This window comes from Carassius auratus, unplaced genomic scaffold (assembly GCF_003368295.1).
Source record: "Carassius auratus strain Wakin unplaced genomic scaffold, ASM336829v1 scaf_tig00001751, whole genome shotgun sequence".
Classification (NCBI taxonomy): domain Eukaryota; kingdom Metazoa; phylum Chordata; class Actinopteri; order Cypriniformes; family Cyprinidae; genus Carassius; species Carassius auratus.
The window spans coordinates 103639-175727 of NW_020523392.1; the positions used below are offsets into that span (position 1 = coordinate 103639).

Sequence of the window (72089 nt, forward strand, 5' to 3'; positions counted from 1 at the left end):
CTTATTATGATGTTGAATGAGTGTGTGAAATCATGAGTATGAGTGTATCCATGTGTGTTAGATCTGATATGTAAATGAGCAACAGATCAGCAGACGTTAGTCAAGGGGTTGAGAGCCTGAGAAAACATCAAACCAATGTGATAACTGGTGAAAAAGACGTCACCCTCACATCACCATCACAGATTGTAAAAGATTTATGCTCAGGGTTCATGTGATTGACAGACGCGGGGAGCAAACATCTGCTCATCAGTGTACAGCAGTGGATTGTGTAGAACAAGAGTGATGAATATTTACCATCTTCCATTTCAAGACACAGAAAGTGCAAATGTGCATAGCGGTAAAAATAACTTAAATTCACTTGTGGCGTTTCAACCAACACACACACACAAATTAACCAACTATGAAGACATATTGTACATCAAGGGTACAGAAAAATAAACAAAATATTTACAAATGTGAGTAAAAATGAACAGTGACAATAGTGGAGATAGCAACATTGCATTGCTTAAAATGAAATATAACAATACTCTGACTATAACTGATGTTATGAAATTTATCAATGTTGATATTGTTGACTAAAACTAGAACTATTAAGATAGTTTAAGTAAAATAAATCAGAAATAAACAAAATACAAATATTAGCTGAAAAAAAAACTTTTTTATAAAAACTGAAATAAAACCAAATATATACAAAATTCCTAAAAAATGTTAAACTAAAAATATAACTCGTGTTATATATATATATATATATATATATATATATATATAAATTTGGTGAACGTTCTATTCACAGTTTTGAAGATATTTGCATACAGTTCACGAATCCCCTGAGAATCAAACCCATGACTTTGGCAATGCTAGCGCCATGCTCTGCAGGTTACAGACATCACACATTTCTAACATGTGGTGCATAAATTAATATATAATGCATTGTTTTTTTACTGATGTAGGCATACATTTTCTTTCTTGAAATAAAGTTTATAGCATTGCAAGCAAACTAAACAACACCTCTCCCTCAGTAGGAGTAAAGATTGCATGTTTTGTCTGCGCCAACCAATATGATATCTTATGATTTTTTCAAGGTTAACTCAAATTATTATGAGACTAGACAAACACTACAGACTACACAGAAGTTTACGCAAAAAGTAATAAGCTGTACAGTCAGTCACGTGGGGAGAGATCTCAGTGTGTTTGTGTTTACTCCCTCTCTCGCTTTGTATTTCTATGTATCACTGTCTTACATTGTTCTTGCATCATCTGTGTATTTTCATCTTCGAGCATTCCCATTCCTGAGTGTTTATTCCTCCTCTTACATCTGCTTACATTGTCACTGTACATTTTCTGAAAACATTCCACACATACAGTTAGCTTCAAGCCTGTTTTGGTTGGTTAGACCCTCCATTGATCAACAGAAAATTTATTTATATATTTTTATTTTTATGGCTGCTAGACTGTATGTTGCATTACTCCACATTCTAGTTGTGTCTCGTATTATGTACAAATCAATGGATTGAATGAAATGAACCAACAGGATTTACACACAACTAAAAAAAAAAAAAAAAAAAAAAATGGAATTGATTGCAATGTATTTATAAGAAAAATGCACTCTTAAAAGCCGAAAAGCAGGCCTCACCTTTTGCATTTATAACCGGACCATTTGGCCTGCTATCCAGGGAAACCCACATAATAAATATCTGCTCGTAATACTTTGGCGCCAATACAAAGACATAAAAGGTTTTAGTTCACCCCGTGTGTAAGATCCAGCCTGGACACAACCACCTTGGATGTTATTAATGTAAGAATTGTCCCCTCGCCTGCAATACCCCAGAAAATGAAATAATTTTTATCATCCACCATCAGGGCAGTCGATGACAACCGAGGGAGGTAATACTTTGGACCCGTGTCAATGCATTTATGGTACTCTGGACTTTATTGTTTTAAACGAATTGTTGTGGTTACTCTGTTAGGTCTAAGAATGAGAGAAGACTTTGCAATCGCTCTGTTATTACATTTAAACTGAGGACACTTGTGGTTGAGCAAAGTAAACGATTGGCTGTCTTCTGTGACAGCAAAAATATGAGGATAGTTTTAGGATCAGTTTAATAAAGGAGGCTCAGCATCCTCAAAATGCATTCAAATTAATTCAATAACTAAACTGAATTTAAACAATGTACCTACAGATGGACGGACGGACCCGGATCCAGACCCAGACAGACAGACACACAGACAGATAGACAGATAGAAGGAAAGATAGACAGAGAGAGTCACATAGACAGACACAGAGACAGAGAGACAAACACACACAGACAGACAGGCAGAAAGACAAACAGACACCGACAGACAGACAGACAGACAGACAGATATACAGATACAGACACAGGCACAGACAGACAGACAGACAGACAGACACAGACACATAGACAGACACAGAGATAGAGAGACAAACACACACAGACAGACAGGCAGAAAGACAAACAGACACCGACAGACAGACAGACAGATATACAGATACAGACACTGACAAAAACAGACAGATAGACAGACAGACATAGACACAGACAGATATAAAGACACAGACACAGAGACACAGACACAGACACAGACAGATATAACACCTTTAATGCAGTGTAAGTCACTTTGGATAAAAGCACCTGCCAAATGCACAAATCTAAATATAATGTAATATAATAGATATAGCCTGACAGCGAGCTGTCAAATCAGCTCTGAAAATTGCCAAACAAATCGCTGTGGATCATTTTTAATAAATTGTCCTCTCGCTGGGCCTTGATTTGACACAATGTGTCATAAAGACCGAATGGCTGGCAGGGTCATTTAGTGAAGTCTTAAGTCTCACACTTTCCTCTCTGCCAGTCAAGCAAACCTCATGGGCACATCTACCTCCCTGATGGATGCGTGTGATTGGCTAAACCACCATCAGTTCAGAAATCTAAGGAGGCATTTGATACGACAGTCTCCCTGGCACATCTGTGAGGCGATTCACTCACTTAGTCAGCGTAAAGGGCCATTAATTAATGAAAGATGACACTAATAATTCATCACAGATTGGATTGGAACAGTTAAAGACAATAGCATGGGATCCGGAGAGTGAGATTTTTGCTCATAGACAAAGAAAGAGAGGGTGAGAAATTTAAGAGATGAGATGCAAACAGGCTGAATATCTCATAGTGGATGATGTGATATGCTAATTGATCCTTTACAGAGTATTAATATTCAGCGGCTAATTTATAGATGACCTGGTGAATATTTATAGGGCATTTGTAATGGGAAATGGCTTCTGACCCGATCAGCCATACGGGATTCATGAGATTCATGCCCAGTGGTGCTGTCATTCCCACTGACGGTTAGTGAATCGTACAGCTGTGGATCTGTCAGACAGAATGTGCAAGTAAAAGCACCTCGGGTCGATCTGTGAGAAACACTTCTCTCCTGCTTCTCTTCTGAAAACATCTCTAGATTCTATTGTGATGTTTTTTGAAAGGTTGTTATGGAATTCTGTATAACTTTGATGTATAAGCCACTTTATTATGCTATTAGTTCTTTGTGATATTGATTTATTGAAGGCAAACATGTTTACCCATATTACGCAATTTGAAATTGAAAATTGACCATTACAAATTATTCACTGCACATATTTATTTAAAAAACTGTAAATAAATATTACTGAAAATAGAGTACATTTTAAATTAAAATACTATTTCAGTATTTATTTATTTATTTTTTTTCAAAATGTCATGTTCAATGTAATTTCAATGCTTGATGTTCCTTTGTCATTACTTGTGAAATGTACTCAAAAATAATTCTGGATCATCAGAGAAGCTGTAAATAACTACAATATACCAGGGATTTAATTGTTGTAATTTTTAACTGTGTGCATTATAGAAATATATATATATATATATATATATATATATATATATATATATATATATATATATATATTAATAATATTGACTTAACGCAATAGTATAATTGCATTCTTTATACTTATATACTAATATACATAGTGAGGGACGACTTTTGAGACATTGTAAATTACTATTAGCATTAGTATACTGTATACACACACACGCATGCACACATCATATAAAAACAAAATTTGTGTAATAAACAATAAACAAAAATTACCAAATGTTATAATTATTAGCGTCAAAAAGAGGAGTGAACATACTGTACTTGTCAAAACTTCATTATAACTCTTTTAAAGAAAACATCCTACATACTTAACATTGTAAGTAAAACTCAGAGAAATGTTTAATAATAAATAAAGGTATGATGCAAGCCTTTTAAGGCACAGTTGTGTACTCACAGTTCCTACTACTCACAGTAGTTAAGCACACACACAAACAAGTACTGTCTATCTGTCTTTTCCTCTCACACACACAAACAAGTGTTGAAAGCCAGGCTGCCTGGGGCTTCCTGATTGGCAAAAGGTCAGTTTTGAGTGCAGAGGTGCGCTTGAATAGGAAAATATAAATTAGGAGTTGGAAGCTGTGAATGCAGTAGAAGGGTTTTAGCAGCGGGACTGCGACTCACTCACCTTTCGCTCCTAAATATGGAGCCCTCTGCCCACCGGTCGTGCCAGACAGCCACAGCACAGCTGTCATACAATACTGCTTCCACTTCCATCTGTTTGATTCCTTTCACCTGGAGAGCCATAGAGAACGACCAGCAGGATCTGGATTTCTGTGGAGAGTGGCCAAATAGCTCAGAGGGTTTTTTTTTTCTTTTCTTTTAATCTTATCCCCTTTTCTTTTCCACAGTACATTACTTTCCAAGTGGACATGTTTAAACTAGCAGACCGGTGTTCAAATATAATTTGAATCTATTGTAAAGGAACAGTTCACCCAAAATGAAAATTGTGTGATCATTTAGCCTTTATGTCACTACAAATCTGTATTATTTTCTTTCTTCCATGAAACGAGAAGTTAGGCAGAAATATATATCCTCTTTTCTGTATAAGGATGGTGATTTTTCTTCCCAAGCTCCAAAAAGAACTATAAAGCACAGCCAAGCTCAAACATGGCTGCAAAATTATATTATATTATATTATATTATATTATATTATATTATATTATATTATATTATATTATATTATATTATATTATATTATATTATATTATATTATATTAATTCTACTAAGTGGTGCTAAAATTGTAATGTACAGGTATGTTTTTGGAGGTTTGCAAACATGCAAAAAAAGCACCTTAACATAGCCCCAACAACATTACTAACAAATTAAATTTGAAAGCCAATGACGTCAGTGACATCAAGCTTGATGCAAGGCTTCATTTAAATGAACCCAAGTCTAAAAGAAATTTGAAAGAATTAGTAAATTGGATTACTTTGAAAGCTATCATGCTTTAGAAGACTTGGAATATAGTGCACGAGTGTTATGAACTGATTTTATGACACATTTATGGTGCTTTTTGTCACTTTACATGAAAAAATACCAAATATGCTAATATACCATAGCATATTTAATCTCTTTAGCTCCCATAAACCTGCAACTATAAATTCATTCCTGCAACTGCTATTTGCATGCATTTCCTGCTCTCACTGATTTCAACTGCAGCACAAATCGTCTTTCTAAATTACCCGCACCTTCACGGGAGACTGCAGTGAGTTCTGGACAGAATGACGGTGAAGAGGACTTGCTCAGAGAGCCCGGCTGATGTGCTGGCAGGGAACTTCTTCAGAGGCAATCACAGTCAGCCTGTGAAGAGATGTATAAAAATAAAAAAAAGCCATCCAGACAGGTTAAGCTGACATCAGCATAAAGTGTTAGCCTGTTAGCATATGAACACGGTTTAAAAATGTACAAGTAAACAGAGGAACCATTGTCATGTCTGACAAACTACTGAGCTTCACCCCATGCTTTCATGACCACTGACATTTTGTATTCGTAGCTATGTTTAGAATGGAATACAAGCATACTGCTTGCTGCATACTGGCAACTATCAAAAGTAGAAAATTAATAGCATTCAAAAATACACCTTCAGGCCATCCGAGATTTAGATGAGTTTCTTCATCACAAATTTGGAAAAATTTGCCATTACATCACGTTCTCCCCAAAGGATCCTCTTTAGTGAGTGGGTGCCATCAGAATGAGAGTCCAAACAGTAATCCACACGACTCCAGTAAATCAATTAACGTCTTGTGAAGTGAAAAGCTGCATGTTTGTAAGACACAAATCCATCATTAAGGTGTTTTAAACTTTAAATCGTAACTTCTGGCCAAAATTCTAATTCATAATCCATAATAAATCTTCCTCAAATTCTGACGGCACCCATTCAATACAAAGGTTCCACTGGTAAGCAAGTGATGTCATGCTACATTTCTACAAACAAACTCATTTATATATTTGGTGGCCTGAAAGGGAGTACATTTTCACTTTTTTATTTTTTTATTTATTATTATTTTTTATTTTTGGTGAACTATTCCTGGAAGCAAAAAAAAAAAAAAAAGTTTTTCCAGAAAAATGTTAAGCAGCACAACTGTTTTCAGAACACCAAATCATCATAATGGAGTGATTTCTGTAATTGCAATTATGTAAAATAGGACCATTTATTGCGTGGAACCCATAAAACATTTATCTCCACTCTGTCTGAATTATAAATGTACTGCAATCTGCCGGATGTTTTAAAGAAAAGGCAGGAATAACCATCTTTAAATAATTGCATGCATTATCATTCTGCTCTCAAACCTCATTAATGACAAAACAGCAGCATAAACACAGCAATTATAACATGATGTGATGAAGATCATGTTTGTGATTGAATCCCTGCTGCGTCTGACTTCTGCTTATGTAGAGTTATAGAAGTCTCCGGTCTTTAGTACAATTCCTTAAAGAGGTCATTCAGACACCCCCCTCATGATAAAAGGTTAAACTGTTTGTCCATTTGAAACGGTCCAATCAGAATAGTTTATGAGGGCACCTTGGCCCTTAATAAAATGCTAAGAGGGATTGAGGACGTCTTCTGCCAGTGTGGAAATGAGCCAAAGCTTTCATTAAGAAGCAACCACTGTGTTTTGCTCCTTTCAGCCTAACACTGTCATTTTATGTCATGTAATTAATTATGATAAAAAGAATTTAAAAAATCAATTTCTAAGCTAGCACTAACATTACGGCAAGCATTCCTTCAGAAGCAACAGAAAATGTTCTGTCCTCATGCAAAGTGACTTATAAGAGGACGATGACAGACATCAGAGAAACTTGAATCTGAATTCTCCCTACAACAGCTGGAGAAAATTAAGGGAAGGATAATGTACAGACAGACAGTAATTATAGTAATTATGGCAAAATAAAGCTCTACAGGATAATCAGGACTGACGCAATTTAAAAGAGGTGGATTTTGCAATGAATGAACGAAATAACTTAACCAACCAGCCCAATATATATGAATTGCATTGACAATACATGGTCGTTTGGTCCAATGGAAATGATTGTCATAACATTAACAACATAAATTCTTACATCATATTGCCCTCATGCTTACCTGAATAAAACTATGCCACAGAGGTGAATACTGCTAGAGAATGTGTTAGACGTAAGATCTATGTTACATTAACTGCATGAGTGATTCATTAATTTGTCTGCACCTCTTGGGTTCCTCAAACCGTGAGCATAAGGCAAGGAAGAGAAAGAGAGAAAGAGAGAGAGAGAGAGAGAGAGAGAGGAGAAGAAAGTACTCAGTGAAGTGGAAAAACTCGAGATATAACAGAGTTCAGAGAATGTTTAGCACAGTAACACCTCTAAAGGGCAGACACTGGTCTCCGGTCACGACACACTTGACTCTCGTACTAACAAACACACTTCCTCTCGCACACACACACACACACATACACACACACACAAAATGTCCCAGACAAGATTCCACTCTGCACCACTGCCATTTGTTCAACTATTCATATTTAATGCAGCTGAGATGCAGTTCAGGTCAGCTTCTAAACATGTAATAATACAAGTAATATTAGCTCTATTCCAAAACCTAGACCTTCTAATGCAGCATACATAATCAATGTTATGAATCAAATTTTGGAAATATTGTAAAGAGGGTCTCAAGACAATACAAGGCAAATATTATGTGAACTGGACTGTGAAAAAAAAAATAGATTTGATAAATATTGCCATATATATTATAATATTATTAAAATATATAATATTATACACACACACACACACACACACATACACACACACACACATCATGGACATCATTGTGGTAATATAAAATTATGATTATATTTCAAACCATTTGAATAAGTTAAAAAAAACTTTGTCTGAAAAGAGAGAAAAAAATACTATGCAAAGAGACTCTTCGCATATAATATATGAGCATAAGTGCCGGGTTGTTAGGTTAAGTTAGTTCACAAGCTCTGTTCTGATAGGTTGCCATGTCAATTACAGCAGTTCCCTTGATACTGCTGACTCTAAGGTCATCTTGCCTTGATGGAGACATTAAACAGAGACTCTTCTCTCTAACGAAGAGGGGGTGACAGCTCGTCTCTGCACGGCTATCGCCATTCCCGTCTTCTCCACCTTTGATTTTCTTTCCATTACTCTCTGTTCATTCCACATTAATTATCTTGCGTGATAACAAGAGCATCTGCAGCAATGGCTTCTGCCTCTCCATCTTAATGAGCAATCAAAACATCGTCTGCCACACTGCTATGTTTAATTGTTGCGGGTAAGCGCACGCTTTTGAAGTGCCTCTCAGGATGGAAGCAGCTCAGAGAATGAGGGACCGATGTGGACAGACCCATATGCTGTATACAGTCTTCCTGTATGTCTGTGTCACACAATCAGAGCAAAATGTTCTCAAAAAGACTTTGTTCGAAACAATATAAATTGCACATAAATATTGAACATAACAAAGTTGCATTTAAAATTAATTTATACAAATAAAATGCAGTCTTTAAAACATTATGTGCTCTTGAAATGCTGAATAAACAGAAACACACAGCATATGTTTACAGTGATTCAAAAGAGAGCTTTGGCAACCCAGCTATAGCTAAATGAAACTGGCAAAACAGGTAATACAGTAATGACTAGTGATGTCATCATTTCCTATGATAATGATTCAATGACTTAAAAATAAGTGCTAATGACACAAATATAATTAAGGGACTATTTACTTTATTACTGTACAAGCTACATGCTCCCACATGTTGTGCAGTGCCACGTAAAGTGACCTGAGATTGCATTCGGCTTGGGTCAATTCCCAATCCTATCCTTACCTTTTTCTTCTATTTATTGTCATTTGTCCATTTTAGAATGTAAAAAAAATATATATATATATATATATATATATATATATATATATATATATATATATATATATATATATATATATATATATATATATATATATTGTTATAATAAAAACAATGATATCAGTTAAATAAACCTTTATATTTAGCTTTTTTTCTCCATACATTGTAACGTGTCCTGTTTATTATATTCATTTTTTTTTTTTTTTTTTTTGGAGAAAAAATAATAACTATCAGGCATTTATACCATGATGTCATTCAATGTACTACATACAATGTAATATATACACCAAAAAATCAGGCATATTTAAAACAGAAACCATTGGATGACATTAAAACGATCAAAGTCCCGCCCCTAAAACCTAATCTTTACCCCTAAACCCTTAAATCTATGAATTATTATGATTTGTTTTGCTACTCTTCTTGAAACCACTAGGTTTTAACCACTTGTCAGCAAGACAATTTTGATCATTTAAAAAATCACTTATATTTTTATATATTTTAGGTCATGTAAAAGTTTTTTTTTACATAAATATATCTGTAACACTGAATGACAGTGAAACAACATTTAACATCTTATTTTCAGAAAAGTTATCTTAAATTTTATATTAAACACTTTACTAGCATTTAATATGCTTTTCATGTATATTAAAAAAGTACATATTTCTTTGATGCGGACACAAAAATGTGACATCTTGTATCTGAAAACCTTTAAATAAATAACAACAAAAACGACAACAACACTGAACTCACTAATAAATGATAGATGTTGCTTGTCTAAGAGATGTTTTACTCATCTCTTTGCCTAGAGATGTTTTACTCTGAAGTACATTATGGAAGTAGGCATCTTTGATGTCTTTCTTTTGGCACAATCATTGTCTAACAAAATCAGTCAAAAAAAAATAAAAGAGGGAAGTGTTTCATAATAACTCGTTCCATAATGATGGAGCAAAAAAAGAGGAGGCAGTTTTGCCAAACTTTAAATATACTCTTGGAAGTTGGAACATTTAAACAATTATACGAGTTGGAATCTGTATACTACAATTACTACCACTTTATTTGTGACTCAGTGACACAGATGCACGCAGGCTCCTCCAGAGGCCTGGCGGCATGCTTATCAGTCCTCTCTTTCCCTCTCATTTTCTCACCATGACGACCGCTGGAATCAGACTCCCCGTCTGGCCAATAGGAGATACAGTGCTGATGAGATCAGTAGTGCCCAATTTGGTCAGGGTCAACACTCATTGCAGCCCATTTAATTTTAATTGGTCTAAAATGTAATCCATTTCATAATGTCAAATCCAATGTTTGTCATCTCTCTCTCTCTCCCTCTCACTGGAAAAAGGCAAATAGCTTTCATGGCCGATGTGCTGCCCAACTAATTTATTGCATTATATTCAGTAGTGTGTTTGCCGTTTGAGATATTGTTAATTGGTGGCGTCTGATAAACACAGGGAAGAGGGTGGGAAGCAAGCGCTCTCAGAGTTATGGTAATTTAGCCCCCTGGCCTCTTAATAATGTAAGAGAGATTGCTTAGAGCATGAGTGGAAAGAGATGATTATTGGTTAGGTAAGTGATTCTTTTCTTGTTATTAATTATTTCCTTTGTGTTGCACTAAATAGCAATCATACAAAAGGTGCTACAGTGAATATCAACATTATCATTGCTCAAGTACAGAGTTTGTGGAGGAGAGTCGTGTTAATGCTTTTCTAAGTGATTAGATTTATGATAAAACAGTAATCCTTAGCCTCAGTCTAGCAATATCTTGTTCATAATGAATCATTCTTGAACTGATTCACCAAATCAGACTGAACCATCTGATTACCTCAAGTTAATGTTAAAAAAATAGACTCTTATTGTAAAGTGTTACCATTTCATATAAATCCAAAGAGTCATACTGAGATTAGATACAGCCTGTATAATCTATGTCCTGTACTTTCATATTTGCTTGCATTTTAAAACACTTATCTAATCGAAATAACAAAATATGTATTACAGTGACAACAAAAAGAAAACTGAAATCGGATGCGTTTCTAATTTGTTTACATTTCTGCTGCATGAACATGTTGATTTGCTTTCTCAGGTCACTATAGCTTTAAATATGCAACTTTGCAACAATGCACAAAAGTGACCAGCTGAACATAAAAATTATGACATTAAACATTTGTTAAATGAATATTTGCCACATTGTTATAACCTCTTGAGGTATTGCTAATGTTAGCATCCTGACAGATAGCAAACATACTGCTGTTCTTTCTCTATTAATGCAGAATCTAGTTAACAAATTAATTACTTTACTGTGATATAAACAGTTCCTTTGTCTGTTTTAAACCAAATTGTTTGCTCAGTGCAGAACAGCTTCACGTGTCAAAACAAACAGCATGTGTTGTCAGTGATTCCCACCTCTAGAGGCCGTAACAGTTGACCCTTCTCAGCCATTACAGCAATGGAAGAACTATCGAGATGGGTTTTTGTCAATAACAGATTAACCCATCAATCCGCTATACCATAAACCATAAAGTAGCACACTCAAAACCAAACAGGACTTGTCAGCAACACCCTGTCAACCACCACCATCATCACACAAGAGCAAAAACCACTTAACAGCACATTCAGAATGCATATAAATCTGAATGGAATCAGTTTGATAGCTGTAACAGACACCATATGACATTCTACATGACGTGAAAATGCAATGCAATTCAGCCATAATAAAAGTTCATCTTTTCCCAGGAGAAGGTCAAACTGGTTGTCGAGCAGGCTGACTTGCGACTTAACCTTTTGTCGTCGTGCCTCAGTTCCTGAACTCATTTAATTCACAGAGAGCATAACAGAAAGTTTCATAAAGGCAAGAGTTCTTGTTTTCCTTCTGCAATGTATCAAAGCAATAGGCAGAACTCCAAGCACAAATGTTTTCACTATGTATTAGGTACATACTTTTTTCCCGCCTAGCAGTGTCATAAACACAGCTTTTAGGTAAAAGAAATGTATGATGCATTTATTTCCTGATGCACTGAAGCCGTGACATAAGTCTAAAGGGCTTGTAACTGTACACTGCTCTAAATGAGTTGCCTGATGTGCTGTCCAGTCTGAAGAGGCCATTACTATGCCTTGACTCAGGCTCTAACCCTTTAAAAGTGGCAATTCTGAAAGGGCTCAGGTAATAGAAATTGCACAATGGTACAGGCACAATGGTTCCACAGTACTGCTAGTTTATCGTGGACAATTCAGAGATGAGAACAGTCTGATCTCGACAGCTCACAATTTTAGCAATTCATCTGTTCTCAGTTCAGTTTGTTCTGATGCGAGAATAGATCCCGGATAATGGAAATATATCAAAACATATTGTTTCCTACTCTGCATTTTTCTCATAAAAAACATTTTGTCATTAGTATTCATATATGTATGTTAAGTCTGTATGTTGTTATTTTACAATTTCAGGTTAAATCAAATGCACTGTCCCAGCTCATGAAAATACATCCCTCTATACCTTTCTGCAAAACTCAAATCAATAAATAAATAATTTTCCAGTTAAAATGAACACTAGGGGCAGAAAAACTCAGACATTTTTAAAAGTCTATGAAAATAATAATCCAAATGTACAGTATGCATCCATTTTACATCATAAAGCCCATGAGACCACTCTGGATATCATACTTTGTTTTGGATTTTAAAAAAGTGATAATAAAATAAAAATAAATAAAAACTGAAACAGCATTCAGAGAACACTCTCAAACTCCACATAGATGCAATAATAACTACTTAGTAATAATTATGTAATAATGAGAAGATGCCAAACTCTAAAAACACACACTTCAGTTTTACAAAGAGATGGTTTTATAGACTTCTCAATTTGTATCTTTTTTCCCCTTTTTTCTCTCAAGTGTTTTGTGCAGTCGCTCTTTTTATTTTGAAAAGCACGTAAGTGCTTTAGTCCTTTATAAAAGATTGCAAAGGGATTTTATAACATTTTTAGTTTGTTTCTGGCTTTATCTCAGAGAGAAAGAGAGAGAGAGAGAGAGAGAGAGAGAGAGAGAAACAGATCACTTCATAAATTTTAATACATGTGCAATGTTCATTATGTAGTATTAAATCATTAAAATGAGATTTAGAAAATAAATGAATCCGTCTACCATTTAAACTGCTCCAATTAGATACTCCTTTCGTTCTTCAAAAGAAAAGAAAAAAAGGGGGGGGGGGTATTAATTGCATCTTGTATCTCTCTATATGTCTCACTAACTTTCTGTCTAGTCTCTGTCGCCTCGGTGCAATCAGTTGAGGCCTGTTTCTATTTAGCCGCCATTTTTAATTTGTTCTCCTTATTGACTCTGTCCCACTTTGCAATTAGAGCCTCTTGTGGCCTCTGGTTTCCCGTCGGTCTGAAGCACTTCCTCCTGTCTTTAACTAGAGCTGACAGAAAGAGGGACTGCGGGAGGTTCTGTATGATCAAATCAGTTGATCAGCAGGTGCATGTGTGACTAGAGGAATGGCAATACAATTATAAGTATTTTTTTTCTGGTTATAAATGTTATGTTCATGAATTAGATGCATATGATAGAGTATAGCTCTGTTAAAAAACCTAGCAAGTTCCCTATGTAGAAATGATTTGTAGGCATCATACTGTAGGTGACTTCAAGGCAAAACCTTTTTGTTTAATCAAATTCCCACAATCCCACAATACCTTTCAGGGTCCCACTTTATATTAGGTGGCTTTAACTACTATGTACTTACATAAAAAAAAAAATAAGTACAATGTACTTATTGTGTTCATATTGTATTGTAAAACACTTTTGCTCCTATTGAGGTGGGATATGGGTAAGGTTAGGGAGAGGGATAGGAGGTATGGGTAAGTTTAAGGGTGGGTTAAGGTGTAAAGTATGGGTCAACAGTGTAATTATAAATGTAATTACAGAAATTAAATACAGTTGTAATTACATGTCATTTTTTTTTTAAATATACGTACAATGTAAAAACATGTATGTACACAATAAGTACATTGTACTAAATTATTAATTAAAATGTAAGTACATAGTAGTTAAGGCCACTTAATATAAAGTGGGTCCCATTTCAGCTAGCTCAGTGAAAGATGGATGACACAAGATAAATATTGTTGAAATAGATAAATTAATCACATAATGAATCAAATACCCAATAACTGTGCTTTTTTTTGTATGCATATGCTTCTAATTCTCTGATATATAGAGAGAGATATTAGATCTATATACTAGTATTTAATTCCTCATATAATCTCTCTATTGTTACTGTTAACTGACACTTAAATGTATATTTGTTTATTTAAATAAATTATATATATATATATATATATATATATATATATATATATATATATATATATATATATATATATATATATATATATATATATATATATATATATATATAAAATACTAAACACTGAAATGACAAAATAGATTAGGGTTTTATTTATCCATTATTTTTTCTTTTGTTTTTACTAACGGAGAGATAATGGTAGTCTAGCTTAGTTATAGAGCATAAAATCTGTTACAATTTTTCATCTGAACACCATGGAAATGTGAATTTTCTGACTGGCCCAAAATCAGCCAAGCCACGGTGAAAGATGACTCTCCATTTTAACAGACTGTCAGGACTGACAGAGACACATTAGCTGGGGTCTGACCAATCCACACTTTATCCCCCTAATACTACCAAACCCCGGCCACTAGAGAGATCAGACCCTAAATATATCTCCCTGCTCCTCCTGTTGCATGCTGGCTCATTGTCACACCTGTCCATGGCTGCTGGTAAGCCGTGTTCCCCATCCAGACGGTTCTCCAAGGTTATTTGTTATCCAAATCACCAGAGTGTGTCACGGTCTGCTTTACGGGACCCTCGGGTGAGGAGGTGGCGGAGCGGAGAGGAATGCTGGGATTGAAGTGGGAATTAGAGAGATGGGGTGGTGAAAGAGAGAGAGAGAGAAGGCGGAGAAGGGAAAAGGTGCAGAAGGAAATGAACTAAAGGAAGTATAATGAAATACCGTTGAAGTGCTTTAGTGATGAAAGATAACCAAGAGGATGGAGTCGAGAGGGAGGATGCTGTCAGAGGAAAAGAATGCTGGGAGAAAAACATCTGTCCAGTCGAGCAGAGCCCAGGCTTTAAATCCTGAATATTCTGTAGGCCACTGCAGCCTCCATGTTCACACTGGAGGTGACCAATGGGACGTCACAATTTATAATTAAGGTGAGGATTGTACCTGATGCTGTTCTGAACAACTGCTGTTTTACTCAGAAAGTTGCTAAAAAAATGTGAAAATGAATGTGCACCATGCAGTGCAATGACAAATGTTTTATAATCTGGACCAGATTACATTTCTTATAAAACCGGCCACTTCAGAGAAAACTAGACCTTAATCAGTCTTACAGGTTTTTTTTTACTTGTCACACAATTTCTTAAGCCTGACACTCAGAAACACCAGAACCACACACCAAATCTGCAAAATGGTACACTGATTCTTGGCCTTTGACTACATTTTTTTTCAATTTCATAAAACACTTTTTACAAAGCACAACACACAGATATATTTGTAACACAAAAATCTAACAGGAATTAATATTATGGCAAAGGTGTTTGCAAATGTTTGCTTTTAAGACCTGTTTGTGACATTTTGAATACTGTGCTTTATGTTGCAAGAAATTTAATTAAATTAAATTAAATTATTTTTTTTTAGAATAGAAAAAAATAATAATAATGTTAGCAGTGCCAAATGCATATACATACATTTAACAGATAACATGATTTATATTTGGTCAGATAATTGAACACCATAATCTGCTTTAGATGTGATAGTTAAAAAGAAAAAAAAACTGTAATAAATAAGGGATCAAATGTATACAAATAAATAAAATAAGATATGTAAATTATTACATACAAGTAGCTCTGTAGCCTGAACAAAGAAACATTGAATCAACTAAAAGGTGTGATAGGAAGTGATGCACCAAGGATTTAAGCCAGTATCACAAATTTCATGGTGAACACAATCACAGAATGCTTTATGATTAGATCATTGAAGAAATTATGATGTAAGCAAGATAAATCCATTCCTTGTCTAAAAGAACCAATAAAATATGGATCAACAAAATTGAAATGCATTGATTTACACAACACTGTGTGCAATTTCTTATGCTTGATAGAATATCAAGGACGCTTTACTATGACAAAATCGAATAAACAATCATGTCTTACTTAGATGGACAAGACATTTGCCAAGTCCAGAACATGTGTCTGCAGTTGCATGCCACAGTAATAATACAGCATCATAGTCATCAGTTATAACCGATAGCATTGGTTGAACAAATAGGCTTTGAGTTTAGACTTAAATTTGCGGATTGTGGTTATTGTCCGAAGAGAAAGGGGCAATGTGTTCCAAAGTTTAGGAGCCATAACAGAGAAAGATCCACCTCCCATAGATGATGCATTTCATTGAATGTGGGATTTGCTATTTATTTGCTGCTTCTAAATTTACCAGCCATTTCAGAGTTAAAATTATTTTGAAGTCCTACACTATTTTTATTTTATTTTATTTTTTAATAGTGTTGTATAGGCAGCAAGTCCCTGCGTTACCTTCCTCTGCCCACTGCAGCAGAGCCCAGGCTGTTAATCCTGAATATAGGCCACGGCAGCCTCATGAATCCCTCTGTCTCCTAACGGATGCTTTACTGTCTTGAGTCTCTGTCTAGAGCACAAAGCTCAGTTCTCTCTCTCAAACACACACAACATCACAATACACACAACGATGCCTTTGCACCATAATAGTTTATCAGCATACATGGACAAATAACTGCACTGTAACAGAGTCTTTTTCAATCAGTGTCCGACTCGCTTTACAGAGCGTATAAAAGTCACTCTTTAAACAGAAAAGGGTGTATGTGGAAACGTGTTTGAGTTTTCTGAAAGGAAAGGAGTCCCATGGTTTTGACATAGTGCTGGACTTTAAATTTTACTGTAAATGGCAACACCTTCACTGCCTGTAAGAGAAGAGCTGATCAGCACAGACTTTAAACTCCATTATCTCCCACAGAATACACAAGAACTGATATACAACCCAAACAGTTCTGTCTAGCTTGATTTCTATAGTTGTTTTAGGCCTAAAACACAATCTAAGCAGCAATGTCAACACAAAGCCTTCTAGCTACTGTACATAAGCCTGGTCACACATTTTACAAGGTATGTTCAAAGCAATTCATAATTTAAATTTTAATCATGATCTATATGTAAAGACATTAAATCGGCAACAATCATAAACAATCCAAGCAAACAAAGGGATCAAAATAGTCTGATTTGTGAAGAAATGAACTAATTATTTTTCAGTGGTCAAAACTGATCAGTGAATATATGTTTAAAACTTCAGAGTTAATTATTTTAATGTGTCTAATCGATATAAAGTTCATTAACTGACTTGTGGAGTGAAATCAGAAAACAGAATAATTTTGCTTTTGAGGTCAACTACTGCCATAAGAGAATCTATGAGCAAGTCATTTAAAGTTAGCTCAACTGCATGCTGACATGTCATAAGTATCTGCCTAAATTATATAACATCCACTTTAAAAATACATTTTAAAGGCAACTATATTGCCCCCTTTATAAATGTTCATAAATGTGTTAAGTAATAAAAATAAAATTAATTGATTAAGTACAGTATTTTTTTAAATGTTTTTAAACATCAATGTATTTTTTTTATCACCAAGACTGCATTCATCTTATCAAAAATACAGTGAAACAGGAATCATCTTAAATGTTATTACAATTTGGTGTCAATTTTGGTACAATTTACGGTGTCACTTGATCCATCAGAAAACATTCTAATATGCTGATTTGTCACTCAGGAAACATTTTTTTATTAATATCAATGATCAAAAGAACAACATTTACTTGATCTTTTGTAAAAGTACAAATGTGTTTATTGACACTTTTGATCAATTTAATGAAATCTCACTGAACAAGACCGATTTCTTAATTAAACAAATTAACTACTAACCCCAAACTTTTGTACAGTAATGTATTCTACTCATTTCCTTTCTAAATCTTTACAGAGACTGTCTCCTGCACTGACATATTATTATGCTCCTCTACTTCAGATGAAATTATTTTAAACACTAAGTGCAAACAAAACAAACTTGGTCATTTTCACGTCAAATGAACAGTCTTATCTTAGTGGTTGACTCACGGTCAGAATGAGTTGCAGACAGAGAGAAGTCTGGTTACACAATAAGAACAAGGGAACACAAAGACAGAAAGAAACAGAATGAGAGATAGCAATAGAAAAAATGATGTGTGTGTGTGTGTGTGTGTGTGAGTCAGTGAGAGAACACTGAACTTTCTTCAGACAGTGTGTGTGTGAGCACTCACACATTTCTGTGCCGTTCAGGGACATTAGACTTACTGACAGAGGCCTTTTCCTCTCAACTCTACTCATACACCCTCAAATCCTCATAGATGATTCACTGTCATCTTTAATTCATTTCTCTTTTTTCTTTTCATATAACCTCTCCTACTTTCTTATTTTTTTTCCGTCCCGATCCACAAGGAAATCTCTGTGTGTGTGTGAAGCATTGTCTCTGGATGTCTGTGAAGATTCGTCTGCCCTTTCAGAGTGATTCACACAGAGTGATTCGCAGCGCTTTGTGACACTTCAGCTTTGACAGGTGAAAGATCCCCGGCCTTCAACAGATCAACGCTGAGGTTAGCTGAGTTAAACGACATCTGATGCTAAAGTCTCTCTCAAGGTCAGCGTATCCATAAAGATGTGCCTTTTTGTAATGAAGTTACAATTCATTTCTGTTAGCATTCAAGTACAGCATGTATCCTAAATAAACTTTTCTATGAGAACAAAAGGGTGATAATAAACCCAGCGTTTAGGACGTCAACTGCTAGGTCATGACTCCCACTAATTATAAGGTTTAAATATAGGCTTCTTGTGAAAAGCATCAGCATAATGGAAATAATTGGTCAATGGTATAAAGGGTCAGTGTTACCTCTACTTTATGCTCTTGCTTAGGTAAAATGTATGGCAAAGAAATGGTTTCAACGACTGGTTACACACTTGCACACACTTGTTCCTTTGAACTATCCAACAAAGATTTGTATATATATATATATATATATATATATATATATATATATATATATATATATATATATATATATATATATATATATATATATGATGGCTTCCAAAACACTAACATGCATATATTAAACACAAAAATTAAGCAGCATACCAGTTTTCAGCACTCTTAATAATAATAATAATAATATTAATTATTATTATTATTATTATTATTCGTAGTACTAGTAGTAGTAGTAAATCCTGTGACACTGAATACTGGCGTAATGATGCTATAAATTCAGCTTAATAACACAGGAATAAATGACATTTTAAAACCTATTCAAACAGAAAAGTTCAATTAAATAGTAACAATATTTCACAATATTTTTGTTTTGTATTTTGTGATCAAATAAATGAAGCTTTGTTATAAAAAAAAATTGCATACCTAATATTTTTGTCAAAAATCTAATCCTTGAAACTTTTTTTAATGGGAGCAATTATCTGTTAAAGAGTGTGTCAACTTACTTGTAACACTTAAACAGCTTACACTATAATATTTAGCTGTATTTAAAGTGACTACATGTTCAGGCTTATTAATCATTCATTGAAACCTAATTCCGCTTACATTACACTGACTTGTTAATGATGAATTAAACATTTATTTGCGTACTCCGTACACCACCCCACATGTTAATTGGAACAAGGTGACAGCTAATGCAAGGTGAATCTCAATGAGGTGTTGAATTGTGTTTCAGTGTCGATGGCTGCTGATTCTGAGTGAGAGTCCACTGAAGTACACACTCAACTTTGAGGGATCGGGTTAAAAGTAGAGTTCATCTAAAAATAAAAATATTTGTCATCATTTACTCACCCAAGTTCAAGTCAACTTTATTGTCAATCAACCATGCAACAGTACATTACGCAGCAGACTGAAATTGCGTTTCTCCCATACTCCAATGTGCAATTTTAAAACAAGATTTGACACATACTAAGCATAAACTAAACATACGACTAAACATAGGACACCACTAAACAAGTACAACTAGATATTCAGCAAATAGACAAATCAACATAGCATATGGTCTACAGTGAGCTTACAGTTTCCAGACTATCAGAGAGAAAATTTTCTATGAAGCCCAGAATGAGAGGATTTTTTTTTTTTTTTTTTTTTTTTTTGCTGTATAGATCCTGTTTAAAACTCCAAAAATGACAAACACACTTCTGAAGCATTATGATATTGTAGCTCAGACTGGAGCACCGAGTCAGGGAGTCTGAACTTTTACTGATTAATCAGACATTGCTTCTTTTCTAATGAACTTACCAAGGAAAGCTAGAGCTAATATTAAGATTTTTAAACAAATAAAAACTTACATTTATATATCTTTTTCACAAAAATGATAACTTGACTTCAAAAGAGTTTGAATATAGTGCACCAGTAGTATAGACTACTTTTATGGTACTTTTTTGAGGTATTTTGGAGCATGACAGCCTCAGTGTTCATTATTATTATTTTATATATATATAAAAAAAAAAGGCCTGGGAAATTCTTCAAAAATTCACCTTTGTTTTTTGCAGGAAATAAATTGGCATACAGGTTTGAAACGACATGAGTGTGACTAAATGATGACAGATTTCGTTTCCTTCATTTTTTATATTTCGTTCTCACCCGTGCACCCGATTATTCGCTGTTCGTGACCTTTATTCCCCTGCAGCTAAAGAACAGCAAATCCATGACCTTAGATCCATGTCTCCATATTCTCTCTGTATCTCTCTGGGGTTTGTGAGGAGAGGATGATCCTGCTTTGATTGTTATGTGGCTCCAGGCAGTCCTGCGGCGAATGGAGCAATTCAGCTGGAATCTGAAGTAAATAATCCCGTTTGGGAAAAGACGAGAGAGTTCCAGAGAGAAAAAGAAAGAGGAAAACCAGTAGGAGCACTATATGGAGAAAGGATGGAGTAGAAGGACGGTAAAGGAGATTGCGAGAGACGCCCAACAGATCCAGTGCTGAAGTGCACAACGCCAAATCAGAGTACAGATAGAAATTCATTCGAGTGATGGAGGTATGTGGGAAAATTAAGTTCACCTACACGCATTAGATTGACTCTATCATGGAACTAAAGAAACCTACAGAGGCGAAGCAATCCATCACAAGACTATGAAGGACAAACAAAGGACAATGTTACACTTTTTATACATTCAGACCTTGTTAGCTGTTGTTCGTGCTACCCCTGCTGTAAAAAAAAAAAAAAAAAATCTTAAAACAGCATAAACTAGTTTGCTGGTCTTTTTCGGCCAGTTATATTTGCTGGTTTTACAGTGGGTTTGATCAACTGGCCAAATTCAAAAGTTAAGGGTCAGTTGGGTAAGTGTTTTATTATTATTATTATTATTATTATTATTCAATTATTCATTTAATTAATCTTTTTATTTATGTATGTAAAAAAATTCATCACAAATTAATGCTGTTCTTATGAACTGTCTGTTAATAAAAAAAATTGAGAAAGACTAAAAGATTCTGCAAAAATATTAACAACAGTTTTCAATTAAAAAAATCAGCTTTTCATCACATGAATAAATTACATTTTAAAATGTAAAAAATATAAACATTTATTTTAAATTGTAAAAATATTTCAGAGTATTACTGTTTTTACTGTACGTCTAATCAAATAAATGTATACAACTTTTAAAACATTACTGTAATCACTAGCTTGACTACACTCTTAAAAATAAAGGTTCTTTACAGTGATGAAATCACAAAGAACCATGCAGTCAGAACCATCTCTTTCTTACCTTTTCATAATCTGAAGAACCTACCTTCGTCACAAATAAACTTTTGTGAAACAGAAAAAAAAGTTTCTTCTATGGCATCGTGAAGCACCTTTATTTTTAAGATTGTAGCGTGTGAGACCCGTTTAAACCATTTAAGACCAGTGAACCGGCTCAAACCAGTAAACACCAGCAAAACAGCTCTGGCTCGTTTAAGCATTTTTATTATTATTATTTTTTATTTTTATTTTTTTTCAGCAGAGAAGGCTATAAACTATCCTTACAATCAATGGCCTTGATGAGAAAAAGAGGAGCTAACAGTTTTAAAAAAGATTTTGTAAAGATTTGCAATGATCAGCCATCTACAGGTAGCAACCATTCACAACACCCTTGCAACCACATAAATCACTCTAAGAACACCTCAAAAAACCTTAGCATCATGTTGAGTTTTACACAGGCAAGCACCACTCATATTTTCTTCAGAAAATGTAAAAATCTAGTTACACAGTAGTTCCAGTGTCTCCTACTTAACGTTCCCTTCTGTCCTTATCCTCCAATCTGTCTTTCTCTTCTTAATCTGATCCTAAATAAGTGCTGACATCTATAAAATATGCATGTGCTTTTTCCACATCCAGCGCTCAATACTGAGTGTGCTCTGAACAGCATGTCAGCCCTCACTTCCTCTCCTCAGAGTGATCCCGGGGCTGTCACCACGGTTACAATGAGTCCTGCCGAAACTGACTGCATGTCAAAGAGCTAACTTTTCATCAGAAGCAACCAGAGATATATAGACACCAAGATTTTACTAATGGCTTATTAACCATGTGCCATATAACAACAACAATAATTGCAATTAGTTGTGTTTTTCCTATTTGCTCCGGCATTATTTTTTTAATAATGTTGAAATTAAAATATATTGAAAACTCAATGTTCAATAAACAATCATTTTCATTTTCCAGTGCAGAAGACGCTCTCAAAGTCCAAGTGGCCAGGACCCCAAAAAAGATCAATAATACAGGTATCTACCAGAGCCTCTCACTGAAGCATGACATGGGTCTCTATGTCACGTGCCCACATTTATGTACATATTCATATAGATACAAAGCAGATTACACCAATTCAACTAATGTGAAAATACTACAGTATGTTAACTTTTCAAAATGCACCAAGAATGATACATACATAGTGAAATTTGTAAACAGATTTGCTCTCGTAAGCTCTGGTGTTCATACTAAAGCATCTTTATCATGTTACAGATGCTAGCACCTGCTAATATTATTAAAGGGGGGGTGAAATGCTATTTCATGCATACTGAGTTTTTTACACTGTTAAAGGGACAATAAGTAACTTTTTAGGTATTTTATTATCTAAAATCAATATTTTTATTCATAAATATGCCCTCAATGGTGTACAAATACCTATGCCAATGTTTAAACTAATCCTCGTAAATGAAGAATTTATTATCTTTATATACATGGGACGGGTAGGTTGACGGAGGCTTCCATGTAGTTCCGCCATCTTGCAAAACTATAATAGCAGAGAGGGACAAAAAGTACTAAGCCAACGCGTTTCCACAGCGCGTTTTCGGTCAGAGCCAGAAACGCAGGTGCAGAGCAGTGAGAGGCGCTTGAAACTGCACCGGCAAGTTTAAAAGTCTGGATTGAATTCTTATTATGGACCATACATATGCCGCGCCACAGGAGAAGAAAACATCGTCGCCAAAACAGTCAAAAATAGAACGTAAAAGGAAATGTGACCGTAGATTACAGAAAACAAGAGTTAATGTCGGGGAAGCTTTTTCTAGGTGGAAAGAGCTAATGCTTGATAAAGATTTCAAAAGAGACGCTGAAGTGGCCAGTTTTCTTCTCGACAGGTAAGTCAGTGTTACAGTCTATATTATAATATTTTTTTTATATCTAACAATGCATATAATTAAAAAAAAAATGAATAAATTAGACATAACTACTAATTACAATATTTCATGTTTTCCACAGTCAGTAATTCATACTGTAACATTCGTTTGTTAGTTGTCATGTTGCAGTTTGTTTGAAATAACACACCTGTTCACCTGAAGGAAAACTCGATGAAGTGCTATTAGAATACATCCTGTCAAAGCTTTTTGGTACATATCGCCTACCATAGATGCAATGCGCATTTGAAAAAGCAAGGCGCTGGAGAGCAAAATTAGTTTGAATGCAAAATACAATTTCACCACTAGATGGGAGTAATTCCTACTCAGTGTCCCTTTAAAGAGTTGGATTCCCATGCTAAACATGGACAAAGTTTCAAAAATTAAGTTGTACGTTTGAAGGAGTATTTTTGTTCCAAAAAAAAGTTTTTTCCGAGTATGGCTCTGTGTGACGTTAGATGGAGCAGAATTTCCTTATATGGGTCCTGAGGGCACTTCTCCCGGAAGAGCGCGCGCTCCCGTATAGCAGAGCACTGAGAGCACAACAGACTTCACTGATCAGAGCGAGAGCGTCGCGAAATGTCACAAAAGAAGTGTGTTTTTGGTTGCCAGGGCAAGACAATCCTGCACAGATTACCAAAAAAAAAAAAAAAACAGCATTAAGGGACCAGTGGATGGAGTTTATTTTTACAGAGCATCAACGGAGTTGTGCAAGTGTTTTTGTTTGTTCCCTGCATTTCGAAGATGCTTGTTTTACAAACAAGGCCCAGTTTGACGCCTGATTTGCATATCGTTTATTTCTTAAGGATAATGCAGTCCCAACTAAGATCGTGTGTTGGAACCACATGCGGTGAGTAAAACTGCTTCAAATATCTCTGTGTTGTTAACTTTGCAATCGGCGCGTAAGCACATCAAGTAAACAACATGCGGTGTTGTCATCAACTGCACTTTCCACATGTACAGCTTAAAAAATTAAAATAAAAAAAAGACGACATAAAGTGGAACTTAGTCATTTTCCAAAACCGCTAAGCAAATATATACAGTTTCAATACATACTAGGGCTGTGCAAAAAATCGAATGCGATTTTCATGCACCTCTCATCAGTAAAGATGCTCCTGTAATTAGAAGTATATCTCCAGCATGTGCGTTCATATCAGGGTTGCAGGTTTTCACAACAAATCCTGCCCAGTTGCTTCTTAAATCTAGTCCAAAACTAGCCCAATCGCATTTTCCGGGAGGTTCCCCGATAAAAATTGCTTCCCGGGGTTAAAATATAAATTTTTGGGAAGGGTTTCCCTGGTAAAATTAGCATTTTAGGGGATAAATATCACATAATTGGTATTGGGATTGCTTCAAACCGCGGACATAAAAAAACAATCGCAGACTTGGCAACACTGGTTCAGGTGGAGCGGCAGTAACTGCACAGAGCCTTAGTCTACTGACAACTAACACAAAATCGCCTGCGATTTTAACATCGATTTTGTGTAGATTGTCAGTGAATTACGGCTCGGTGTAGTAAATGCCAACCAGTGTTGCCAAGTCTGTGGTGGTTGTTTTTCATGTCCGCGGGTCACAGCGACCCCAATACAAATAACGTGATATTTAGCCCCTTAAACGCGAATTTTACCAAGACAACCCTGCTAAAAAATGTATATTTTAACCCCGGGAAGCAATGTTTTATCGGGGAACCTTCTGGAAGCGGGATTGGGCTAGTTTTGAGAAGCAACTGGGCAGGATTTGTTGTGAAAACCTTGCAACCCTGATCTGAACACACGTGCTGGAGATATACTTCTAATTACAGGAGCGTCTTTACTGATGAGATGTACATGAAAATCGCATTCGATTTTTTGCACAGCCCTAACATAGAGACGTCGTTGCTGATGCTGCTCTTGTTAAATTTCAGCCTCTGGATCTGATTCCGGATCATAAATATACGCTGAATCTGACTGTTAGCCATGGTTTCTTTTAGATGTTTTTTTCTTCACGGTAATGTCACAGCTTCCAAACGCTCTCAAACGCAAAAGCCTACTGGCGCTCGTGATTCTTTAGCTCCGCCCACACATCACGCCTCCAGGCGCTCGTGTTTTTTCCGGTAAAAATCAGTTCAGACTATCTTTCTCTTATAAATATAATAAACTAAAGACTTTTTGGAGTTATGAAGGATACAGAACTACTCTATACGTACTCAAGATTAACAGGATATTGAGTGAAAATGAGCATGTAAGAGAAAGGAAAGTAGAAAAAGAGCGGGAAAGAGAGACCAAGTCAACATGACAAATTATTTTTTTTTTTTGCAGCCTTTGTAAGATGGGAAGGAAACAACAAGTCTTTGAAAGTATTTAATGGCTATATGCATCAAATTTCACTTCTAGTTGCGCTCAAAATCACATCTTCGCGATTTATTCATCACTTTTATTTTTTTGCACCAGTGCACAGTAACCTGATTGTTTGCATTACCAGATATATAAAAAAAGAAAAGAAAAAAAAAAACTCTGAAAAGTGATGGATTATTTTGCACAAAATAACATTATCCTTCCAGGTTAACCACATTTTTTACTAATCCACAGAAGTCTAGTTAACATTTATTTTAAAGTCACAATCATTTTATTTTCATACCATGATGTTTTTTCTGGATATTCAGCAGAGTAATAGTACTGTAAGACTTGATTGGATTTTGAAAAGTGGAGGTTATATACAAAAATAGGGTCAAATTTTGATTTCATATTGAATTTAACTTCTATATTGTCCAAACTGCACCACTGTCATAAGCAGCAGCAGAATGATCTGACTGAAATTCAGCCCTTCCGGGCATCCATCACTGAACAAAAGCTACAAAAATCAACCTCACATATTCTAGACCATCTCATCCTGATAAGCACAAATGATATCTGCTTATGATGGCCACCCACAGGATGAGAGCTGATGTTATTGGGACGTGAACAGGCGGCGGCGTGTTAAATTGGATCTTTGCAAAGCATCAGCGGGCCTGTGCTGGGCGACACTCTAATGGCCATCAGAAATGGATCTTCCTCTTAGACGTGCAATAGCAGGCGACCATCCATAAAGACCCTGTCAGCCGTGCACAGAGCTCATTTACACCTTTGCGTATTCCCATTATCTACAGGCCAACGAGCCGAGCGTCCACACGTACGCTGATCACATCAGCCCCACCAGGACGCAGGTGTTTACCAGCATGTCACTTCACCCGAGGGCTAAGAGGGCCGAAGATGTCACGCGTGCTCCCTTATCATCGTAACAGGCAAGAAAAAAGAAACACAGCGGAACTGTGAGATCGGTATCTGCCTCAGTCACATTTCTGTGATAAATCAGAATCAATTCAGAAGGAATATCACTGCTTTCTAAAAGGAATATTATTCCCTACTGAGAAATATGGAAGAAGAAGAAATATATAATTTCTGTAAATCTCCGGGCATCCATCACTGAACAAAAGCTACAAAAAATCAACCTCACATATTCTAGACCCATCTCATCCTGATAAGCACAATGATATCTGCTTATGATGGCCACCCACAGGATGAGAGCTGATGTTATTGGGACGTGAACAGGCGCGGCGTGTTAAATTGGATCTTTGCAAAGCATCAGCGGGCCTGTGCTGGGGCGACACTCTAATGGCCATCAGAAATGGATCTTCCTCTTAGACGTGCAATAGCAGGCGACCATCCATAAAGACCCTGTCAGCCGTGCACAGAGCTCATTTTACACCTTTGCGTATTCCCATTATCTACAGGCCAACGAGCCGAGCGTCACACGTACGCTGATCACATCAGCCCCACCAGGACGCAGGTGTTTACCAGCATGTCACTTCACCCGAGGGCTAAGAGGGCCGAAGATGTCACGCGTGCTCCCCTTATCATCGTAACAGGCAAAGAAAAACAAGAAACACAGCGGAACTGTGAGATCGGTATCTGCTCCAGTCACATTTCTGAGATAAATCAGAATCAATTCAGAAGGAATATCACTGCTTTCTAAAAGGAATATTATTCCCTACTGAGAAATATGGAGAAGAAGAAAATATATAATTTCTGTGAATCTATCACCTTTTACTTCCTTACACCATTCCACTTTTATCGTAATTGAACGTGAAAGTTATTCCCATGGCCAGACTTTTCTTTTCAAGGAAATCAATGTCTTATTTGGCCCTAGTTAAGAGCCTATATCTTATCAAGCATTTTGAAGTTCTCATGCCAATTCTAAAGAGTGAGCATTTGTAATCGTTGGACTGTGTTTGAACCACACAGAGAGAAAGTCAATGCTTAAATTTATTTGCATAGTGTCTATTATCCTCACTTTATGTGCATTTATTTGCACTATTGCAGGTGCTTTGGCTATGCAAAATGTGCAATTATTGGCATGACAAATTAAGAACGTTATAAATGAAAAACACAAGAAAGATGAATAATGATCAAGATAAAATAGCACTTTGTTGACTGTTTCTAAGAAAGAATATGGACTTTTTTTAATAAAAAAAAAATCTAATCAAACATTTTAATGCAATGACTAGACTAATTATTAATATATAGTGTGAACTTTATATATGAAAATGTGAATGGAGTGAAATTCCAGTTTTCAACCAGTTTTTTTTTTTTTTTTTTAACTAGAACAGTGTGTCTGCATTAAGGGCATAGCCCTTAAATAGTTTCAATCGTATTTGAACAGACAGAAGTTTTTTTCCATTCACCTTGGTGAATTTTCTTCATCTGCTGCTCCTCTTTTTTCATCCCCCAAGGATCAATATTGGTACTTATGTTGTTTCCTTTGTATATGCTGTCCTTTGGGTATATTTTTAGAAAACACAATATCTCCTTCCACTGTTATGCGGATGAAGTACAAATTTATTTGCCTGTCAAAACAAATGTCAAAGCTTAATTTTTTGTCATTACATAATTGCCTGAGAGATAAAAAAAAAATATGGCTGGATAAAAACTTCCTTTGTCTTGATGAACATAAGCTATATATATATATATATAGTAAAAATAGTAAAATATAAAAAGTATTAAAAAAAGTAAAATAATAAGATATATAAGAGTGTTATGTTCTGACAGCCAGGCTAAAAATAAATGGTGACCAAGCTTTTTTAAGTGGTGGTACCTAATTTGTGGAATAGTTCACATGTACACATAAGAACTGCTCAGACTGTTGGAATTTTCACTATTTAAGACTCACCTGTATTCCTTGGCTTTTGTTTCGAGCTGAGCTAAGACATTGTGATGTTTTTACTGTATTTGTCTTATTTGTCTGTGTTTTTTCTGCACATTGTTAAGCACTTTGGTCAACCATGGTTGTTTTTAAATGTGCTATATACTGTAAATAAAATTGAACTGAACTATGAAGTCAATGGGGACCAGCAATTGTTTGGTTACACACATTCCTCAAAATATCTACAGCGGGTAAAATAAGTATTGAACAGGTCAAGGTGCTGATGACATGTTTTCACCTGATAAAAACCCAATTAATCCATACCTACAAAGGAAAACAATACAAATAAGTTCAGAAATTTAGTTGCGTAATAAAACGGAATGACCCAGGGAAAAAGTATTGAACACACTTATTAAAATGTATTTAAAACTTCGTACAAAAGCATTTGTCAGTAATGACAGTTTCAAGGTACCTCCTGTATGGAGAAACTAGTCGGCCCATTTTTTCACACAAAAAGTCTTCAAATCTTGAAGGTTCCATGGGCCTCTTCTATGAACTTTGATCTTAACTTCCTTCCATAGATTTTCTGTTGGATTCAAGTCAGGTGATAGGTTGGGCCATTCTAACAGCTTTACTTTCTTTCTCTGAAACCAACTGAGAGCCTCAATGGCTGTTTGTTTGGGATCATTGTCTCATGAAAATGTCCACCCTCATTGCATCTTCTGTCTCCTGGTGGATGGCAGCAATTTTTTTTATCAAGATTGTCTCTGTACATTTATCCATTAATCTTTCCTTCAATTATATACATTTTGCAAGTGCGACACCATGATGTGCAGTGCCATTTGACCTCCAGACATGGTGTGTATTATGGCATCCAAATAATACATTTTTTGTTTAATCTGACAAGACTATATTCTCCAAGTATTTCACAGGCTTGTCTAAATGTTGTGAATACAGGCCATGGTGGTTGAGTCCATTACTTATAGATTTCTTTAAAACAATTGTATGTGCAAATTCCAGGTCTTTCTGAAGCTCTCCATAAGAGGTCCTTGGCTATTAGACGACTCTTCTGATAATTATTTTCACTCTGTCAGAAATCTTGCGAGGAGCACCTGCTCATGGCCGGATTATGGTGAAAAGATGTTCTTTCCACTTCTGGATTATGACCCCAACAGTCCTCACTGGAACATTCAGAAGTATAGAAATCCTTCTGTAACCAATGCCATCAGTACGTTTTGCAACAATGAGGCGCCAAACGTTTTGAGAGAGCTCTTTGCTTTTATCCATCATGAAATGTTTCTTATGTGACACTTTGGTGATGAGACACCTTTTAACAGGCCATCAGTTGGGACTGAACCTTTTTGGACCTTCCTTTCTTCATGTGTTCAAAATTTTTCCCCTTGTTTCATTACAATTTATTACACAGAACTTCATTTCTGAACATATCTGTTTAGTTTAGGTTTTTTTTTTTTTTTTTTTTTTATGTATGAATTACTTGGGTAGTTACCGACATCTGGTGAGAAATTAATGTCAATAGCACCTTTAGAGATACATTTACTGAGAAAAAATGTCACATTTTGATACTTATTTTACACACTGTATTTTTATGGACAACAAAAAGAAATTATAAGGTTTGGAACTCGAGGGTGAGTAAACAGTTTTTCAGTAAACAAGATTTACATTTTGGGGTGGGGGGGGGTGGTCTTGGCCTAATCCTGACAATCCAAATATTGATACAGATAACTTTGAATTTGCAACAGACATGAATGCAGATCAGGATTACGATGCCCTAAAATGTTATAACTATATGTAACCTTGGACCACAAGAACAGTCGCTGTAGCAATAGCCAACAATATATTGTATGTCAAAACTATAAATTTTTATTTAATGGAAAAGATCATGTTCCATTAAGATATTTTGTAAAAGAATTGTGATTAGTAATATGCATTGCTAAGATCTTAATTTGGTAAACTTTAAAGGCAATTTTCTTAATACTTAGAATGTTTTTTGTTTTGTTTTGTTTTTTGCACCCTCAGATTCCAGATTTTCAAATAGTTGTACTGTATCTCGGCCAAATATTGTCCTATCCTAACAAACCACATAACAATTGAAAGCCTATTTATTCACATTTCAGATGATGTATTAATCTCAATTACAAAAAAAAAAAATAAGAGAAAAATGTGCTAATGTCTTGTTTTGTGGTCCAGGGTCACATATGCAGCATGATTGAAATAAGTCTGTAGTAATCAACATGCCACAGATGCATAGATGTCCATAGACATTCACCTGAAAACACCTTGAAACATTTTTTTTTAAGAATGCATTTGTGTGTTCTTAGTTTCCTTGCACGTGTTTGCATTCCCCGAGTGTGCGTGTTTACATTCAGTCATTGTTGTATTATACAGAAACTCTGAGATCCTGGTGAAATAAATCAATAAGATCAAACACCGGCAGACCCTTTTGTCTCTGTCTGAGCGAATCTTCCATTCTGCAGCCAGACTCAGTTCTTTGATTTGATCTGTTTTATTTATAAAGCACAATAAAACAACGATGGTTGACCATTGTGCGGAACGATATAATTTAAACAGAAGAATACATAGAAACGATAAAGACATAAGACATAATAAACTCCTGTTGGCTCATACACTAAAAGCCTTCTCAAAGAGGTAGGCTTTAAGCCTTGTTTTAAAAAATTCTGTCACAATCACAGCTCGGCCTGCTAATGAGGAAACAAAACAACAAAACACACTCCTCTCCTTCAACAGCCTGACCGCTGACCAGCAGAGCACTGACTGAGATGAAAAACACCAGCATTCCACAGACTATGATTGACATGCACTATTTTTCTTTTCTTTTTTTTCTTTTTTTGTGTGAATACTGTCTTCTCAGTTGAGCCAAAGAGAAACTATACCTATGAGAAATATTCCATTTCACACATATTTTGCACACCCATCTGATAGTGTCGGAAAAGAAATAATAATCTTACTGAGTTGTATGCTGGCAGTCCGAATGGAATGTGCTGGAAATGAATGCTCATGTACCTGAATTGGTAAGAAAAAAAAATTATTTTGTGTTGTCCTCTCACAAACGCAAACATAAATAACATGACACTTCATCTAACTGTTATGATGCGGTATATCACCCCTTCTTTTCAGTGAATCAAAAACATGCACTGAAACCAGTCTATTCAAATGAATCTTATGAACAAGTTATTTTAATGAATCAAAAACATGTCGTGCAACCAGAGTAGACTTGTAGCCTGGTTCATGAGAAGTTGATCTTTTAGCGAATCAGAATAGTCCATTTCATAAACAAAGTCCTCTTATGACCAGTTCTTTTTTGAGAATCAAAAACATGCAGTGCAATGAGACTAGTCTGATCTATTAACCTCTTCTTACAGTTCTTTTTTTTTTTTTTTTTTTTACACTACACAGAGCCGTTGTTAACTGAGAAGATGCGGCAATAAACGCTGAAAATGAAGTGGATTTGCGCATCTTCTCTATTAACAATGGCTCTGTGTAGTAACAGCTGCTCTATGTGAAATCACGCACCTGATGGAATTAACCGCTGATTAGAAAACCGGCTTTACTGATGAGATGCGCATAACCATCGGCCGATCGTGATCGGAGCACCCCTAATATATTTATCATAAACTACACATACTTAAGGTTTTGGATGTCTTGAGCTGAAATTCAAGATGTTGAATCAAACACTCACCTTCATTCCAAACATGGCAGGTGCATGATGTCATGTGACAATGAAGTGTCAGGTGACAGGCCTGCTGTATCCATGAGCTCAGAGATTGGCCAGTCAGCATTATGCTTTTAACATCTACTGGTCAGTAGTACACCATTATTAGGGTTAACAAGCATGTTTCTCTGTTGACAGCCATCAATAGTAGCATATTATGACTTTGTTTCATCATGTTTCAGAAATTATTTGTTGGAAGGCTTTTAACAATGTGAAATATATGGTGTATGGTATGGTATCATATGGTATGGCAAACTTTTGAAAATGGGTTTTAAAGTGCAAGTTTTTGAATTATCATCTCTGTGTAGACTAAAAAAACACATTTCTGAAAATGGTGTCATGCACATGCATATTACATGTTCAGTCTGCACGAAAGTGTATGTGCAGAGATGTGTAATGTTTCTTTAAAAAGTGACATCGCCAACTACTGGCATGGCATGCATAATACAACTCTTTTAGTTGTTTTGCACAGATTTGTATTCCTTTATTTAACCAGGGGAAATCATATTGAGACTATAGTCTCTTTTTCAAATGGTCCCTGGCCAAGACAGGCAGCATTTAAAAAAAAAAAAAAAAAAAAAATCTACATCAAACAAAGCATACCAAAATACACAATAACATATTAACACCACATAAACCATACAACAACACCTAACAACATATAACACAATAACCTAATAACCAAGACATCCTATCACAGGCAGTATGACAGCTAAATAAAGCTACATACAGAATTCAGATCAGAACAGCAGCCTATATACAATCACACTTATAGCTGAAGGTTTCTGTGACATAAAATTTAAAATCACAAAGTGGAAATATAGTGCTTATCTTAAAAATTTTTCTTCAAAGCATTTCAGGTTGAAGAAGCATTGTAACGGAAGGTGATTTTACCAAATTCAGATTTTACAGCAGGTGTAGTAGAATGAATGCTGTGTGTGAACAGTAATCATTTCAACAATGTTACCATCTGTAAAGAACCATTAAAAAAAAGCAATTTTTTTTTTTTTTTTGTTATTGTTGTGTAAACCTACCCTTAGTTCATATTTTATGATTTTCAATAAAAAAATTATATATACTTAATAATAAAAAAAGGTTTTTAAAAAATGTAAATAAATCAGATTATTGGGTCATTTTTATCTTATTTTGTGTTTCTTCTAAATAATAATAATAATAATAATGTTTATTCCATGGTTTTATTTGTTTGTTTTTATTTTTTGAGAAATATTTCTGAATTAAATGTTTCTCAGTAAATCCTACAACTATTTGAAAATTAAGTGAATTATAACTTTTTAGTGACTATTTGCATTTATCAACTCCTGATTATCTGATTGATAAAAAAAAAAAAAGATTGGTGATGTGTTCTGCAGACACCTGCTGACAATTGGAATTTATTAAGACAACAGGTGAGAGCAGTGAAAACATTTTGTGGAAGTGTTTTTTTTTTTTTTTTTTTGCAGATTGAGTCATTTATGTTAATTATTCTAATCCTCTTCGTTCATGTCATCTCAGTTTGTTTAACAAAAGCCCCTCAGGTCACAGAGTCTTAATAATGGAGCATGTATTAGCTTCATTAGCCTTCTGATAAACTGATATATACTTGCTCTCTCAGCACCCAGTTTTCGAGGGAACACTTGACTGCTTCTTCATTTTGTTCACAGAGAGCCGGGCAGCCGCTCGTTTCTGCTGAAGCCTTCTGATGAATCCTCAGCACACTGGTCTGTATTCCACCGTAACCACCCTTGACTTTATCTCCCACATCCTCTCAGCTGTGCACTGATAAGAGTGATTTGGAATTGTGCAAGTTGTATTGTTGTGTCGATGGTTAAGTATCACTCAAAAAATTGACTCACTCTTAGAAGCTCCAAGTTGACAAACTGAACAAGACTCTACTTGTCATTTCTTTATATTTGTAAATATATAGGTCTTTGAAAGTTTCTTTTTCAGTGTCTTTCTGTTTCTCCTTCATTCCCGAGGTCAGTCGATATAACTAGCGGCCGTCACTGTGAGGAAACGAGTGCCCACTGCAATATTAAAGCAGAGCAATTAGGCACCTGAAGCCCAGTGCTAATACAAGCATGACACAATTACACAAATGAGGCGTTTGCACATTAGAAACCAGAAAGTCACTCTGCCTTCTCCATTTATTCATCTGCTCAATGAATGAGAGTGCTGGGAAACAATAAAAAGATGGAAGGGGAGACGGAACCCAAGTGTGGAGGACTGTCCAGTGCTACTCTTTCATTTTAATTGGCACTAGAAAAAAATGACCTGCTAATCAAGCGAGTAAGTCTCATACTGCGAACTGAATCGCCAGCACTGAATATAGAAGAGTTTAAGGCTGGGTCAAGCTAACTAGTGCAGAACTTCTCCTGGACACTAGTCTCTTAAAGGAACATTTCATCAGAAAATGAAAAATCTGACATCATTTAGTTTTTTTTTCCAATTAAGTTTCTTTCTTCTGTTCAGCATAAAATAAAATAGTCTGGTAACCAAACAGTTGCAGTTAGCCTTTAACTTCCAGTGTTTTTTTGGTTTTTTTTCATACCGTGGAAGTCAATGGCTACCATTGTTTGTTTCCTAGCATTCTTCAAAATGTATATTTTTTGTGTTCAAAAAAAAAAAAAAAAAACACGACGGGTGAGTAAATAATGACTGAATTTAATTTTTTTGGGTGAACTCTCCCTTTAATGGAATACTTCATCCAAAAACGGACATTGTGCCATTATCAACTCACTCATGGTCATTGTGATGTATGCTGTTTTTATTTATATATTTTGTATAATTTAATTGTTAATTTAATTATTACATTTTAATTATTAAATATCATTTAATTGTTAAGGAATCTTTACATAGAACTTTTTATACAAAGAGTTCAGTCAAGCTCCAAAACAAACAACAACATGACACTATAAAAGTAGACTGTACATGTCATGTGGTTCTTTATGGGAGGAAAAGAGCAAAATTTCAGTCATTCCTCACTGGAAAACTCATATATTTAACTTGATAAGTGCTCCCATAAAGCAATTTGATCTACTGCCATGACATCACAGTCAATATAATAGATGTGTTCGACTTGATGTGGAGCTGCGCAGACCATTCACTCTCTGACTTGAAGCAGTGCATGCCAGTTTGATTTTTTTTTTTTCAATTTGACCCGGGTTGAAAAAAACAGCATATGCTGGTCAGGTATGTTTTGAGGCATGGTGATAGGTTTGAGCTGGTTTAAGCTGGCTGTTAGTTGGCTATGAGTTGGTTTTTCAACAGGGGGGACTGAGAGTAGCCGGCTGACTCATTTTGCACAACCAGAGCGGCAGCAAAAGATCTGATGATGACAATACTGTTCCACGATTGGCCACGATTCACAGACGACAACAGTCACACGTTTCATGTTTATTTCTTCACCTTCAGTTCTGCTAATGCTCACACATATGTGCTTTTATTACAGCAGAAATTTGTTTCATGTAATGTTAATGTTAAACTGTCTCATGTTTATCAAAATAAAACTGATTTAAAAAATAGACCCCACCTCATTGGTATTTTCATAGTATTGTCTTACGTTAAACGTTATTCTTTTATATACACGACATGCATGGTATTAAGCATTGCTTAAATTACTGAATGAAAAGTGTTTCTGTGGCTTCATGAAAATGTCTGAATTGTATGGTATCTAACAAAATATGTTTTTAATTATGTGATAAAATACACAAACACTGTGCGAACAACAACAGAAAGCAGAAGGTGTCTGACTTAGCACATTGTTTTTAACTCCTCCCCCAACTACAAGCGACAAACACACCTTATGACATCAAATGTCGTTGACATCAAATGGCATTGGCTTTCAAAAGTGTCATACGTCAACATGGCATGCCATCTTGGATATTTGGACTGAGGAATAATTTTATGTGTAAAATGACTTCAATTCAATATTTCAATCTCTGCTTTACATTTATTTAAGTTCTAGGTGCTTTTATCCAAATTTCTACAACAAAACTGGTTCATCACATGATAAATTGAGAATCACCAAAACGATAAGTTCAGTTGCTTAGAAGAGTATAAGTCAGTACAGGGATTCAGGAGAAAACACAAAAACATTCCTTATTATACAAAACTATTACATGGGACTGATATGTATATTTAAGGACTAGACTGATCCGGGTGGTTGCAAGTTAATTTGGGGTTCCTTGTCTTTCACTTGTCTTTGACAGACATGGCCAGTATGAACTGTTATTGGAAAAATTGTCTTAAAACAATCTCTTTTTTTTTCCCCCACAGAAAAACAATAACTGCAGATGGAACGACAAGAGGGTGAGTAAATAATGGCAGCATTTAATCTGTGTGAACTCAAAACCTCATCCTTTATTCTTTTTAATAGGGGAGTGGAAAGCCCATCTATTTTTGTGACATGTTGCATCTGACGTGTTCTGTGTATTCACAGCATGCGGCCAAATAAACCCAGGGTTCCTTCTCTCTGAATGCCAACCAATCAGGAGAAAACCAATCTGTTGTCCGATTTGAAGGCTGAGGCTGGGAAAATTGGCCTCAGTGTCTCGTAGGTCATTCACACTGCTCCATTTAACAGCGAGGACCACTAGAGTCATGTTCAACAAACAAATCAAATGTTTATTCTGTTTGGAGTGTGGTCCAGTGAAGTGGCGATGCCCTGTTGAGACGGAGTGCTGGGTAATTGCGCCTCTCAGTGTTCAGTTTCTCTCTGAGGTTTGGAGTGAGTGATGAGATTGTCGACCGTGGTGTTTCCTGATGTCGTTACTGTATTGACCTGTGGATAGATAAACAAGCGGGGGAAAGCCTTGTTTGCGGGGTTGGTCATGCTTATTTTTTGCTTTCTTTTGCCATGGCAACTGTCCACTATCTCCTTGTCAATTCTCAATTACTACATCACATGGGTCGCTGGAGGCAGGAGAAACAAACATATCACACTATTATTAGTGTGTTGAGTGTCTTGTAATAAAAAAAAAAAAAAAAAAAAAAGTATATCCAAGTAAAAGTATATTAAAATATCCATCACATTTTCATCACAGTGAACAAATGAACAAAGTCAGTTATGAAGGCTTTGTGAACCTAATAACCAAATCTTTAAGGTTAGTTGATCTGTATGCATCATGCTATCCTTTAAGTTTTCTCATTTTGGTTTTGGTTCTGAATAATCATTATTTGTCCCATTTTCCTTTCAGAAACTGTCCAGAATACTGATGCAAACCTAAAAAACCTTATTTCTATGGATACAGTTTGTACTAAAAGGAAAAGAAAAGAAAAACAGCTTCTTGTTCTTACCAGGGTTATAAACTTTGGTTTAGTCTTTTTTTGTAACATGTCTGCTTGTTCTGTGTTTCCATTGTGTTTTGCTTCCCTCCCCATGACCTAGTTTTCCATTGTCATCCCCTGATTAGTTCATTCTGTTCACCTGTGTTCATTCTATCATGTCATTAGTCTTTCCCCACTTCTGTTCTGTCCTGTGTTCTCAACTCATTGACTCTTTGTGTTTGATTTGTGAATTATAATAAAAGACTGTTATTGGATTATATTGTGATAGTTATTAAGTCCTTTTTTTTTGTTTGCTGTTATTCAGCGGGTGTGTTAAATTATGTAAAGACAGCAAAGGCATTTAAAATGTTACAAAATATTTTTCTTTTGAAATAAATGAGTTCTTATGTTTTAATAACTTTTTGTTAAACCAGTTTTCAACACTGGTAGTAATAACATATACAGTATGAATGATTTTTGGAGGGTCATGTGACCCTGAAGACTTGAGAAATGATGCTGAAAATATAAAAATGATCAAATATGTTCAGAATTTTGAAAATTGATTATTTTGTAAATATAAAGTTCAAAAGAACAGATTTTTTATCTTTTGTCATTTGTAACTTTATAGTTAGATAAAATTATACATAAATCTGATGTAATCCACTGGAGATGGGTTTGTGTCTGGTGCTACGCTTTTCCAATCTCTACAAGATTATAAAATTATATGTATTTTTTCCTTCAAGCTTTGCACTATGCAAAAATAAAATAAAATAAATTAAAAGATGCAAAAAATTAGCAAGTGACAACTTAAAAACTTTAGCTCATCTAATGAATAAAAGTGTACCAAGTGTTAAAAGATCTGTCAGACCAACCAAAGGATTATAATTATTTATTTGTTTTATTTACCAAAGCTAATCTTCTTTTAACAATCCACTTTCTTTTAGATCTATGTTTATTTTCAAAGCCTTCTGCATTATATAGGTATTTGCCTCTTTAAACTAAAGGCAAACATTTATGCTGATAGACAAATGTATTAAACAAGCTGCAATGAATTGAACACACAGAACCTCGGCAAACAATTCTCAAACTTGGTGATTTTTAAATCAGATAAATATGAAGTCTTTTCCACATGACAGCTGACAGTGACAACAGCAGCATAAATTAAGGCCGAACAATTTAAAACAATGGTAATATTTTAATAAACTTCTAAACTTTTAATAACCTACTAAAGCTACATGCTATTTTTTTTTTTTTTTTTTTACAATGGTTACTAGAACTTTTCTACAGTTGGATTTTTTACTAAATTGTTGCAAAAAATGGTGAGTACATGTCTAAAATATTCCTGTATACAAATAAATTATATGTGATCTATTTTGTTGTACAGAGCCAGACAGGACACTGTCCTCATTCTTCTGGCCTGCATCATTATAGAGACACGCTTGTCATAGCATGAACATTATGTGTCCAAGCATCTGCTTCCTTCACCGGAAAGGGAAATGCACACAGAGACAGAGATTTCCAAACGAGCGTAGAAGCCCACTGGGCCTGATAGCCCACTTTATCACTGGCTGTTGGCAACGTCTCCACAGATTGTTTCCTGGAAAGAGAACAAGCACAGACAGTGAATACACAGGCCTCCATCTGTGAACAAGGTCACCGCCGATCTGGTAATAGTAGGATTAGACCCATCTAGTTTATTTGATTTATCCTGCTGCTGCCCTGCTGTATACACACATTCAACACACTGTTGACATTATGTGTTTCTTGATATTGTGGGTTTATACTGTGTGTGGCATTGGTGATATAAGTGACACTGCATAACCAAGGTTTGCTGAAATAAACTCCAAGCTTGTTCAAAACCAGATCCAGCACTATTTGAGAGACTTTTTTAACTGGAAAATCATGAAATATTACTCCTTCATTTATGCCATAACATCTTTGGTTCAATTATGCAAACTACTATATTCAGGCTTAAGATGTTTGGACCCCCCTCTTCTGTAAATGCCAGTCAAAAGTTTGGAGTAAAGTAAAGTTTGGAGAAATCATGTAATAGATGTATATATATATATATATATATATATATATATATATATATATATATATATATATATATATATATATATATATATATATATATATACATCTATTACATGATTTCTGAAGGATTGTGTGACACTGACGACTGGAGTAATGATGCAAAAATTTCAGCTTTACATCAAATTAATAAATTATATATTTTTTACAATAATTCAATTAGAAAACAGTTAATTTGAATTCTAATATTATTAAATAATATTACTGTTTTTAATTGTATTTTTAGTGCAGGCTTAAAAGACGTCTTTCAGAAGCATTAACAAAAACTCATGTTTTGGGTGTTAAAATTTAGTCTTCTCACCCTGTGGTCCTCTGTGTTAAAATGTATTTGTGATGACAAGCTTTTTCTCACTTGTTTTCAATTATAGGCTGTCTCAGGTCATGCAGTATAACAAGGTTAGAAGCAGACCAGCTCACTTGGATCGACCACCTTTAAAGTCTTAAGAATTTGGTGAGAAATATCCTTTGGTTCCACTCAGACAATGGAAAATCAGTCTGTCTTTTTATAAGTGTTCCACCAGCACCCACAATTAATTATTGTATTGTATTTATTTGTGAAAAAGCAGGCAAAAAAATTATTACCGGGAAGTCGTGGCCTAATGGTTAGAGAGTCGGACTCCCAATCGAAAGGTTGTGAGTTCGAGTCCCGGGCTGGCAGGAATTGTGGGTGGGGGTAGTGCATGTACAGTTCTCTCTTCACCTTCAATACCATGACTTCGGTGCCCTTGAGCAAGGCATTGAACCCCCAACTGCTCCCCGGGCGCTGCAGCATAAATGGCTGCCCACTGCTCCGGGTGTGTGTTCACAGTGTGTGTGTGTGTGTGTGTTCACTGCTCTGTGTGTGCGCACTTTGGATGGGTTAAATGCAGAGCACAAATTCTGAATATGGGTCACCATACTTGGCTGAATGTCAAGTCACTTTCTTCTTCTTTAAATCGGCATGATTCCCCTGAACATGTGGTCTACTATCATCCAAGCATTTAAAAACTAATGAAGAAGCACTCAGCCCATCTAAGACCTAGTCAATTAATGTTAAGCAGCCGATGTGTTAACAGCTAATTGATTCCAGCCTTGGTTAGTAAGAGAGGCCAAAAGAGAACATAAGGCACTGCGCTCACGCCATCTTTTTATGAACCTTGCAGTATTGAGTTGCCTTAATTTTTGATATGCAGCAAAACATATGATAATTAATACAGCTTGTTTGGGCCAAGTGCCTCCAATATAAAGTTCCCTTCCTTCATCTGTCTGGTCTGAAATTTGTTAGTCTTATGTAATAAGTTAACTTTTAATAAGTTTACTTTAAATTAAATTTAATTAACTTTTAATACATTTACTTTAAATTACATTTTATCAAGCAAATTTGAGCTAAATTAGCTTGCTGTCTAAAAGTACTGTGTCACATGACCTCATCAACATGGTATTGGGTATTGAGTTTCATTTAGATAATATGAAATCCAGCCAATAGACTGGGTCATGCTGGAGCAATCTAGATAGATCTATTTATATTCAACAGTTATCATAATTCCTTAACTTGACATTTGTTTATGTTATTGTATGTTTGGGGTCATTAAGATTTGTTTATTATTGTTACTTTAAAATAAATTAACGCTTTCTATTCATCAAAATTCCTGAAACAAGATGTAAAATCATGTGACACTGAAGACTGCAGCAATGGTGCCGAAAATCCAGCTTTGCATCACAGGAATAAGTTGCATTTAACTGCATTCTTAATATTAAAACGATTCAATAACAAACACTCAAAATGTATTCCAACAATGCCAAGGGCATAGGTTCAATTCCCTGGAAGTGTAAAACGTACACCTTGAATGCAGTGCAAGTCACCTTGGATTAAAAGAGTCAACCTATCATTCAAGCTAAACAGGAATTGTTTTCAGAAGCAAAGCGAGGACACACGCCCCGTCCAGCGCTGCAACTTTTCATTAGTTTAACTTCAGATGACTGACTTGATGAAAAATTCAAATTAAGCCATTATAAGGCTCCTATAGGTTCAGAACAACAAAAGTCTCATTTGTTTCTCATCCTTTCTCACCAAGTCTGCATCTCTCTTTTTAAATTAAGCAAACTCAGTTCTGAATACCAGGCGTTTGTCGTTGCTGCACCTCATACCTATTAATCACAGCTGCTTATCTTGTCATGCCCGTGCAAAAAAAGTTGTTTTGTGTGTCTGAATTATCTCCTGCAACAGTACTGACAGTATCCCTGGCAGGATTCAAGACAGGATTATATGCAGATATCCAGATACAGAGAGCTGTACATTTATGGGAATTCATTAAAAGGAGATGCAGCAGAGGGAAAGTAGATTGTAAAGTCCATGCTGTTGAACTGGAGCTCGCCGTAACCTTGTTTATGCTGTCATTTCTCTTCCAGACACATTCTAAGAACAGAACAAATCCTGGTGACAAGGATGGCATTGGCCTGGATCTGGAAAAGCTGGAGAGATTCTGTTCATGATGTGATTCCAGGATTCTTCTCTCAGAGCTAGTTTAAGTTGGGTAAGTGGGCACAGTTTCTCTCTGCACATCTGCCCTACTGGCTGTGGTTCCCTATTTTGCAGTTTGGAGAGACTTTTTTTGTTACTCACAAAGAGTAGAACACAAATCTGGACTTTTCAATACAAGTTTCATGTGTGGCAAGTGTTTAAAAAGCAAATTTCTAATTAAAGTCTAATTAAGTCCACCTTAACGTATTTATAATATTTAAGTCTCTAGAAATTAGTCCTTCCTTTAATAGAATAGTTTAACCAAAAATGCAAATTTTCTGAAAATGCACTCACCCTCAGGTCATTCAAGATACAAATGAGTTTGTTTCTTCATCAAGACAGATTTGGAGAAATTTAGCATTATGTAACTTGCTAACCAGTTGGATCTTCTGCAGTGAATGGGTGCCGTCAGAATGAGAGTCCAAACAGCTGATAAAAACATCACAATAATCCTTGAGTAATCCACACACAACTTCAGTCCGTCAGTTAATGTCTTGGGAAGTGAAAAGCTGCATGTTTGAAGGAAACAGACCAATAAAGGATTTATTTATTTATTTATATTTATTTTTTTTATTTTTACTTGAAACTTTTTATTTTGGCTAAAATATGATTCATCTATCCATAATGAAAGTGAAAGTGAAAGTGAAAGTGAAGTGACATTCAGCCAAGTATGGTGACCCATACTCAGAATTTGTGATCTGCATTTAACCCATCCGAAGTGCACACACACAGAGCAGTGAACACACACACACACACACACACTGTGAGCACACACCCGGAGCAGTGGGCAGCCATTTATGCTACGGCGCCCAGGGAGCAGTTGGGGGTTCGATGCCTTACTCAAGGGCACCTAAGTCATGGTATTGAAGGTGGAGATAGAACTGTACATGCACTCCCCCCACCCACAATTCCGTCCGGCCCGAGACTAGAACCCACAACCCTTTGATTGGGAGTCCAACCCTCTAACCATTAGGCCACGACTTCCCCAAATAAACCGGTGGAAAACACGCACAGCGCGAGACAGCCAGGAGTCGAACCTAGAATCTTCTGATCCGTAGTCAGACGTGTTATCCATTGCACCACTGGCCCACCGATATAATATTGCTTTGTCCATTGAAAACATAATCTAGTCTAAATCAGGAGAGAAATATGCACTGTTTACATGTAAATAGTCCAAAACCATTCTAAATAAATAAATATTGATGTGAGAGGACAACAGGGGATGGACTTTTGGAAGTCTCATTATGGATGATAGAATCACACTTTAGCCAGAAGTAACAATTTAAAGTTAATAATGTAATGCCTTTATCAGCTGTTTGTTCTGTCATTCTGATGGCACCCATTCACTGCAGATGATCCACTGGTGTGCAAGTGATGTAGTGCAAAATTTATCCAGATCTGTTTTAATGAAGAAACATTCTTATTTACATCTCAGCAAAAAAAAAAAAAAAAAAAAAAATGTAAGTTGACGTAAGTTTGGCAAAAATTTTACTTATGTCTCAGCTGTTGATTTATAATAAACATAACAGATTTCAGTGTTTTGTTAGTTAATTTTTACTGATTTAGCGTCAATTTTTTTTTCTAGAGAAATACACTGACATATCATAAGGCAAGAAATCTTGCTTATGGGTTGTTTAATTGCATTGCAAGATTCTCTGAATTTGATGTGCAATCTTTTCATTTTTCTGCTAACATACTGTAGCAAACATTTACAGCCTAGCCAGTATTCACCAACATATGGCATTCACCTCACATTTAATGTGATGCATTTCTGACTGAAACCGAATTTTCCGAGAAAAATAATGACTTGATTTTATCCATGGAGTTTTGATTGGATTGTGAAAATCGGGCTTTGATATTATTGGTCCTCTCCATCAGTAGCTGTCACAGTCTCTGTCCTCCCCATTGGACCGGCACTATCTGGAGGATTGCACAGAGCTGGAAAACAATAAATGAGTGTCTATCATCTTGAGACGATAGCATCTGGTGCTAGAGGTAATAATGAGATGATCTGGGGCCTTCATGCACTTGGCAGAATTTCACCCCAAAAGTATGTTAACGCACAGGCAGCAGATTCTGATTTTGCACAAAGGGCTTATAAAACTGTATGTATACTCAATCCAATATCCAGCATTAGACTGTGTGAATATGAACCCTTCTCCTTCCCAAAGTGACCATTTTTATTAGGCATGACCTCATCTGCAATTCTTTGTTGCCAAAACCGTGATTTTTGTTTGTTTTTACTGTAACAGAGCAATCAGCCCTGCCTCTGACTTTTTTCAGTTGCTCTGCCAAGAGTAGCATTTTATGTTTAGCAAATTGTGAAAGGTGATATTTTACTGTGTTTAATGTGTTGTGTTTTCACAAATATTTTTCATGTCATTTTTCAAATCTCAACAGAATTTTCGTCTTGTTTACAAATATCTAAACTTCCTTAAACTAAGACGTTTACTTGAATGAAAATGTTGTTGTTTAAAAACAGTAAAATTAAAAGGCTTTAAAAGGACTTCAAATGTCTTAGATTGACCTTCATAAATCTCTAAAACTCTAGTTTATTGAAGGATGAACATATGAGCTTGATTCCTGCTTTCTACTTCTTGGCAAACAGAGGAAAGGGAATTCTGATACCGAACCTGGAAACTGAGATATTTTAATGAGTTTTGGCTGCTGATGTTTTAACTCGTCAAATTTTGTGCACTCAACAGTTAATTAGTTTCACATTTAATGAAGTTTTAATTAGTTTTTTTGAAACCACAAAACTATTCAGCCACGGCTATCTGCTGATTTATAAAGACAGTTACAAATAAGTTAACATGTACTATAAATATGAGATTACTGCTCTCCTGCTGTGGTCAGAGAGGCATCTAATATCTCCCTCTGCTTAATCACTGACTTCACTTCACTTAAGGGAAAAGTGCTCCAGTTCTGAAGTGGCCTTAAATCATGTACGTTTGATGAAAGCTGATGTCAGTAATTTTTTCAGTGATAAAATATTTTCTATAATTCAAGTTTATTATGCAGAGACAACTATAATTAAGCCATTTATAGGTTGATTTCCATGAAAAGTTTTATCAAATATCTTGATATTATTTAATATCAGTGTGATATCAAAGCCTTGTTTCAGCAACACTGACTCACCCAAAGATTATTTTGGGGGCGGGACGATCTTTAATCGTCATCAATGACAGATAGGGGAGCATTTTTTCCTTTTTCTCTCTCTTAGTTCTATCGTTTTATATATATACATATAAGTTTATATATAAGTTTGCTATTTTAAATTGGCTATATCCGTGATATTAGCTTAAGTAGTATCTTTTTGTGGGCCCAATGTACTGTACGGTCTAAATATGTAGGGATTTTACATTTTAATTATTCACACCCCTATTTTGAATTGATCATTGCATTGTGTTAAGGGTTAAAGGAAATGCAGTTAACTTGAAAGTGTCTACGTAAACATTTATGTATTAAAACATTTTATATTCTTGGTTTATTGCATTTTTTTTCTGCAAAACATTGACGCAATAATAAAATTTGGTTTCCTTTGATCTATTCCAAAACTTAGTGAGCCACATCTGTAGGCAATATTGCGTTCTCAATGCCAAGGCCTTTCCAAAATACAAGCAGCATTTATTCTATATGTACAATACAATCCCATAATGCACTGCACTTAATTTTATACAGAAAACTGCCATTAAAAAGTTTTATGTAATCATGTATGGTATATTTTGCTTAAGATATGTTTATTTGAGTGTCATGTTGTTAGTTCAGGTAGGTGAGTATCCTGTGTGCTTTGCATGATGTGCCATTTAAAGAAATCAGTAGTAAATTCTTCTTTGTTCTGAGCAAAACAGCCTTATTCATGATCGCTGGCTGTTTATTGCTTGCTATAAGTTACACATAAAGCATCAGTGGAGGTGGGAATATAGTTTTAGCCTTTCAGCTACATACACAGTATGTGTTGCCTTCATGTGAGGGCATGGAATTAAAGCTAGCAAGTGTTATTTAACAACAGTATGACCTCGGCATGTAAGAAGAGTCTGACCTCTCTTGATAGGCCTGTTTTGTGGAGCAATAATAATATTTCCTTAGAGATTTTAGTGGTCCTTATCTCATGTCCAGGCAGTACATCCCCCTTCTGCGCTGGCAGAGTCACTGTGTTGCCCTCTCCTCACTGGCTCATCAGACTACAATACCTCGTTAGTGAAATAGCCCTTATCTTCCTCCCGGAGGGACTTCAGGATGTGTTTAGTGTATCATGTCTGACTTTAATTATGAGCAAAGGCCTCTCTCTTCACATTTAAAACTGTTAATTACAGTGTAACAGTCACAAAGGCATCCGCCTCTTAGTAATCTTTTCTTTTTATAAGTCCCTTCTGCAGACAGCTTATTCCTTAATGATCACTTTTCAAAACCCAGATTGGAGTTTGTTGACTGCACAGAGAGAATAACATCAAACGCTTGATACTGAAGTGCATAATTAAACAGTCCTTTGGCCTTGGAGTGGAGCAGAAGATACAGTCTTGGGTTTCTAGAAACACTAGATAAATACCAGTAATTTTATCCTCTTCCCTAATGTCGTCATGCTAGATGTTATTTTGGAAGCCTGAGACCAGGACACATTCTGAACAACAGAAATGGACAGATAATACACATCCAGGCTCTGCTTTGTTGTCTTCTGACAGTGTTGCACGCCATTCAAAATTGAATTGAGAATGTATTTTAATTTCCAATTGAATTGGCTGAATTTAAATTGAATTGCAATTCAGTTATATATGAACATTAGCCATTCACTAGGCAGTTCCTAAAACTCATTATGGACTGTTGCTAAATGTTATGTTTTGAGATGAAGCGGTATTGGAGTGTTACTGGAGTTAGAGAAAATACAGAAACATTCACACTTAAAAAAAAAGCCTCCGTACAACAGGCTGAATAAAGCTTTCTACCTGTGAAACTCTAGGAATTGTGTCCTGGGTACAGAGGTGATGACATCATCAGAGCAAGGTAAACACATTCCTCAGGGCTTTTATTAGGGTCATAGTTGAGGGCTGAAAGCAGCCGTAGAGCAGCAACATTCAGGGTTCTTTGAGCTTGACTTCTGACACTAGTCCTCCCCCACCCCCAAAGTAAAACCTGACCATTTTAAGAACCTGGACCGCCAAAATAAAATGAAAATAAAATGATAGGTAAAAACTGATAGCCTGAATGCACTGTAAGTCGCTTTGGATAAAAGCGTCTGCTAAATGCATACATTTAATTTAATTTAAAATAACCGGTGCAAACTAATTACTTAAGATGCCCAATTTCCAATGCATTTGGCTAGGTTAAATATGCAATCGCTCAATGACTGCAGAAGATGAAGCTGAGAGGGGCTGTGGGTATGTATAAGCTTTCTGGCTGAAGTGTGTTTATTTTGGACCTAATTATTTTCTTGGTGGAGTGCAAAGGTGGAATTTAGCAGAGTGCAGTGGTTCAGTCATCTGGTTTCATGCATTAATTACTGTTGACTCATGCGAGACATCCAGTTCAATATGTTCTTATAAAACAGGGCATATGCACAAATCCCTATTTGAAGTATGAATAGACTACTACCTAACTGCACACCATTGCCTCTGGTTACCAAACCCATATTCTTCACTTTGCAAGAACGTGATGACAATGAAGGGTCAAAGTACTACACCCAAAAATGAAAGTTTCCTCACTATTTACTCAACTCCAGGCCATGTATCTAACTTTGTTTCTTTAGCCGAAGAGAAATTAAGGTTCTACAGGAAAATATTCTAAGATATCTCTCCATCTAACTCAAGTCAACAGGGGTTGTATTTCACACAGGAGGTCATATTAGTAGCTTAAAAGTATATATATATATATATATATATATATATATATATATATATATATATATATATATATATATTTTTTTTTTTTTTTTTTTTTTTTTCTGAAAATGACTGCTCATTTCATTAGAGAAGACTGTTATTTGTCCACCGAAGCTGCCTAAATGTGGACTTTATACTGCCAAAAATTTTTTACATTGCACAGGAGAAAAACTTAAATGTTTTCTTCCAAAACCTTAATTTCTCTTCGACCGAAGACTTCTTGGATGCTCTGTGGGTAAGTAAATAATCAGGGAATTTTCAGTTTTGAACTATCACTTTAATAATGAAGGATGACTTTGAATAACCTAATAAAATGCCTTTCCTTGGTATCTGACCATGCACACCTCTGCTCAAGAGATCCCTCAAAAGGCAGTTCTTCTTTTCTTTTCTTTTCTTTTCTTTTCTTTTCTTTTCTTTTCTTTTCTTTTCTTTTCTTTTCTTTTCTTTTCTTTTCTTTTCATTCTATCATCATAAATAAGATTTGCATTTGTTCAATAGTAAACTTCATTTTTCTTAAACATTTACATTGCATCACAACACCAGTCACATAAATTATTTGTATGTTGTGAGAAATTGTCTAAATGTGTTTTTTGCCTGAAGCAAGATTGTATGACAGCAGAATGTATCTCTTGTGCAGCCACTATAGAGAAATGTGCAGTGTTCAATGTTTATATTTGGAGTTTATTAGAATTTTCACTCATGCATTACTGAAGTGCCTTACTTTATTTATTTATTTATTTATTTTTAATTATATTTAAGATACAAATAAATAAATAAAAAGCTAGGGTCCATTTCTAGAAACTAATATGTAATCTGATTTTTCCATTTTTATGAAAACTCTTTGTTATTCTAAATATTTTACTATAAATGACACACTATATTCAGTATTTTCCCCATGATGTAAGCAATAAACTCTATTCCTCTGGCACTAGAAATGTATACAATGTAAAAATGACACACGTGGCTTGATTGTGCAGTATTCTGTGGATGATTAAAACTGTTACCTGTTTGAATGAATGTTCTTTGATGGCTCTTTTTGTTGTTTTTGGACTTCAATGGTTGGTCATTAAGTAGAGAGAGAATGTTCTAGTTCAAGGTCAAGGTTTGACTTTGGGTAAAAGAACTGCGATTCAAAGCACATTTTTTCATAAATCTTTGTACTAAAACTGTTGTTTCTATCTTTGCAGAGTAAATAGGACAGAATGAAGGGAACAGACTGTTCAGACTGTGATTAGGTGATGTTTTAGCCCAATGCTATGATGACAAAGGTTCACTCATATCCAAGACACCTGAAAAAAGCTTGCAGTAAAGCATATATATATATATATATATATATATATATATATATATATATATATATATATATATATATATATATATATATATATATATATATATATTTTTTTTTTTTTTTTTTTACTGGCACATACTGTAGGTTGTGAAAGCAGTAAGGTAAAACCCAAGGAACTCATTTGTAATGACAACATGCTTGTGCAGACATCTGTAAGATAAATGACTCAGAAAAAAAAGGGAAAAAAAAGAACGAGAGCTGCCATGCTTTGTTTGCTGTGACTGAACTACAAATACAGCCTTTACAACATTAGACACATAATATAGTTCTGCAATGCTTTTTGAGATTATTTATTTATTTGTTTATTTATTTATTTATTTTGTGTGTGTGTGTGTGTGTGTGTGTGTGTGTGTGTGTGTGTGTGTGTGTCAGTTTGCACTTAACTGTAATCTTACATTTACATTTACATTTAATATACACAGATATTTTAGATATGGAAATCATATTTGAAAGGCCCAACGAGGCCTTTTAGGTTCTATTTAAACGATATGCCGTTCGATATGCATACATGGACCAGACAAACATTCAATTCGGCATGTGTGTCTTTTGCAGTGTTTAACACTGTTGAGTAAGAATATGGCACTCATGTTAAAATAACTTGAACTTAAAAAAGGTATTGCATGTTTTTAAATCCAAAATCATGTTGAAACGAGGTTTTGCATTGCACTGCACTTGCCCTTGTCAAAAAAGTGACATGACATACAGCAACGTATGGTGATCCATACTCAGAATTCATGCTCTGCATTTAACCCATCCAAAATATGCACGCACGCACGCACACCTGCCATGTATGTTGCAGCACCCAGGGTGGAGTTGGGGGTTTGTTGCCTTGCTCAAGGGCACCTCAGTCATGTTATTGCCAGCCCGAGACTCAAACCCACAACCTTAGGGTTAGGAGACAAACTCTCTAATTACTAGGCCACAACTTTCCCCCAGATGTCTTTGACCATTGCTGTCTCGTCTTTCCAGTGTCTCACAGTTTTAAATGGAAAAACACATTCTTTTAAATGACCCCTTAAGACTTACATATCAAGTTGTATCTAGAGCCCATAAAATCTGCATAGAATAAAAAGCCGCAAATGCAGTTCTTCCATCCAGATGAGAACCACGGCTTTGCTCGTGCATGACATTCACACAGTTAATTCTCATTTCATTAAATACAACGGGCTTGCAATTTTAACATTCACCTGTGTTTTCTATGCAGTGCACATCCATATTACAACTTGCTGTATGAAAATTGTCTTTGGTACAAGAACATGTCTATCACAGAGTATCTCTAGGACTCCGCAACAAGCCACCACTCAAAGTGAGTGGTCCCACAGGAATCAAATACCGTCAGCTCAAATCCGGCTACACCAAGACGCCAATTACCTCTAGTGCACACAGCTGTACAAAGACACATATCGATCACACAGTTAAGATGTCAGATGATGTAGCAGGAGCTTCCCCCGGGGTTTCCGTTAATGACTGTTTTTTCTTGGTTCTGTTTATTCATTGGTTAGCGTCCCGGCATGAGGACATTGTGCATGTTCTTTGGTAAGTGGCGTAGGTTAGCAACACAATCAATAAGACGGCGGATTTGATTCTGAAAGCCCCTTCAGTTTCTCTGGAGAAAATCAAATTGGATTCAGAGAGTAAGGATATTGAGATCTGATCAAATCTCTTGGTGTGCTGCTCTTCTCATTGATCGGATTCTCCAGCTGCTTGGACCGGATGTCATCCCATTAGGAAGAGGAAAAACACAGATTCTTTGGTGGCGGAAACTGAGAAATATGAGTGTGAGACCTTTAGCGTGATAAAAGCGATGTGTCTTTCTTGTTACCATTCTTCGAGTGCATTCTTTCATTTCTGCTGTTTGCATCTCCAGGAGACATAACAATGGGCTGTGTTTAATTAAGCCCTGTGCTACGGTGTCAATGCTATCACTGAGATCCAAGACAGCAAATTGCACAGCAGTGGCGTTTATCCTGACGTCCCCTGTGGAAACAAAACGGGCCGGTGTGTTATAAACAAACTATGTACACTGAGATGCAAAAGGTTTAATTAAACTTCTCAGTGATGTGCCCTCTGATGTATGTTTGCAGGCTGCACGCTGACATCAACTGAACGCTCGTCCCACAAATAAATGCAGGGAATCCAGTGAAGCTCACATCTGAAACAAGTGATGCCTTCATTTCTCGAACACCTCCTAGACCTTCCTACATCGCGATAGAAGTAAAACATTTGGACAACAATGAGACTAAAATAGTTTTGTTTTATGTAAGAAACAGTACTACTTCAACTAGTACTATATGTAGTGACTACTCATTTAAACATATTTTTTGTTTAAATAAGGCATCTTATTTAAATATACATTAATTTTAATTTATTCATTTATAATTATTTTTATGTTCTGCATCATTTTAGGTGCCATTTTAATTTCAATTTATCACTTTACCCAAGATTGACCAAAACGAATTGAAACTGTCATCATTTATTCATTACTTACTCATTTCTTTTTACATTTCTTTTCATTTTGTCTGACAACTGCAACTACAAAATGGGACAAAGCACCATAAAATGATCACAAATGTAATCTCTTCTATTTGTGCATTACATTTTAAGTTCTGAATGCCTCTTTCTCGTGTTCAGCAGAAGAAAGAAAGTCATTCGTGTTTAGAACAACATGAAAGTGAGTGAAATAGCATGCTGTCCTTTAATAGTAATGCCACAAATAAATATAGGCTTCTAATATTTCTGATCCGTTCTGTCCTTCAGAGCACTGATGCGGTTTTCTGCTGGTATGTTTTCTCATCTTCTCTGTCTCTCACAAACTCTTTATCTTTCTCCCTGCCTCTTTCTTTTTCTCCATGCACGACTCATCTACTCTCTTTTAACTTCCTCACTCTGCCTCTGAGGTTAGTAAGGGTTTGTAATAAGGGTTGTTCTCAGGGGACGCCTGCATTCCAGCCTCTAATGAGAGAACTGGAGTCGGGCTTCATTAGGGCTCGCTGTCACGCCTCTGCCCCCGCGCTGCCTGTCCGAGACTTCCCAATCAACCCGTGCCAGTCTATATGTCCCTCGGGTCGTCAACACAGATGTGAACGCTCCACGTTAATGTTCATTCGCTGAGCCTCGGGGCGATTGCGTTGCTGTGATTTGTAGGTTAAGAAAGAGCAAAATGCCTTTCAGAGGTAAGTGAGGTGGTAAAGCGGCAGTGTATCATACCAGTTTTGTTTACACCATATGTTTAGGATCTCATGAGTGACTGAACTTCTAAATAAAACGCATCGGTTTATGGGCTGTTTGCGCGAGGGGGGTCTCAGTGGAGATACGAGGGCTGTAATATTTTAGGGCAATGTGTGATTTTAGATTAAAATTATCCTCATTAAAATCTTCCCCCAGGTTAGAAAAGCAAAGGAAAGAAATTTAGTGTCAAAATTTGTAGTAATATGTCACTTTGCACTAGCGAGCATCCACCTAACGCAGCCTGCGGCGGGAAATGTTTATTGCTTTCTTCAATTGAAGTTTGTCTGTGATCTTAACCGACGCTCAGAAAACTCTGCCATTGGGCTCCTCGCTTCAGATTACATAATTCTTCACTGGCGGGAACTTTCTGTGCAAAGAGACTAGGAATCTATACTTCTAGACACAGTAAGTTTGTATCTCTCATTTGTTTGAAAGAGTAGAGATGCTTTACAAGGTCATGTTTAAAGAGATACTGAATGCAGAATACATAAGTTGAATACATCAGAATTATGGTAGAAAGACATGTTTTCAAATGGTTATTTATTCAAATATTGCATGCTTTTTCATAGCTCAGGAAACTTGGGATAGTTCACCCCAATATGAAAAAACTGGTCATCATTTCCTCAGCCTCATGGCAATCCAAAATTTTGACTTTCTTTGGTGGGAGATAAAAGATAGTTTGACGAACAGAAGGGTATAAAGTAATATTGGACCTCACTGACTTTAATTGTATGTTAAAAAAAAAAAAATTGTGTGTAAACTATCCCTATATCCGAGTCTCGGTTTTCCATAAAAACTATCAGTTTGAATGTTTACAGTACATTTTAAAAGATTTTCTGTCAGGAAAAAGTCTGTTTCCCCAGCAAAAAAAGATTTTCCTTTAATAAGGAATTGATTATTGTATTCCTCAAAGATGCCTTTAATTGATCAAAAGTGATAATAAGGACATTTCTAATGTTACAAACTATTTGTATTTTGTAAACAAATGCAAACTTTGTTAACTATTTTCAACATTGTCAATAAGAAAAGTTGTTGTTGTTTTTTAAGCACCAAATCGGCATATCTGAATGATTTCTGAAAGGATCATGTGACACTGCAGACTGGCGTAATGATGGTGAAAATTCAGCTTTTCATCAGAGGAATAAATTACATTTTTATTATATTACAATAGAAAATTGTTATTTTAAACTGTAATAATATTTCACAATGTAACTGTTCTTACTGTATTTTTGATCACATGAATGCAGCCTTGGTGAAAATACGAGACTTGCATTCAAAAACATTACAAATTGTTGAAATTCTAAACTGTTAATAGGTAGTGTACAGGAAGAGTTGGTTTAGTTGCATGGTTTAGTGTTAATCATTCAGTTTTGGGAACATCTGGGAAATGTCTGAGTTCATTCTCATAAGACATTCCTGAGTTCTCTTCTGAAACTCTAAAGGAGACATGTAAGATTTCTGCCTTCTTTTTCTTCAGTGGTCTAATATTGTGTTTCAGCAACTTGAGATTTTAAAGAGATTTACTTTGATTTTTCTTTCCTACAGTGTATGTTACAACTAAAGCACTAGATCACGAATAATTGAAGATGTTTAGAGGGAAAACCCTAAAGATAAGGTGAAACAAAAACAAAATTTGACAGAAGCGAGGGTGTTGAATCCTTTCTCTTCAAAGTAGCATTGACACTGACAGTGAATGCAAAGGCTTAGATCTTACAGCTTTTATAAGCTGAAGTAGTGCAAACAACCCATTAGATGACTACAACAGAAAAACACAGATGGATTCATCCTGTCCACATCTCATTAAACTGTGAAAGAGACACAAAAACAAAGTGTGCGAGAGGATGAGGGAGAGGGATATGTAAATGAAGGGAATTGAAGTGAAATTCTTCCAGTCGTTGTTGGCTGCTCGGTGAGCAGAAGTGTCCAGATGAACTATCATGCGACGTGATTTATAGCCTACAGAACCAGCTAGTCAACCTCCGTTAGCCCATTTAATCCTCCATTCTGCCTCACTACAGCTCTGTTCCGAAACCTAGTGAACCTGCAATGATGTTTGCTCCCTACATAGGCAACCACCTCTTAAGGCAGCATCCTAACTGGTAATGACACACAGGCGGCTTGACTCAAAGTGGTTTTCAATACAGTTGAGCATTGGCATGTTGCTAAGCTAGATTCATGACACACACACCCATTGGGTGAAATAGTCATTTTTTACTTTTAATTTTAATAGTTTAACTATTGTATTGATGCTTTTCTAAATGTACCTGCTACATAAGTTTGAGTCACAAAAACCAAGCACTGAAATAAACATCACAATATTTTTGTTTCTATACCAATCCATTTTTTTTTTTTTATACCAAGATTATTTCAATGTTGGCTGAGACTTTTATTTTTATTGTAGTGGATCTTTTGGTTACGCTTTATTTTAAGGTGTCCTTTTTACAGTGTAATTATACACTTAAGTACAGAATAATATGAATTAACTACATGTACTTACTATATGGTTAGGGTTGGGATTAGGGTTAGGTTTAGGGTTACTTGCATGTAATTATGCATAATGTGTTGTTATTATAATAGTAAGTACATGTAACGTAAAAAGGAAATTTTTTTAAGTTGGAAATAAAACTTATTCAGATTATTGAAGTATGCTTTACAAGAAAACAACAACAACAAAAACATTAAGTCATTAATTTTGTGTTTAATTCAGTGGGATACTTGACATTGTCACGTTCATGAACTTTGTTTCCTTTTTTAGGTCACCTTCCTAGTTTTGTTAATTGATTCCTCCCCCCTGTTTCCAGTTCCCTCATCACCTCCTGATTGTTTAACTACCCATTCTGTTGAGTTCTCCCTCGTCCGTGATTGTTTAGATGTTGATGTGTTTGAATGTAAATGTATTAACAAGTGATAGTGTTGTGTATTGTCTGTAATCTCCTTCGTCTTCCAGTAAAACTCCTTATTTGTTCACGATCCCCCCTCTTGTTCCTTATTTTACATTTAGCACTACCTTAGTTTGTAACAGACATTTTGTTGTAATTATTTAAGAAATATACTAGAAATTTCTAAATTAATTAGTTTTTCAGTGTAGAAGCTTAGTTTTATTAACACAAATGAAAACTATAAAACACTGTTTTCAGTAAAATAAAGTTTAAATAAAATAATTTGACATTTTCACTTGGCAGTTAACTGAAATAAAAATACATTTAAGCTGAAGTACTAAAATTACTAAAACTGAAACCAAAATTAAGTTAAATAGAAGATTAAAAATGAAAAAAAGCACATACAACTACTAAACTGTAAAGGGGGGGGGGGGTGTGAAATGCTCGTTTTCACTCAATATCCTGTTAATCTTGAGTACATATAGAGTAGTACTGCATCCTTCATAAATCCAAAAAGTCTTTTGTTTTATTATATTCATAAGAGAAAGATAGTCTGTACCGATTTTTCCCGGAAAAACACGAACGGAGCTAAAGAATCACGAGCGCGAATAGGCTTTTTGCGTTGAGAGCATGTGGAAGCTGTGACATTACCGTGAGGGAAAACCCATCATCCAAAACAAACCATGGCTTACAGTCAGATTCAGCCGTTTATTTATGATCCAGAATCAGATCCCGAGGCTGAAACTGAACGAAAGCAGCAGCAGCAACGACTCGCTCCGAGCGGGGCTCGAACCCGGGTCTCTGGCATGGGAGAGGACGCACTAACAAGGAGGCAGAGATATTTGAAGCAGTTTTACTCACCGCCTGCGGTTCCAACACACGATCGTGACCCTTTTTCCTTGGGATTGCATCATCCTTAAGAAATAAACGATACGCAAATCCGTCGTCAAACTGGGCCTTGTGAAGAAGCATCTTCGAAATGCAGGGAACAAACAAAAACACTTGCACAACTCCGTTGATGCTCTGAAAAAATAAACTCCATCCACTGGTCCCTTAATGCTGTTTTTTTTGGTAATCTGTGCAGGGTTGTCTTGCCCTGGCAACCAAAAACACACTCCTTTTGTGACTTTTCGCGACGCTCTCGCTCTGATCAGTGAATGTCTGTTGTGTTCTCAGTGCTCTGCTATACGGGACCGCACGCTCTTCCCGGCAGAAGTGCCTTAGGACCCATATAAGGAAATTCCGCTCCATCTAACGTCACACAGAGCCATACTCGAAAAAAACTTTCCGAAACTTGTGACAAACCGGAAGGAGTATTTTGGGAACAAAAATACTCCTTCAAACGTACAACTTAATTTTTGAAACTTTGTCCATGTTTAGCATGGGAATCCAACTCTTTAACAGTGTAAAAAACTCAGTATGCATGAAATAGCATTTCACCCCCCCTTTAAACTAAAATTAAAATGAAAACTAAAAATGAATGCTAACTGAAAAGCTGTTTCAACTAATTATTATTATTAACTAACTAGTTTTACGTTCAGTCAATTTCTGTCTTCAAAGTGTTGTCTGCATTGTTATTTTTTGGTTGGCTCAACCTTCACTGAAATAGTTTTATAGTCCAATCAACTATAATGTTTTTATTGGTCAAACATTAATCTACATCAAATTATCTCAATTAATATTCAACCATTTACTCCACGCATTTCATATGTCACCTCAACTAAGATGTGTTATTTGAGCATCATAAGAAATTTCTTTGAAAATAGTTATTATATTTTATACTGAGTTTCAGAAAATTCTTAACTGGTGTCTATCAATCACTAAAAACACACACACAAAAAACCCCATAATAGCCTTTATTTAATAACAATCTGCATTTATAACATTTGTCATACAGACTAAACATGCAGGGTTAAAGGGACAGAGCACCCAAAAATGAAAATTTGCTGTTAACTGACTCACCCTCAGGCCATCCAAGATGTCAGTGACTTTTTTCTGCAGTGGAACAGTAAAGAAGATGGTGATCCTTGGCAATTCACATACTGCACGACTCTGGCTGCCGGCTTTTGAGAGTCAAATAAACATGTACAGACAAGACCAAATTACCAAAGGCTCCTGAGGACACAATGAGGTCTCAAGAAACTAAACAATCAAAAACCAGCAGCCACAGATGATGGTGCTGCTGTTTGTCACTCAGGCTCGTGCACGTTCAGCATGAACTCAGTGTTGGCTGGATTCATTTTTATTAGTTTAGTCAAACATTGACATTCTGAATGTTGGATTTGAAAATAGCTCTTCATTCAATGTTTTTTTTTTAAATATATTTGTGTAGATTTAATATAATATATCTTGTCAACCAAGTCCAAGCAAGAAAATTTTAATTAAAAATAAAAAAGTTTGCCCTTTCGACAATTTATTTAAATGATGTTTTGTTTTAGTTTTTTACAGTGTATACAAAAGCCTCATTGATTCATTTATAAATGTGTATGTTATTCTTATTTTTTGGATATTACTTATTTTGCAGTGATGCAATTTGATATTTAAATGCATTTAAAATGTTAATGCAAATATTTAAATTCATTTAAATATAAAACTCCATCACTGCCAAATTTAAATGGTAATTTTTTTTTGTATTATGTTTTTAATAAATAGATTTCAAACTACATATGAAGTCATTGTAATTTTTAGTTGTACAGAGGTGATTCTCCCTGAAACTTTACAAATAACTCCTCCATTAGAAAAGCAGGAAACAGATGGGGGAAGGAAAGTAAGAAGTGAGCGAGAGGTGTAGGATTGTCAGTATAGGTATGTTCACCTGCGGGTGTAACAATGGGTGGCACGGCCCGGGACACACGCAATCCAAAAGGTTTGAATATTTATGAGAGGTCTTGGTAGAAAGAGAAGAAGCCGAGAGAAAGAAAGTGAGGTAGACAGCTGTCTTCTCCCCTTTCCCGAAACATTTCTGGACTTAACAGAGCAGGGGTGACAGTCTCTGGCACACTCGACAGGAGGAGACTACTGGCCGCTGCGCTCTGGAACAGAGGCAAACCAATGCTGACAAGCAACTGCTTTAAACCTATTTGTATGTTTAGTGAAGCCAATCCCATGAGAAGTTTCTTTAATATCTTAATTGTTTCTCCTACACAGCAGTAAGATGAACTGAAGAGCACATGGAGGTTAATCGGGCACAATGCGACAACTTTCTACTGACTGCTTCATGGTGTGACACAATCACAGCCAATCAGAACATATCTGATGTTTAATAGAGAGTTATGAGGAGCTTAATATTGAACAGATGAGATTTCCTGGTGGGCGGGGCTACCCAGTGAGATTGACAGGATGTCCTGCCACTGCTGGTAAGGTCAAAAGCTCTTTACAATTTCTAACATTGTGGTTGTTGAGAATACACTTCTGCAGCCTTATTATAGTATCACTGAGATACTATTATAGCATTATATTTTTAAATATATATTTTCCTTTTTCATTTAGGTTTTCAGAATGATGTTTTTTATATATATATATATATAATTTAACATTTTTATTTGACCTTTAGTGCATCAAGTTAAACTAAATGTTAAAACCGAAAATGCTGAGTTAGTTATATAAATATTAATATTAGGGTTAGTTAGGGTTAGGTTAGGGTTAGGGTTAGAGGGTTTGAGTTATGTTAAGGTTAGGGTTAGATAAATATTTATTTAATAAATATTTAATATTTGTCTTTTTTATATTTTATTTTATTTCTATTTACATTTAAAAGTAATTGCATTTATCTATTTTTGTTGTTATTTTTCTTATCCTGTAAAAAAAGAAAAAAAAAAACTAATTGTGTTCAGATTTACCAAGATAACAAAATCTACAGTTTTCACATGCTTTCAAGACCAAATTATCATTGTTACAGCTAATGTATATCAACAATAAGTTTTTCTATTTTTATTTTTATCTAAGTAATTTTAAAAGAAATTAAGTCTCTATTAAAGATTTCAGTTATATTACCTTTATAATGGGCAGTCACTGATCACTTAAATGTTGACTGGGTAAATGCACATTATATTATTTATCTGGTGCAATGCTTTAGGAAAATTATAATTCATATTATTTATATTTGATACAATTTAATAATGGAATTGTAAACTGACCTTAACTGACAAGAAAAACTGACCTTGAAAAGTCTATAGAAGTAGAATACACCGAATAGAAAACAGAGACTGAGTTGGCTTTGAAGAAACTGTTACAGTGTGTAACATACAGAAAATGGCCCAAATAATATGCATCATGTATTTCCAAAGTTGCAAACAAACTTTAGGAAAATTTGAACTTGTCAAAATCAGACCATCCTAGTTTCCGCAGTGCTGGAACGTAAGTTTTCGGCGTAGTGTGCAAGCACATATGTGTGTGAGTGAGTGTTCCCTGCTGTTTTGAGCACCCCAGATGCAGTAACACACTTCAGAAATGAGAGCGTTGTGTTCCTTCTGGTTGGAGAGGAGGCAGCCTGGGAAAGCCAGCAGCATCTGGACAATGCAGTCTCTGGGGTCCACTGCCTAGCAACACACCCCCCCAACCAGCAGCACGGTAACAAGCATCCCAAATGCAGAGTGACCAGGAATAATGGTGCTCTGTGCAGATGGCCATAGAGACTGATTTAAATAGGACACAGGACAGGAAACGGCATCGACATTCCATGAGTGTATATCGCGCAGCATATGTGTGAGAGTCTAAAGATGTGCTGTGGACCATGGGAACTCTACAGCTGTCACATTCCTGTTTCACACAAAGACCACAGAACTGTGTCATCCTCAAGAGAGCCTTCTCCGATGCGACAGACACATCTTAAAACAAATGCACACAGCCGTGGAGTCATTAAAGAGGCTTTTTTGGTGTGATCTGCATTAGCCCGAGCATCTGCAAGCACACCTGTCCTCCATACGCTGGTGGAACATAAAAGCTAATTAAAAGCATTTCAGCATTTCTTGTACAGTGACCCCAAAAAATGTATTTGGACACTTAAGCCACACCTAATGTCATTGCATTACATATAGTATCAAACCAAGTGGCATCTGTGCTCAATTACTGCAGCCTTTCTCAGAATGAACTACATTTCTGTCATTTTGCCAGTGACTTTTAACCAACTGAAGTTGATTTTAGTGGATGTATGAATTCACGCAGGTGTCTCAGCAAAGTATCCACAGATGTAGTTCATCACATCTAACTAACTATGAACATGATACAGTAACATTTGATAACCACAAACCATCACAATATTATCATTTCAAATGGTACACACAACTGTTTTTGAGGTTTATGTATTACCTTAATGATAAAGACGTATTAGTATAATTAATACTGTTAACTGATTGATTGATTGATTTTTGAGGTATTGTGTCTTACAGGTGTGGTTCTAAATGTGAGAATAAATACATTTTCTTTGTGGAAATGCAAAATAATGTATCTATCTATTTATTATTCATTTCTTTTTCTTGCTATAGATTTGTTTATTTATATATTTTGGGGGAAAATGAAATGTAAATAAAAGAAAAATATTGAAAGATCACTTAAAAATAAATGTTTTGTTGTAGAGTGAAATATGAAATTAATTGAATGGGAACACATAATAAAGGTATAAAATTATTTTGAAATAAATCTCTTGTATTCATTTATTTGATCAAATGTACAATAAAACAGTTATATTGTGAAATATTATAATAATGTAATGTATTTTGAAATGTAATTTATTCCTGTAATCAAAGCTGAATTGTCAGCATCATCACTGGGTCTTCAGTGTCACATGATCCTTCAGAAATCATTATTATATGATATGCTGCTCAGAAGACATTTCTTAGAATTACCAGTGTTGAAAACAGTTGTGCTGCTTAAAATTGTTCGTGGAAACTATGGTAATTTTCCCCCACAATTCTTATAGAATGTTCAACAATTATTTGAAATATTGTGAATCTTAACATTTGAATTCTCTTTCCCGTCACTTTTGATAAATTTAATGCATCATTTCTTGCAGAATTAAACTGTTAGATGCTTTTAACAAATCATACTGACCCCAAACTTTTGATCAAAACTGTATTTATTGTTTTAGCATTTTAATGTTTCATTTGAAGAGTGTGTATTGGCTGTCATTCTTTAAAATAAATGCCACTTGGTTAAATATTTTCTCAATGTAATGACATTCAGACATTTTAAAGTGTGGCTTAATTGTCCGAATCCCCTTATTTATAGCTTCCAATCTAATCCGACAGTCTTCATTAAAGTTAAAAAGAGCCGACAGCAGGGAGATAAAATGCCCCCTAATGAGGCATTGCCTTAAATTTAGTGTGCAGCAAAAACGGTGCTGTTAAAAAAGTAATTGTTATGATATAGTCCATGTGGAGTTTTGCTTCCTTATGCCCACTAACTTATTATTAGTCAGTGTTCATTTAGCACTTTTAACCTGCTTTTGATTGTTTTTTCCTTAAAGAGCAGATGTTAAGTTGTGGTTTTAGTGTACAAGGGAACTAAAGTTGCCATTTAAGAATTTTTAATGATTGCAAAGTGTATAATGATTGGGGGGAAAAAAAAACATATATATTAGTTTATTTGCAGGCCGCTAGATGGGCCTCAATAGTGACAGGCCCTGCCTGACATGTTCAGAGGTTGACTGGACCATGGCTGTGTGGAAACATCTCTTGTTTGCGGTCTAAATAGATCTGATGACTCAGTACTGTACATAGCCATGCAGGTGCACTTTTTTGTCATGTACAGCACACTGTGTATAAAAATATGTTGCATGTCCCACTTAACCACGATCACAATGATAATCCATCTGTAGTGTTCCCAACATTATGGAGAAAAAAACAAAAAAACACTGCAAAATGGAAGGCTTATACTTTGTGGTCTAATTTTTAGTGACCTGCTGATATCAATGTTTTTACACAAAAAAATAAAATAAATGTAATGCAAAGATATCTCATGTCATGTGTCATATTAACCAGTGTGGCCCAAAAGAGGTGCCGGCACTCTATTATAGGCAAAAAAATAATAATTTCTGTTCGAACTCAAATGATTCGCGAACCCGCTACGAACTCTCGAATGATTCAAATGATTTGCGATCCTCAAACTGACTCAAATGATTCGCGATCCCGTTCCGAACTCCCAAACTGACTCAAATGATTCGCGAACCCGCTCCGAACTCTCGAATTGATTCAAATGATCCGCGAAGCCGCTCCGAACTACCGATCTGATTCAAATGATTCGCGATCCCAAACTGACTCAAATGATTCGCGAACCCGCTCCAAACTCCCAAACTGACTCAAATGATTCGTGATCCCCAAATTGACTCAAATGATTCGCGAACCCGCTACGAACTCCCGAACTGACTCAAATGATTCGCGAACCCGCTACGAACTCCCGACCTGACTCAAATGATTCGCGAACTCACTATGATTCCTCTTACTGATTCAAATGATTCGCGAACACACTACGAACTCCCGAACTGACTCAAATGATTCGCGAACCCGCTAAGAACTCCCGACCTGACTCAAATGATTCGCGAACTCACTATGATTACTCTAACTGATTCAAATGATTCGCGAACACGCTACGAACTCCCGAAACTGACTCAAATGATTCGCGATCCCACTTCGAACTCTCAAACTGGTTAAAATGATTCACACTCCATAACCTGGAAGAAGCTCTGAAAAGTGGAAGCACAGGCAAAGGATTAAAACCTCTATTAAAACAGATGTCCAAATGAACTTACCTGTATGCTAAAATCACGTTCTGGGCGCACGGAGAGTGGGAGTGGCGGTACTGAGTACTGGTGCCTACCGGCCCACTTAAAGCACTGATATTAACTAAACGAATACTTGTTTTATACTAAAATTGTGGTGCTGGTTCCAAAGATTGTGGCTCTAGCATGTCACTCTTTATCACAAAATATGATTGTGTAGCATTTTTGCTTCTGAAAACTATTTGTAAGGAGAAAAAGTGTTGTCTTAATCACTGAAATAACTGGCATAAAGACATTTATTTATTTAGTTTATTTAATAGGGACCATGCATGTTCATGTACATTGTTGTATGAAAAAACACCATGTAAATATGCCAGAATTAGTAAAAAGATACTATTTTTCATCTGCAGTCCCTAGGCCGGTGACATAAAAACGAACAAAAAAAATAAATAACCAACAATCATATAACATTCAATCATTATGACAACAATACACAAAAATAAAAAATATACATCAACAATACAAACAAACAAGACAAAAATTCATAATAACATAATAACAATTGCGACCAACCACATCTAAAACAATAGTCCGGGCCCACACAATACACATGCATGCACCATGCACAATCATCCCGCATACATAAATACACACACACGCACATACACACTCAAGATCTTTACTTATCCATGCGTAAATTATTCACACCTATATACAACATAGACAATGTATAAATGTACATACAGTATATACATGTAAATATTTATTAAATAAATAAATGCATATGTGTGCATTCATATACACAAAGCAACTACACAGAGCACACTCACACGATCAATCGCGACCAGTTCCCCCAGCATTAATGACTAAAGTTACAGTTAAAAGTGAGTACATGTCTGATTATCTAAGAGCCACTGTTTTAATTGAGTTTTAAAGGAGGTGAATGAAGGACACTGGCGTATCACAAGGGGCAAGCTATTCCAAAATTTTCCACCTATTATTGATATTACATTTTGTCCAAAGGTGGTACGTCTAAATGGTATCATACAGTCCCCTTTTATTGAGGCCCGTGTGCCGTGTGCATAAAGACATGATTCCTATCTTCCTGTGAAACAAACTAATTGTTTCTTTCCCAGCCCATTTTCATATGTATGATTCTGAACACATTATTTTACACAATATACAGATGTAACTGGGTCATGTTTGCATTTTCTTCTGTCATTGGCCATTATTCTAGTCTCGAAGTCAGGAAGAATGCAAATTTAAATTGTATGCAGATAAAGTTTTGTATAGTAAAAAATGTGTTGTAAGAACTGTGTAGTGTATGGTTATTTCATTACAAACCATGTAAAAAAAAAAAAAAAAAAAAAAAATCTTTGTTTTGTTTCAAATATCAGATCCCAAGTCTTTCATCCTAAGACCAGTAGGTTACCGCTTTTTGCTTGTTTCTAGTCTACATTTATAAATGATATATATAAAAGTGTACATTATGCCATTCGCATATCACTATTATTTAAGTGTTAGCCAGTATATGATGCTTGTGTCTAGAAGTTGATATTTGAAGCTATTTTCTTCTGCCTCTAGCCATCTAATTTCTCATTATATGAGTATTTGGCCATTTGGATGCTGTGTTTAATTCTTCACTTGACAAGTGCTGCAGTGAAGACCCAATTGCATAGCTCTGGAAACGTGATAATGTGATGGGCTATCCTGAGGCCAGCATACTAATACCACACGGCCTTAGGAGCATCACCATCTGTCATTGTGTCAGTAATTACAAATAAGAGAGCAGAATACAACACTTGCATTGCTTTACGATTTCCTTGAGGTTGTTGTCATATAATGGCGCTTTAATGGTAAACCATTATTCCAAGGTCTCATAACAAGACTATATCGCTGTGTAACAACAAAGGAAAGTCACAGCTAGGTCAACATAGAATGTGATTTTTATAATGTTTCATTGCGTTTGTTGAATATATATATATATATATATATATATATATATATATATATATATACTCAAAAAAATATAATTTTACATGTTCAAATACTGTTTTGTATTAGGTTTCTTTATTTTTTTTTGTTTAAATATGCAAAATAGGAATTTAATGACATTTAATTTAAATTTATCAATTATTTGATTGGTTTATGTGCTAATTTGCATACACATCCAGGAGGTTCAAAATTCTTGATTCATTTAGTTGACTTTATTTTTTTTTTTACCATTCAGTAAATCAGGAAATAAAGTAAAAAAAAGAAAATGTTATATAAAATCAGGCAGATGATTTCAGAATACACAAAATATTTGTGGAAACTGATTACCTCAAAACATTTAAGTAAAACAAAAAAAATAAATTAAGTTAACTAACTCAAAGACTAACCCAGAATCTCAAAAATGACCAGTGCATTTTTGCCTGAAGTATCTAGCCTTAAGTATATAATAAACAGTGAGTCAATTATTTTGCTGCCGAGAGGCTCTAATTATCTAAAACTATTAAAAAAATAATTATTATTTCATTTTCCTAGTCATGTTAGTTCATTACTTTTTAAGTTAGTTAATTTAGCTTATTTTGAGCCACTTTACTGTAAAATAGGTTTCATAGATTGATTTTAAGAACATTTACTTTAACTTTTATATGACAAACAACTTTATTGCTTGCATCTCGAAGCAAAAAGTAGTGGCGAAGAACCAGCGTTTTATGGTACTTTATATTGTGAATGTTCTGGAGTAGTACTGTAAATGTCACGAATTACTGAGAGTGGTTCAGAAACAGGCAGTAGATTCGTTGCGTCTGAAAGGACATGGTTTTGGATCAGAGCTTCCACTGTCCTCTGAAACAGATCGGCCTTGCAGAATCTCAGAGCACCTCATTCATCAAACTTTGTCTTTGTGGTGGGAAAGAGAGTCTATGTATCACACAGAACAGAGTTCAGAGGAACTGTGGCTGCCCTTGATATCTGTAAGGTGCAAAATCTGTCAATCTCACGCCTCTGTTTGTCCTCGCTGACATCGGTCACTAGAAATGGAGAGGTTGTATATTTGTAGAATATAATGGGCAGTTTGTCTCATGTCAGATGGCATTCTGTGCTTCTGTTGATGTTCCTTTTCTCCTTATAACAAACAATGGAAGTTTTTTTAAAAAATAATTTTATAATATATTTAGAAAGAACCCCATATGGTATATCCAACTCACTTATAAAGCTTTGTCCTGAGCTCTCTGAATTTCACATTTAGACAACAAGGTGATTTTTTTTTTTTTTGCCAATTTTGACACATTTTATCCATCATTGCTGTCTCAGCATAACCAAACCAAGTTCAGGTAAACACTTTGTTTTGTAGGTTTTTTAATAGTATACATGCACAGACAAATATAGGCTACATAAATGCTAATATAAATGCTGTTCTTTTTAACTTTGCATTCTTCAAAGATCACTAAAACATCTGTTTTCACAAAAATAAAAAAGAAGCAGAAGAAAAAGAATGATTAGAATGATTTCTGAAGGATCATGAGACATTGAAGACTGAAATAATGACGCTGAAAATTCGGAAGAATTCCATTTTTAAATATATTCAAATATTAAACAGTTATGTTAGATTATTTTAAACTAAGATTTTTCAGTCCAGGACTGGATCTATAGAACACTTTAGCAGCACAACCAGAATCCACCCATGAAAGCTGGACACGTGGTCCCTCTGCATATGCAGCACACAATGATCACTACAGCCCTGAATGACAATCGAGGGGCACTGCTGGGGGCTTCCCGTGGGACAACAGACCCCTCATGGGACCAGGATCCGGCCTTTCCGAATTCCCTCAGTGCTTCTGAGGAAGCTATTTTTGCAAGGCCCTGTATATGCTGATACATTTCATGTTAACATTTGACTCTACAGTTAAAAAATCCTCACTCAATACCAGCACTTGCTAAGTTATTATTAATGCATTTTATTGTCTGTGCAAGTATTTAAAATAAGCAATGAAAACAATCACTGTGAGCCGACAGCATACAGCACAGCAGCACAACATCATTAGAGCTAAAACAGTACAGGCTATTTGTGAGCTCATTTTATAAAAGCAGTAGAATGAATAAACTACTTTATATGATGACTCAATGAATCTAACATTAAATAGCTGCATCTAATTTGCATATAATTCTAGTTTCCAGTCTTAGACTGTTTATGCTGCTATTATGGATTTTGCCTCTTGTTGCTTTTCCATAATTATGTGCTTAATATGCAGAGGCTGATTCTTAAGGTGCTGTCTCCAGATAAATGTACCAGTGCGCTGATCCCTCAGGACTATTATACACCACATCTCATTTAGACTGCCATGACCCTTGTCTGTCTATAACACTCTTATTTGGTTATATTCACCACTGCCCTGTGAGGATGCCCTGCTGGCCACAGGCCACATCCCGTTAAAATCCTGTATTTGTCCATAATGCACTTTTCTGCAAATCTTTTGAGATGCAAAGAACTAAGACTGAGTGCTACTGAAGAAAAACAAATTGTAAGAAGTTGTTTATAAAGACTATTTTCAAGTATGTTTTACAAGAAAATACTACTCATAAATGTATACTGCATGTAGTTAACACTTCTTTGTTTTTTTCAGTTTGTCTGTAAAATAAAGCCATGTCACTCCGTTTTTGTACTGTATGTAACATATTTAGAAACATAAATATTTATCCTTTATGTTGTGTTTATGTTACTGGATTTTACGGTTAAATAGATGAGCTACTGAGCCACTAAACTAAACCTAACCAATTCTCAATATAATAAAGTCACAGGCAGATAAATGTAACTATAATCATTTGTCACTATATACTATTAGATGTTTTTGACATATATTAATTTAATTGAACATTTATAATTAAATGTCCCTGTGTGAACAATAAAATAAAATACTGTTGCTGAAAAAGGTCATGGCCAAACTAAACCCAGGTCAAGAGTTCATTCCATAAAGGCATGGACTGATCCAGATGTACACTTTGAATGCAGTTTAAGGTCTGTTAGATTGCATAAACGTAAATGTAAACATTGCAGTGTGTAGATGTAGCAGATGTGTGTTTGTTTGCGGTGTTTATGTTGTCTGATAACATTTGTGAGATGTTAAGGATAGTACAGTATGTTCTATATTTTGTTCCTGAGTATATTCTATATTGGAACTGAAAACATAACGTTGTTGGTATAGGAGCAGATATTATTCATACTCTATGTAGGAAAACAGCACAGAATGCTGATTTCACACGCACCCGCACTGATAAATTTACATTGAATGTTTTGGGTCGCATTAGGCACCTGTGCTCCTGTCTGTAGCTGAAGAACAGAAACAGCCCTCTTTCCCATGATCCTCTGAAGTGCAATGGATATTGATGACCCTCTGCCTGCCTTCCGCCTGGAGCTCTGCCATCCACAGGAACACCAGCATGATCTATGCAAGCCATAGATTATCAGTCACAACACAGATATGATTTATTATGCCACATTTGTGTGTGTGATCCTAAAGCTCTCCAGAAATAACAAAAACTATTGGAAAATCTCTACCTTTTCACACCAGGATACAAAATAAAGGCTGCTTTTTTGCTTGTGCAATCTAATAAAGTGTGTCCATGTTTAAGGCTATAGCAGGTGATTGAGTAATTTAAGGGATAGTTCACTCCCCCAATATGTCATCATTTACTGTTGTTTCTAAACCTGAATCCTAAATCTTGAAAAATATATACAAAATTTTGTATATTCCAACATATTTTTATATATAAAATGTTTAAATTTTTAGTTTTAGTTGTATATTATAATGATACATAATTTTTTTAATATATTATATGTTATTTAGATGCATATATCACTATGAGTACTGAATACTTAGAAAGAATAATTCAGTGCTCTGATCATGAAAGAGTTAAATCTTGAAACAATATTGCAGGAAGTAGCGTTTTTTTTTTTTTTAACTGGCATTTTTACTGTATGCTTATTCAATTTCGCACCACCTACACCTACAGTCTGAAAATGAGAGTGTCATAATAATGGATTATGACAGTCGATATATTGTCATACATCAAATAGCTATTTATGGCTCAGTCAGCCAGCTATTTCACACATTAAATTACCTAAATACCATTTTGCTTTAGTCGTGCCAGTCGCGGTGTCAGAGCTGTAAAAGTAGTGACTGACCTATTAACAGGTAATGACCTGCACAAAAGCTGTTTTCTGCACGATGAATTGCTATAAAGTCAAGAGTACGACTTAATTGAGGGCTTTCTTTGATGAATGTCCGCCCTTATCAGCCTGCAGTTGTAACTGTTTGCCCAGGACTTTATTGTTCTTGGTTGTGTTAGTAATTAAGTCCTTGGAGAAGCAGTAAATAAGTTTCCGGGACAAAAATGCTGAGGTCAGGATGAAGAAGTTACAATCGAGCCCCTCAGCAAGAATGATCTGATCCATTTTGCTTCCACTGAGTGATATTACAGTAACATTATTCAGCCGTCAAGTGTTTGACATTAAATGTAGAGGAAGACTAACTTTAGCTTTGTATTTTTTCTTCTTGTTAATTTTGTCCTTCCCTGCTTCCAAAAGCACAAGGAGGTGTAAAATCCCTGGAGATGTTAGCATTCCCATCCATCTCAATGACCTATTCTGGCTCATAACCATGTGGAAGCCTGTCCTTTACTCATACTTCAGTCTCAGTGTTTAAGTCTGAACACAAATCGCACGACTAGACATTTGTTATTTTCTCTGCTCTATTTTGTCCTTATGTTACACAGAGCTCTTGTGGGATTTGCCAGTGCCTTGTTGTCAAAATTCACATTCAAAAGCGGAAAGTTGCATAACCGTGGGATTTTTTGAGATCCCATATTGGACAAAAACATCTTTAGCATGACAGATAGTGGCAGAATATTAATGGAGTGAAGAAAACATTCATTTTCAATAGTCTGGTGCCTGATTAGATGTGTTTAAATGACAAGAGAGCATCTCAGGTGTGTCAGCTGCTGATAGCGCCGTGTATCAGCGAAGCCGCATCGATAATTCTTCCATTAATTCCTTATTTGTTTTTGACCAAAAAAACATTTAACTGAACTATTTTACACTCAACTAATGAAACACATAAGATCCATTCTGCTTCCTTTATCTCTAGACGACACATTTGCAACCCAACTGTATTTCAATTTGTACTTAAAAAAAATATCGATTTAGGCAATTTGATTTTAATTGAAATTAGAAGAGAAACAAGATGTGAAATGATAGAAAGAAGAATTCATATCTGTGACAAATATGTGGGTCATTCCTGTCCGCTTTTGAACATGAGTGTGTCAATGGAAAGTTTTTAATGATTTTAACCAGCTTTTAAAATATTATATTAATTAATTTGACAGAATGCCTATCAATCCAATGAGTCGATAATATTATATTGATTAATCTGACAGATTGCCTATCAATCCAATGAGTCGATAATACATGGTTAAAAACATTCATAAATAAAAGTTACATTTGATAAGAAAATGCTATTTCAGTCCTTCAACTTCAGTATTTCACGTTACAGCTCATTTATTTGTAATTAACTTTCATTTAATTTTGTAATTGTTTTCTATGAGTATTTTTTGTTTGTTTTAAAACACTTTTTTTTCTCCACCACATAACAGTATCTCTTCCTGAAACATGGTGTCATTAACCAAAATGTATTAATGTATTATGTGTGATATTGTGCTAAAGGAATTAGCTAATATAATTCTTACTAATATTATTTAAATTCATTTCACATTTATTTGTATAGTGCTTTCCACAATATACAAATCATTGCAAAACAGCTTTACAGAATATAAAAGTTTCTACATTATATTTAGTAGTAGCTTATCAGTGGCGATGTCAAGATATTGACAGAAATGTACAATAAAAATCATGCAGTTTTTTTGCCTCCACATACAAAAAACGGACTTTAATGCATGGCAAACCATTGATTATCCTTTACATATTGCATAGTATCAATTAGCCTACCCATTTACATTTTTCTTTTAAAACACTTAAAGGTTTACCATTGATTTAATTTCAGAGATTTAAAGACAATACTATTTTACACTTATGTGTATTCTTGTGCAGTTGTTTTGTTAATTGTCATTAAGGAAATGGCTTTTGTTAAAAATAGATGAAAAAAATGTATAGCTTGAAACATGATTAGAGAAAGTACAAAATAAACATTAATAAATTGCCAGTTTTTAAGAAGAATTAGCGAA

General features: G+C 35.4%; 1 long non-coding RNA gene and 1 other non-coding gene across 2 annotated transcripts; both read right to left on the bottom strand.

Moving 5' to 3' along the window:
* Window positions 1-4534: 4534 nt before the first annotated feature.
* On the bottom strand, window positions 4535-32991 carry LOC113069530 (uncharacterized). Its single transcript, XR_003279745.1, has 4 exons — window positions 32927-32991; window positions 32196-32250; window positions 5623-5734; window positions 4535-4704 (listed from the first exon to the last, which is right to left on the bottom strand). It is a non-coding gene; the product is annotated as an uncharacterized LOC113069530 (long non-coding RNA).
* Window positions 32992-43834: 10843 nt separating this feature from the next.
* Window positions 43835-43907, bottom strand: trnar-acg (transfer RNA arginine (anticodon ACG)). The gene has a single exon. It is a non-coding gene; the product is annotated as a tRNA-Arg (tRNA).
* Between the last annotated feature and the right edge of the window lie 28182 nt (window positions 43908-72089).